We start from the raw sequence: 72089 nt of genomic DNA, 5'->3' as shown, positions 1-72089 counted from the left end.
TGCAGATTCCGCACAGACAGTGACCCATGTGGTTATTGAACCCGGGACCCTCGAGCTATGAAGCAACAATGATAACCACTGTGCTACAAATTGGCACACAGAGCCCACTTAACCAGAACTCGAATGGGGAGGATCTTCTTGGAGGTGGAGGACAAATGTGAACAGCGCCAGGAAGGCCCAGTCAACCACATCCACATGTTTTGGTTATGCCTCAGACTTGTCAGGTTCTGCACTACCTTCTTTGAGGCGATGTCCAAAGTTGTGAGGATGCTGGTGGAGCCATGCCTGAAAGTGTAGTGTTCGGGATATCAGAACAGCCAGAACTCTTTACGAGGAGGAGGGCAGATGCCCTAGCCTTTGTCTCCCTAATCGCCCGTAAAAAAGAATCCTGCTCGGCTGCCAGTCGGCAGCACCACCCAAAGCTGCAGACTGGCTGTCTGACCTATCAGAATTTCTCCAAATGGAGAAAATCAAATTCACTACCCGGGCGTGGGGGCCATTCACCAACCTGTTCCAAGATCTGTTTGTAGCCAGTAGCCAATAAACCAGGGAGAGGTGGGGATCTACAGAAGAACCACAGACTCAAATGGAAACAGGTGGAAGAGAAGGCGGGAGGGAGGAAACAAAGTGGCACAGAATCCAACCATATCCCACACGAGCAGCCTAATACGAAGCAGTATATGTAACACTATGCTGCCCCAACATGTCCAGGTTGGATAATCGAACAAACAAAGAAGACACGCCAGATAGCAAGAAGCGGAGGGGGATCTGGGAGAAACGTAGTATTGGGATTAGGAGGCCAAGTCAAAGCTAGGCACTTGTAAAGAAATATGTGTAACCGATGTATATAGTTTCTGTATATGTTCACTTTCATCTTTGTTTTGTATAAAAATAAAAACTCTAATAAAAATATTTTTAAAAATAAGCATGACATAATTCCAACTGATATCCTAAGAGCAGACAAGTCATGTGAGGTCATGTTTGAAAAATATATATTAAAATGTTGGTGGAGATAAGCAGCTCATGGCCATCAGCCTTCTCTTAGTCACTGCAGCTCTGGACAGTGTCCTGCCTTTTAGAGTTTACTCTGTTTGGATCAGCCACTCATGACTAACCGACCTTGCCCTGCCTAAGATCCTGTCACAACACCCTGGCCTAGTGCACGGTCAATTCCAGCCCCAATTGACCCAGAATCGCAATACAGGTGAAATTAGATTTTACTTAAAATACCCGACATCCTTGGTTGAACCAAAAAAATACAGTCACCAGACTTGTAACTTTAAAATGCAAGTAACCTTTTATTATGTACAGTATTATAATTACACAGACGGATAATGTAACAATCTACCACCCCGTTCCTAATCCTCCCTTGCTAACTCACCCCATTTTTTTTTCTCTCGCTCTCTCTCTCCAGCTACACACACACAAAACACACACAGACAGACAAACCATAGGGGGAAGGGTGGTGGAAAGGGAAAGAAAATTTAATACAAATATAAGGATAAGGATCATTAATGCACTGTGATGCCTTCCAGTCAATGGCTTTCTGGAGTTCAGAGTTTCGTTTGGCTCTTCTTCCTTCTGGGCTTGAGATGGTTTTCTCTGGTCAGGTTGTTACTTTCTCTACAGACTCATCATCATTTCAGGTTCACTGCAAAGGATGTGCCAGATACTAGCTGTTTTTAGAACAATAGAGCTGTCCTTTCACTTCAGCAAGTAGCATAGAGAGAGAGAGGGAGCATTCCTTTCACTTCCAAGGTCTAAACACTTCTGCTAAGTTCTCTCAGAAAGCATCACGCAGGAGCCAATCACTGACCGTTGTCAAGCAGAACACTGCCTCTGATCAACTCACCGGTTCCCAGTTGACAAATCGAACCGAGTTCCTCCAAAGCTGGTTCCTGAAGTCCATTTGGTGCCGAGGAGTCTGGCTTCTCCTTTCCACAATACAAAGCCTGGGAACACTGTCCTGGCAAGCAGGCTGTTTGAATTTAGTCTTCTGCTTAAGGGCACACCCCGATTATGGGTCCATGGACCACAAATAAAAAAAATTAAATAAATAGGAGAAAATTAAATTCACGTTTCAAGGCTGTGTGTGTGCAAAGGTCAGGTAGGTACTAATTGCAAGAATTATAAGTGTGGTTATTCATAAGTGGTCTGTTGTAGAGGTAATGCGGCAGAGGAATATACTGGTTGGGTTACCAAGGGAAAGGGGTAATAATGCTCTGCTTTCGTAGCTATTCCTCAAGATCATTCAACAAAAACCTCACCACCATCCATAAAGTCTTTATGGTTCAGGTAGTACAGTATTCTTATTCCTAAAATACACCCTGTTGGGCAATCGATCGAAGAGTTCGATGAATGGAGTGTAATCTGGAATGAAGCAACTTTGCAATAGCTTAGTGAAAGACAAAGGGTATACTGGATTCAGTAAAAAAAACAGATGGGACAGTGAATCAGGGCATTCCCCTCTTTATATTTTTTGACTTAAGTTTTAGAATTGAGGAAAATAAAAGGCAACTTGGGTACAGTACAATCCAATGTTTGCCGCAAAGTTCTGATGAAGATTGTTTCCACTTTTGACAAATCGACTTTCCAAGGACAGTGGGAGATGGGTCACCACAAACTGTATTTGCTCAGGTTGGAGTGGCCATGCATGTGGATGTTCTGGCTTCCTCTGAATTTGACATCAGTATCACACATGCGGAGATATCTATAATTGTACATATCATGTCTGCTGATACAATTGAGACAGTTGGAGTAAAGTCACCTTTGCTGTCTAAATTCACCACTGCAGTAACTCACTAAGGTTCCTTAGACAGCACCTTCCAAATCCACAACCACTACCATCTACAAACAAATTCTCCTCATCTCATCTTGAATGTGAGACCCTTTATGTTTAAATGGTGCTTCCTCTAGTCTCTTCCACAAGGGGAAACATCCTCGCAGCATCCACCTTATCAAGACCCCTCATGGATCTTACATGTCTCAGTAAGATTACCTCTCACTCTTCTAAACTCCAGTGGCAAGCAGGCTGTTTGAATTTAGTCTTCTGCTTAAAGGCACATCCCGATTATGGGTCCATGGACCACAAATTTAAAAAAATAAAATAAATCAGATCAAAATAAATAACAGGAAGGCCTCTATATTACAGTAAGAGCAGCAGATATCTGGGAATCGCTCCACCTGGAGGTTCCCTTCCAACTTGTAAATATATCATTGTTCCTTCACTGTCACTGGGGCAAAATCCTGGGATTCCCTCCCTAACAGCACAGTGCGCTACCTGCACCTCAGGAACGGCAGTGGTTCAAAAGGGCAACTCATCATCACCTTCCGAAGGGCAACTAGGGATGGACGATAAATGCTGGCCTAACCAGCGACGCCCATATCCGGTAAATTAATTTAAAAAACTATAGCCACCTTCAGTGTCTAAATTCACCACTATAACATGGACTGAACAGTGAGATTTAACCCATTCTCAATATAATAATATAACAATGTTAATAAATTTTTTTATTGTCACAAGTAGGCTTACATTAACACTGCAATGAAGTTACTGTGAAAATCCATTAGTCTCCACACTCCGGCGCCTGTTCGGTTACACTAATGGAGAATTCAGAATGTCCAAATTACCTAACAGCATGTCTTTCGGGGCTTGTGGGAGGAAACCGGAGCACCCGGAGGAAACCCACGCAGACACAGGGAGAAAGTGCAAACTCCACACAGACAGTGACCCAAGCTGGGAATCGAACTTGGGACCCTGCTGCTGTGAAGCAATTAGCAACCGTGCTGCCCACCTTCCTGTCCCTCCCTCCTGCAGCAGCACGAGGTCTGCGGTGCAGAAGGACCTGGGTGCCTTAGCTGGTACATGAATCACAAAACATTAGATAACTCAAGAACCAGATGAGGAAGGCAAATTGAATGTTGTCGTTTATTGCAAGTTGAATGGAATATAAAAGTAAGGCTAAATTGCCCGTAGTGTCCTAAAAAGTAAGGTTGGGGGGGGGGGTTGTTGGGTTACGGGTATAGGGTGGATACGTGGGTTTGAGTAGGGTGATCATTGCTCGGCACAACATCGAGGGCCGAAGGGCCTGTTCTATTCTATGTTCTATGATATCTTGCTACAGTCGCGCAGGGCATTGAAGAGACCACACCTGGAGAACTATGTACAGTTTTGGTCTCTTTCTTTGAGAAAGGATATCAACGTGTTGGAAGCAATTCAAAGAATCTTCACTTGACTGATTCCTGGGTTGGGAGGGGTTACTTTATTTGGAAGTGTTCAACAGGCGGGGTTTGTATCCACTGGAGTTTAAAAGAGTGAGAGGTAATCTTATTGAGACATGTAAGATCCATGAGGGGTCTTGACAAGGTGGATGCTGCGAGGATGTTTCCCCTTGTGGAAGAGACTAGAGGAAGCACCATTTAAACATAAAGGGTCTCACGTTCAAGTTGAAGATGAGGAGAATTTGTTTCTCGCAGAAGCTCGTTAGTCTTTGGAACTCTCTTCCCCAGAAAGTGGTGGAGGCAGGATGTTATAACCCTCAAGAATCTTACGGGGTGGGAACAATTAACTTCCCCGAGAACCTTGCAGGATACAAGGCCCCCTGTTAAGGGGGTGGGGGAATCTCTAAACAATGTATAGTTGTGTGGTGTATAAAGCTGGCCAGTTTGGTCCGGCAAGGTAGACCTAGTAGAGATCAACCATATGATGTATATAATAGTTATTGTAAATAAGCTAAGTTTCTTTGAACTATTCATGTGGACTCCTTTGAGGCTTTATAAAACAGAGTCGTTGAATACTTTTAAGGCAGAGGTAGATAGTTGTGTGGTTATCAAAGGAGCCAAAGGTTATCAGGCAGGCAAGAATGTGTTGAGGCCACAATCAGTCAAGATCTTATTGAATGGCAGAGCAGGCTTGAGGGTCTGAATTGCCTTCTCCTGCTCTGCCTAGCTTTGTGTTCTTCCTTTCCAACACCTGATCAAGGCTCACCTCCAGCATGATGTAGATGAGCAAGCACCCCCTTTCTCCTGGGGACTACAATGAGGTGTCCAATGTGGGATAGCTGATCACTCATTCTACTTCAGTTAAGTCCTTCAGTGTGGGTGAAGTCTTGACAAAAATATCCCAAAAAGTCTCCTGATGTCCTCTTCATTGCTCCTGCAGCAAGAGAACATAGAATGGTGAGTGTTCCTTTATGCTATTCAGTTGTCTCCTCAATTCTTTGAATTGACACAAAGTTATATTTACTCCCAAACAGTTGGTCGCTGTTAGGAGAAAGCATTAGTTGAAGCTCTAGCCATGAAAATGCTGTGCAGCTTCTTTAATGAATACTCTTCTATAGCAATCAGCTGTTCAATGAACCTCTGGACAGATGTTCCTTGTACTGGCCTCAACTCTTTTACCAAGGTGCATCTTGCGCTCAACCAGCATTTCAGCTTAAGACCACGCCTTGGCCATGTCTTTTTTTTAGTGGCTAAAAGTTCAGTTAAAATCATCTTCAAGCATGTTAAGCAGGGTCTTATAAGGAAAGGGAGGTGTGGTAGCATGGCCCTTTTATGGGTGAGTCCTCGTGGTCCACGTGACCAGCTCTGAGCCTATCATGTGAGAGCACATGAACCCCGACCAATGGGGAAAAAGCGTTGGGCTTGGAGCAGGGTCCTGGAAAGAGTGGACTCGGGAATCAGAGAATGAAGGCCTATTGAAAAATGAAAATCACTTATTGTCACGAGTAGGCTTCAATGAAGTTACTGTCAAAAGCCCCTAGTCGCCACATTCCGGCGCCTTTTCGGGGAGGCTGTTACAGGAATCGAACTGTGCTGCTGGCCTGCTTTAACAAAGCCAGCGATTTAGCCCAGTGTGCTAAACAGCCCCTATTTAGTGACACTGTGCCTGTATATAGTTTACCTTTACTTGTTACCATTAAACCCTTGTGTAGTTATACTGGAAGCTTCCTTAGCATTGCCTCAAGCCACCACCTTGGTGATGAGTGTAACCCGGATTGATCGCAAGAATTCAAAGGGGAAGGGAGAATCCTTCAAAATAATAAAAGAAATTGAAAACCATTAATGACAGCAGACAACAGTGAGTGAAAAATGGCACAATTGGGAAGCTTGACTCATGAGACCAGGGGTGAAGGACTAGAACCAGCATAATGAGCAGCTCCAGTACTTTTTTTTACAAAATATTGGGAGAATAAACAGAATGTTTATTTAATGTGGGCCTTACAGTCATACATAGAAACTTATATAGAAAATAGAATCAGTAGGCCATTCAGCCCTTTGAGCCTGCTCCACCGTCCATTATGATCATGGCTGATCATTAAGTTCAATACACTTATCCTGCCTTTGCCCAAATCCCTTGATCTCTTTAGCCCCAGGAGCTATAATCTAATTCCTCCTTGAAATTACACAATGTTTTCACCTCAACTACTTTTGTGGTCGTCGATTCCACAGATTAGGGAGCAGGGAGCACCAGACCTGCGAGGGACAGCTTTCCCGAGGCTCAAGAGCAGGTTTGAGAAAAAAATCAACAGAGATGTCAGCGCTAAGCTGAATGGTTGATGAGCAACTGGCATTAGGGCCTGTGCCTAAATAGCTGAAACTCAAAAATCTTAAAACATAATAGTTAAACAGCCAAGCCTGGATGTTAAAGGAGAAGTGAATCTGAAAGCAGAACCAGGAAATCAAAATAGCATTTATATATTCTATAATAACAAGGAGCAGGGATAAGGGTCCGAGTTAATATTAGTTAACACTAGTTAATATTTGATTTTAAAAGGATTTTAAAGACGTCAGCAGAGTTCCAAGCCATTATCTGTTCTTCTTGCTCCATGTGGGAGACCTGGAACGTTTCCTGTTCCCAGGACCACCACGTGTGCAGGAAGTGTCTCCAGTTGCAGCTCCTGGAAGCCTGAGTTTCAGAGCTGGAGTGGGGGCTGGGGACACTGTTGAGCATCCGCGAGGTAGAGAGTATTATGGATAGCATGTATAGCGAGGTGGTCACACCGCAAGCTCAGACTCCACAGGCAAGAAGGGAATGGGTGACCCCCATCCCACCTCACCCCATGCTACCATGGGTGTCACACCAATGGAATTATTCATGGGTGTCGCCTTCAGATCCGATTGAACTTTGGGAACTTTGCCTCCGGCCTACTTTGACTACCAGGAAGAATTGTATCAAAATCAGGCCCTATTTCGTATGTGGTGATTTTAATGGCAAGACAATGTGGACCACAACTCGTCCCGGAATAGTTGAAGCCAGCAGGCAGCATCAGTGCTCCCGTCATTGAGCTAGAACAGAGGAAATCTGGGAGTTCTGAGGAAGCCCCATCGATGACTCCAGAGAGAGCTGAAGAAGGAGAAGCCCCTGCTGTAATGGTCGAATCTCAGAGACAATCTTACGCGGATGACAAAGTTGCTACCTTAGAGTCGGAGGAGCCAACTGTGGGGGACTAAGACAATCCAACTGGTAAAGTAATGCAACCGTAGCTAACAAGAAAAGTTAAAGATTCCATTAGATCAAAGGAAGATGCTCATACAGTGGCCAAAATAGTAGTATTTTTTTAAAAAACCTTAAATATGTTTAAAGTAGGGTGATCATTGCTCGGCACAACATCGAGGGCCGAAGGGCCTGTTCTGTGCTGTACTGTTCTATGTTCTATGGCACATTTAAGATAATATAACATCACAAGTTATTTCATAGGGGCCTTATAAAGCAAAACTTAGAGAAAGAGTCACGTCAGGAGATTTTAGGACAAATGGCCAAAAGCTTGGCAGATGAGTTACTGAACACCATGAAGGAGAAAAGAGTGGTTCAGAGGAGAGTTTTGGGGAGGGAATGCTAGTGTTTCTGGGTGCTTGCCAGTCGAAAACACTGCCACCAAATGAGGAGCAATTTAAAACCAGAGACGCAGATGTCTCAGATATCACAGAAGTCTGTGGGACTGGAGAAGATTACTGAGGTGTGTGAAAACTAGGATAGGAATTTTTAAGTCAAGGCATTGCTTGACCAAGGGCCGTTGTCGGTCAGTAAACAAGGATGACTTGTCACAAAGTAGGATATGGCAGCAAAGTGTTTGGTGACCAACGTTTTGGGTGCTAGAACACGAGAGCATAGCCAACCCTACATTGTGGTTGGTAAGTTCAAAAGTAACAAAGGCATGAATGAGGGTCCCAGCGGTAATGCAGAGGGAGTGGGAAGAGAAGCCAAAGTATGTGATCCTCTGGCCGTGATTAGATGGAAATGAATTCAACTAAGTGAATTGGCTGTGAAGGAAAATGGTGTGGTTAATTGCATCAAAGATTACATACAGGCCAAGAAGAATGAGAGGGAAAGTTGACCATTTTCACAATCACACCTGATGTCATTCCTAACCATGATACGAACTGCTTTGGTAAGATAGGGGTGGGAATCTGACTTGGGGCTTTCAAACATGGACTTCCGTAAAAGAATGGCAGGTAGTTAGGAGATGACAACACATTCACAGATTTTAGAAAGTGAGGTTGGAGATGGGGTGCTGGATTGCAAAGAACTGAACGGTTCAAGAGTTGGCTTTTTTGAGGACAGAGATGAGGAAAGCGGATTTTATCCTGTAATATTATGCAGCTTATAAATTCACTTTATTAATTCAAAGTGCCGTAATGTGAAAGGACTCCAGAAGCAATTTATCTTGCGAAACAGATGTGTCTCACCTCAGGGCAAAAAAGAAATATGGCAAAAATTCATCTTACCTTGCAACATATGTGGTGACTTGTCTTTCTGGAAAAAACATGATCTCACTAAATGGATACTTGCATTTTGCTGTGAATATCTGTTCATACAAGTGATCGCTTTGAGGATTAATACGTTGCAAGATACATTTTACAAGAACGTAAAGTTGGATATTGCTATTAGAGCGTTAGTGAGAACAGAAGCCACACATGAAGTAAATTGCAAAAAACATCATTATCTATGAAGATATGATTTGATTTTCCGTTTGGCTCTGCGTTTCATTGGAAACTCTTTGGAAATCTTTTCTTTCATCCAACTGGGCCAAATGTTGTTAAGCATTTGGCTTTTTTCTGGATGGGAGAAATAAGTAACCTGTTTCAATATTTCCAGGTTTAAAGGAATACTTCTTTCATTAAAAAAAACAATTTAGCAAATCTGTTTTCTTTGAGCAGGAAGAAAAGCAAGAAAGCTCACAATATTGCTGCGAGTAATTGATGTAGTCTGTGCAATTTTATCACTTGTTTGTAAAGAAGCGAAAGGCTGGCTGTATATTTTCACAAACTGGTTGCTGTTTGCAATGTGAGCTGAGATTTGATTGAGGCAAGATTTAAAGACAAAAGTTACATCTGAAAGAGGATGTATCTTATTGCTACTTAATCCTCCATAGCAAGTGGTGGCCTGACTTTCTACATTTAATTTAATGCTATTAGCAGTTTGCCATTAAAAATCAAAATCAATGAAAAATGCAACAAAAATATGGAGCGAGACCACACACAGAAGGTAACATCAACCCTCAGATTTCCAGAACTCTTGTTCTTATATATATGGCATCTATATCATAGAATCTCTACAGTGCAGAAGGAGGCCATTTTTCCCATCAAGCCTGATATTTAATATTTAATATTTACTTTGGGCTGTCTTAGGGGAATTCAAAAGCTCTGAAAAAAGTCCCTTGCAGTGTTTTGGCTATGGTGTGCAATTCACTGTATAGAAATAATATCATTCATTTTGGTTAAGGAAAATTGGAAGTTTCATACTTTCTTCACATTTGTAACTTAGTGATAACTGAAAGTTTACCTGTATCAAACACATTCAGCAACATATTTATTTAGTGATCAACTGCCAAGGTTGGTTGGCTGTGTCACCAGAGGAGGGCAGGTGTTTCCCCAAAGTTGCATGCACTGCCAAATATGGTCAGTCAAAATCTTAACTAAAGGTTCGAATTGGCAATGAAACTCAACATAACACCATCGAAAATCCCAAACTTTTTGTGAACTATGTACATGACCAACATTTCAGGAAGTTAGTAAGTACTTTTCTGACCCTAAAGTAATTTTCAGTGTGGATCTTGGTGCAGGTAATATATCTGGTCGCCACGCATGATCAGGTTCTTGGTGAGTAAATGTCCCTGCCTCAAGCAAACAATAAGTCAAGAATCTGCACATCTATTCCCCGCAGTCCATACTAAATCACAAGACTGCAAGATGTAGTTGTTTGGTCGCACAGGACTTGTATATCACCAAAGAAAAAGATACATATTGTTGAAGCTGCAACCAACCCCCCCGACTGGGGCCGCTCCCACGCAGTATGCCTGCACTGCTCGCCGCACCATGCACCCTGGGGGTCCCCGCTGCTACTTCTGTGGTCAGCAGAAGCACCCCCGCCAGCGCTGCACGGCCCGCATCGCGACCTGCAAATCCTGTGGCAAGAAAGGCCACTTTGCAGCGGTGTGTCAGTCCCTCGCAGTTGCCGCTATCGCGCCCGAACTCCCCCCCTCGTCGCAGCCGATCGCGCAATGGGCCCTGCCGACTGCTGCCCCCGGGGCCACGTGCAATCAGTGGGTGCCGCCATCTTTCGCCGCCCCGCCATGGGCGCCGCCATCTTCATCCTCTGACTCCATGTGCGTTCCATGGTCGCCGCCATCTTGCCCTGCCCCGCAACGTGCGCTGCATGGGCGCCGCTATCTTTTTCCCCGCAGGTACTCCAGACGCCGCCATTTTGTCCTCCCCTCGGAACAGGACCACGGGACCCGGGTCACAGCCGCTACTCATTGGACTTGTCGGACTCTTCGGGCGATCGCTTGCTACTCGCCTCCGTGACGCTCGACCAATCCCGTCCTCGCAACCAGGCCACCGCTTCTACGACAGTGCTAGTCAACGGCCACGTGACCTCCTGCCTCATCGACTCCGGGAGCACGGACAGTTTCATCCATCCGGACACGGTAAGGCGCTGCTCCCTCGCGGTACATCCCGCCAACCAGCAGATCTCCCTGGCCTCCGGATCCCACTCTGTCCCGATCCGGGGCTTCTGTCTGGTTAAACTCACCGTACAGGGCGCTGAATTCAACCGTTTCAGCCTGTACGTTCTCCCCAACCTCTGTGTGACACTTTTACTGGGCCTGGACTTCCAATGTAACCTCCAGAGCCTCACCCTCAAATTCAGCGGACCCCTACCTCCCCTCACTGTTTGCGGCCTCACGACCCTCAAGGTTGACCCTCCCTCCCTCTTTGCCAATCTGACTGCAGATTGCAAGCCCGTAGCCACCAGGAACAGACGGTACAGCACCCAGGACAAGACCTTCATCAGGTCCGAGGTCCAGCGGCTGCTTCGGGAGGGTATTATCGAGGCCAGCAACAGTCCCTGGAGAGCCCAAGTGGTGGTGGTTAAAACTGGGGAGAAACACAGGATAGTCGTGGACTACAGTCAGACCATCAACCGGTACACGCAGCTCGACGTGTACCCCCTCCCTCGCATATCTGATATGGTCAATCAGATTGCACAGTACCGGGTCTTCTCGACAATTGACCACCAGCTCCCCATCCGTAAATCGGACCGTCCCTACACTGCCTTTGAGGCGGACGGTCGACTGTATCAATTTCTTAGTGTTCCCTTCGGCGTCACTAACGGGGTCTTGGTATTTCAGCGAGAAATGGACCGAATGGTTAACCGGTATGGACTGCGGGCCACGTTTCCATACTTAGACAATGTCACCATCTGCAGCCATGACCAGCAGGACCATGACGCCAACCTTGCTAAATTTCTCCACACCGCATCTCTCCTCAACCTCACTTATAACAAGGAGAAGTGCGTGTTCCGCATAGACCGCTTAGCCATCCTCGGCTACGTAGTCCAAAACGGACTACTGGGGCCCGGTCCTGACCCCATGCTCCCCCTCATGGAGCTTCCCCTTCCCCACTGCCCCAAGGCTCTCAAACGCTGCCTGCGGTTCTTTTCTTACTACGCCCAGTGGGTCCCACAATACGCGGACAAGGCCCGCCCACTGATCCAGTCCACACAATTTTCCCTCACGGCCGAGGCACAACAGGCCTTCGTTCGTATTTGCTCAGACATAGCCAAGGCCGGGATTCACGCAGCAGAAGAGACACTGCCCTTCCAAGTAGAGAGCGACGCTTCAGATGTCGCCCTTGCCGCCACTCTAAACCAGGCAGGCAGACCCGTGGCATTCTTTTCCCGCACCCTCCATGCCTCCGAAATCCGACACACCTCTGTTGAGAAGGAGGCCCAGGCAATCGTTGAAGCGGTGTGGCACTGGAGGCATTACTTGGCCGGCAGGAGATTCACTCTCCTCACTGACCAACGGTCGGTAGCCTTCATGTTTAACAATACGCAGCGGGGCAAGATCAAAAACGACAAAATCTTGCAGAGGAGAATCGAGCTCTCCACCTATAATTACGAGATCATGTATCGCCCCGGCAAGCTCAACGAACCTCCAGACGCCCTCTCCTGAGGTACATGTGCCAGCGCACAAGTGAACCAGCTCTGTGCCTTGCACGAGAGCCTTTGCCATCCAGGGGTCACTCGGTTGTACCATCTGGTCAAAGCCCGCAATCTGCCCTACTCCGTCGAGGAAGTACGGACAGTCACTAGAGACTGCCAGGTCTGTGCGGAGTGTAAGCCGCACTTCTACCGGCCAGACCACGTGCGCCTGGTGAAAGCGTCCCGCCCCTTTGAACGCCTCAGCGTGGATTTCAAAGGGCCCCTTCCCTCCACCGACCACAACACCTACATCCTTAGTGTGGTCGATAAATTCTCTAGGTTCCCCTTCGCCATCCCATGCCCGGATATGACATCTGCCACCGTCATCAAGGCCCTGGATTCCATTTTCGCTCTGTTTGGTTTCCCCGACTATATCCACAGTGACAGGGGAATCCTCAATCATGAGTGATGAGCTGCGTCAGTTCCTGCTCAGCAGGGGTATTGCCTCCAGCAGGACGACCAGCTACAACCCCCGGGGAAACGGGCAGGTAGAGAGGGAGAACGGGACGGTATGGAGGTCCGTCCAGCTGGCCCTACGGTCCAGGTAACTCCCAGCCGCTCGCTGGCAGCAGGTCCTCCCTGACGCGCTCCATTCCATTCAGTCACTGCTTTGCACCGCTACTAACAATACACCCCATGAACGTGTTTTTGCCTTCCCTAGGAAGTCTACATCCGGGGTGTCGCTCCCAACTTGGCTCGCTGCTCCAGGGCCAGTCCTTCTTCGTAGGCATGTCCGGCACCACAAGGCAGACCCTCTGGTGGACAAGGTAGGCCTGATCCACGTGAACCCCCAGTATGCCTGCGTGGAGTTCCCTGACGGCCGCCAGGATATAGTGTCGCTCAGGGACCTGGCTCCCTCGGGTGCCGATCCCACACCCACACTCCTCCCTACCCATGCGCCACCCTCCTTTTCCCCGGAGCCCCCGAATTCAGCCCCACCAGGTCCATCCCTCGTTCCCCTGCCCACACTAGAGGACATGGAAGATTTTGGCTCGTTCCCGGAGTCATCCCGCCACTGGCTAGCACCAACACCGCCAGCACCTACGCCGTCGTCGCCGACACCGCCTGTGCAGACGTCGCCACCACTGCTGCATCGCTCGCAACGGAACGTCTGGTAAACCCTTGCCGGCTAGCTCCGCCCACAGGGAGCAGTATAAATATTCATAAGTTTCCCTGAGATGCCATTCCACAGCTGCAGACAAAGGAATAGCATCTCACTGTAATAAAGCCTCTCTTGTACCGTATCGACTCTTTTGTGTGCAATTGTTAGCGCCACAGAGCTGCCATCAATTGGTGCTTCAGATTCACCCACCTGTCTTGGTGGCGTGGAATCCAGTCAAACTCCGTGTCCTTACTTATCACATTTCGCAATGCTGTCGTCCGTGCTGCTGGGTTTGATATGAACTTGAAATGAAATGAAAATCGCTTATTGTCACAAGTAGGCTTCAAATGAAGTTACTGTGAAAAGCCCCGAGTCGCCACATTCCGGCGCCTGTCTGGGGAGGCCAGTACGGGAATTGAACTGTGCTGCTGGCCTGCCTTGGTCTGCTTTAAAAGCCAGCTATTTAGCCCAATGTGCTAAACCAGCCCCTAACTTGCTTAGGAAGTTGATGGATCCAAGAAACCTGAGCACCGCTTTCTTGTCACATGGCCGCTGCATGTTCTGAATTGCCGCGATCTTCTCAGTGTCGGGCGTCACCCCGTGCTCTGATATCATGTCACCCAGGAAGGTCAGAGATGACCGTGCGAAGGTGCATTTAGATCAGTTGAGCTTCAGCCAAATTGGTGGATTCTTTTGAAGACTTGCTTTAACCGAGCAATGTGGTCTTCCTCTGTCGTTGACCGTATTATGATGGCATCAACATATACTCGGACGCCGTCAATGCCCTCCATCATCTGCTCCATAATTCTGTGAGATATTTTGGATGCAGAGATAATCCCGAAAGGCATACGATTATAGCAGTATCGTCCACATGGTGTGTTGAAGGTACACAACAGTCAGCTGGAATCATCGAGCTGCATCTGCCAGAAGCCTTGTGAGGCATCACGTTTGGTGAATATGCGAGCCTTCGCCATTTCACTCATTACCTCCTCTCGCTTGGGGATGGGGTAGTGTTCCCTGCGAATGTTTTTGTTCAAATCTTTGGCTCTAAACAGATTCTGAGTTCACCGGACGGCTTCTTGACACACACCAACGAGCTGACCCAGTCAGTCGGCTGTGTGACCTGTGATATGATGCCTTGAGATTGGAGGCGTTGGAGTTCCGCTTTTAGCCAGTCCCGCAACGGAGCTGGTACCCTTCTTGGTGCATGAATGACCGGTGTTGCATCTTCTTTGAGCAGGATTTTGTACTTGTAGGGTAACGTACCTATGCCACAAAAGCAGCGGGATGGCATCAGCCAGTCGTGATAAATCAATCGTGTTCATGAAAATCCTCTGTATCAGCCACAAATCCTTGCAGGCTTGAGCACCTAACAGCGACGTTCATTTGTCATCCACGATCTCAAAGCGTAGTCCTTTTGTCACTTTCTTATTGACTACTTGCAGGTGGCATGATCCCCTCGAGGTGATCTGGTTGCCATTGTAGTCTGTTAGCTTGCATGCAGCAGGTATCATCTTGTGTGTCCCTGGGATGGATGCAAGATCTTTGCTCGTCATCAAGTTGGCGGATGCTCCCGTGTCAAGCTTGAACGTAATTGGGGAGTTGTTCACTTGCACTATGGCACTCCATTCGCTTGTGGAGTCAATGGTATGCACGTATTGAGGTTGTGTGGTCAGCTCCTCTGTGGCATTTATGATTCCAACGCCATATGTGTTCTCCCAGGAGTGGAAATCTTGGTGGTCGGAAAAATTTTCTTTGAGTGTCTGAGTGTCCATTGCATCTACTGTGCGAACCTTGAAGTTTCCATGTCTTTGCGTTGGAGAGTAATATTTTGCTGTGGACTGACACTGGAAGGCAAAATGATTCATTTTGGAGCGCTTTAGGCATCTTTTCCCTAGTGCAGGACATTTCCCTTTTAAGTGGGCGTTGCCACAGCGGTAACACGTCACGGCGTTCGTGACGTCACGCGTCGGCAGCGATCGCGCATGCGTGACTCGCTCTTCTGGCTGGGTTCGGAACTTTGCATACTGCGCATGCGCAGACATGCTGGAATGGGTGCCGGTGGTCGGAAAAGAATGCCTGTGAGTAGAGGCCACCATTTTAACGTCTTCCACCTCGTGGAGGATTTTCTCCGCGTTTGTTTTTAGAAATTCTAGGTACTGCTGTTTTTTCTGTTCTTGCTTGTCAGCATTTTGCAAAGGTAATTCTTAAAGTTAAATCATTTTGCTGCATTAATGATTCCCTTATATTTTCATCTGACAGACCATAGATTAATTGATCCCTGATGATGGAGTCTGTTATATCAGCATAGTTACAACCTTGTGCTAGCAATCGGAGACCTGTGACAAAATTAGAGATAGTCTCCCCATTTCGTTGGAATCTGTTACGCAGTTTAAAGCGTTCCATGATTTCATTTGACTGTGATTTACAGTGTTCATCAAATTTTGCAATTATCACTTGAAAGCTATTTTTATCTTCATTGTCACCAGACGTAAAAGAGTTATTAATTTCTACAGCTTGCTGGCCTACCATTGACAGTAATATCACAATCTTTCTCACGTCGGGGGCTGCATTTAAGGCAGTAGCTGCCATGTATATTTGAAGCTGCTGCTTATACATTTTCCAGTTACTATTTAAATTACCGGTAGTTTTTAGCAGCTCTGGAAGTGGCGTGTGGTTCATCGCTTCGGTTGGTTGTCTGGAATCCGAATGCTGCGAAGTCTTCCACAGTCGAGTGGCCAGCCTGTTACTTTTTCTGCTTCTTTTGGTTCTTTCTGGTCTCTAACCTTAATCTATCTAGTACTGTTCGATTAAAGCCAACCTGGTACCATGTTTTGTTACCTGTATGGCAGGCAACATGTGCTACTCAATTCAGATACACCAAAGGCTTTCGGAAGAGGGCTCAAAGTCATCCAGAAGTTTTGCATGAAGTTTATTGAGTGATACAACTTAAATAACTGCGTGAGCTCTTACTTCAAGAACTGTACTAGTAGAAGGTTACAACTTTTCTGTACACTCAGGGCCGGCTCAAGGCACCGGCAACTCGGGCTGTTGCCCGGGGCGCCATGTGCTAGGGGGCGCCAGACTTGGGTCCCGCGCATGCGCAGTTGGGCCGGCGCCAACCAGCGCATGCGCGGTGGCCACACTCCCCCAGTGTGGCCGCACTCCCCCAGGGCGGCCCCCCCCCCGGTCCGTCCCCTCGGTCCACCCCCCCCCCCCGCTCGGTCCGCTCCCCCCCCCTCGGGTCCGCCCGCCCCGCCCCCCCCTCGGGTCCCCCCGCCCCCCCCCCCCTCGGGTCCGCCCGCCCCGCCCCCCCCCTCGGGTCCGCCCGCCCCGCCCCCTCCTCGGTCGCCCGCCCCCGCCCCCCCCTCGGGTCCGCCCGCCCCGCCCCCCCCTCGGTCCGCCCGCCCCCCCACCCTCGGGTCCGCCCGCCCCGCCCCCCCCTCGGGTCCGCCCGCCCCGCCCCCCCCCTCGGTCCGCCCGGCCCGCCCCCCCCCCTCGGGTCCGCCCGCCCCGCCCCCCCCTCGGGTCCGCCCGCCCCGCCCCCCCCCTCGGGTCCGCCCGGCCCGCCCCCCCCCCCCTCGGGTCCGCCCGCCACGCCCCCTCTCGGCCCCGCCTGCCCCCCTCTCGGCCCCGCCCCCCCCCCCTCTCGGCCCCCCCCCCCCCCCCCCCCAAGGGCGCCGAAGTTCAGGTGCCCGGGGCGCCAGCAACCCTAGGGCCGGCGCTGTGTACACTACAACCAGGCCTGACCACACTAGCAGCTCTGAGCTAAATCTCTGCCTTTGCTCTCCTCACAGTCTAATCAGCCAAAGAGGCTTGAGGGCTGCTTGCTTCCCCCTTTATACCCACCAGTGCTGCCCCTAGAAATCAGGATGATGAAGCCAGAGTACAATCCACGCCTATTAGTATAGCCATTCCACGCCTCAGTGAGTAGTTATGTCCTCTAACATTCCAGAGATCCTTGCTTGTCCAATTAATTGCCCATCGTCAGTTAACCCTCAGAATCATAGAATCACCACAGTGCTGAAGCAGGCAGCCCACCTCGGGCCAGTACCCCACCCTGACCCCGTAACCCAGTAACCACGCCTAACTTAACCTTTTGGACACTAAGGGACAATTGATCCTGGTCAATCTACCTAACCTGCACATCTTTGGACTGAGGGAGGAAACTGGAGCACCCGGAGAAAACCCACGCAGGCACGGGGAGAAAGTGCAAAATCCACACAGACAGTCACCCGAGGCCGGAATTGAATCCAGATCCCGAGCACTGTGAGGCAGCAGTGCTAACCACTGTGCCACCGTGGCGCCCTCAGCAATGTCCGCTGCCCAAAGTCTTAGTTAAGGTGAGGGGTTGAAACCTTCAATGTCAAGGGATGAAAATTTGGTGCGGGGCATCAGGAGGGATAGTGTCGAACCTTGCATCTGCGACCACCTGAATGTCCTGTGGTTCCAACAACCCTCAAGGTTTACGTGAGACGGCGGCACGGTGGCGCAGTAGTTAGCACTGGGACTGCGGCGCAGGGGACCTGGGGCAGGATTCTCCGACCCCCGTCAGGTTGGAGAATCGCCGGGGACCGGCATCAATCCCACCCCCGCCGTGTCCCGAATCCCCCCCCCCCCGCCCCCGGAGATTCTCCTGCCCACGATGGGCCGAAGTGCCACCGCTGTCATGCCGGACCCGCCGGCGGGAATCAAAACATCTACCTGACCGGCGGGACTGGCGGCGCGGGCGGGCTCCGCGGTCCTGGGTGGGGCGCGGGGCGATCTGGCCCTGGGGGGGTGCCCCCACGGTGGCCTGGCCCGCGATCGGGGCCCACTGATCGGCAGGCGGGCCTGTGGCGTGGGGGCACTCTTTTCCTTCCGCCTTCGCCATGGTCTTCACCATGGTGGAGGCGGAAGTGACCCCCTCCCCTGCGCAAGTGCCGGAATGACATCAGCAGTCGCTGACGCTCCGGCGCGTGCGCGTACTTACGCCAGCCGGTGAAGTCCTTTCGGCCCCGGCTGGCGGGGCGCCAAAGGCCGTCCACGCCAGCAGGCGGAGCGCCAACCACTCCGGCACGGGCCTAGCCCCTCAATGTGAGGGCTTGGCCCCTAAAGGTGCGGAGACTTCCGTACCTTTGGGGCGGCCCGACGCCGGAGTGGTTCACACCACTCCATCACGCCGGGACCCCCCACCCCGCTGGGTAGGGGAGAATCCCGGCCCTGGGTCACCGTCCGTGTGGAGTTTGCACATTCTCCCCGTGTCTGCGTGGGTTTCACCCCCACAACCCAAAGATGTGCAGCTAAGGTGGATTGGCCACGCTAAATTTCCCCTTAATTGGAAAAAAAATAATTGGGTACTCTAAAATTAAAAAGAAGAGAAAAAAGGTTTACACGGGATCTAATTTGCTCCGACACTACTTCTGATATTAATGAAATGAAAATCGCTTATTGTCACAGGCAGGCGCCAAATGCAGTTACTGTGAAAAGCCCCTAGTCGCCACATTCCGGGGTCTGTTCGGGGAGGGAACAATCAGCTGCAGGCCCATAGGTGACTCTGAAGGGGTGAGGTCAGTGACCGTGGTTGGTCAAGTGATGAAGTGTGATGGACAGCAGAGAATTGGGATAGTGCCGTCCACCAGAGACGGTGCAGGATAGTCAGCTTCTTGGATCAGGAGGAGAAGGGGTATTGGGAGGAGTTGAGGGCAACGGGATGGTAATTGACTGTCTTTCTCTCTCTCTCCCATCCCTCCCAGATTACTGATTGGTTTTGGGATGGACCCAGTAGAGCTGGCTATTATTCTTAACAGCGCTGGAGGTGGACAGACACCACCCACTCAGAGATGCTCAACTAAGGGGGGAACCTGATCCAGGAGAAGAGGGTAGATGTCGCTGGGTAGGCTCAATGGCTGGCTGGACTAGGAAGAAGTGGAGAGTGAGCCCGAGGAGGGCCTAGAGGAAGGAGGACAGACGGCGACCACGGTGTGACAGAGGAGGAGGACCAAGGCTGCTCTCATTGCCTCCAAGTTTACCCATCGGCAGTTTGTTGTCTGGCAGCTCCACAGCACCCCTCACTTCCACCAGAGGGTTCATTGACATCTGAACAGGTGATGGGCCTGAGTTGTCCGTGTGATTGAGTCGCTTGCCAAGGAAGGAGGGTGACGATTTGCTGTGAGGAAAGCTGTGAAGCTCCTCAGGTTCGGGTTATGTCTGCCTCCTGTCTGTTTGCTGACTGTGCACTAACTCCCAGGGAGACAGTGGTTTTGGCGTTGGACAGCAATCCAAAGACCCAGAGTCGTTCTCTGGAGTCCCGGGTACGAATCCCGCCATGGCGGATGGTGAAATATGAATTCAATTAAAATTCTGGAATTAAAAGTCGAAAGGTGACCATGAAACCATTGTCGTGAAAACCCACTTGGTTCACTAATGTCCTTGAGGGAAGGAATTCTGTTGTCCTTACCTGGTCTGGCCTACATGTGATTCCAGACCCACAGTCATCTGGTTAACTCTTAACTGCCTTCAGGTATGGGCAACAAATGGTGGTCCAGCCAGCGATGCCCACATCCTATGAACGATTGAAAAAGTATGTCTGAGTGAGGGTCAGAGACTCGTGCCTTTGTCTCGCAGCTCTAAAGGGGGGAGGGTGGGGGGAGAAGGGGAAAGGTGAAGGTTTCACTGAATAGTGAAACTGAATTTCTGTCATGGAGGGTATCATTGGTATCCCTGCTGGAATTACTTGGAGGGCCTGTAGGAGGAGCTGAGTTGAGATGGGGAGATGATATTTCCAAGTAAGAGAGGGGTCAAAGACAGATGCATTAAGGGTTTGAAGAGCAAAAAATAGTTTTATTTGGTGAATAGTGACAGTAGTACCTCGATTGCATTCAAACTACCGGTGCTTAACTTCACCAGTGTCCGCGCTGCGCACCTCTAACTCCTTAATCTTATGTGTGTCACCAGGATGCACAACAGAGGTGGTAGAGACCTGCTGCCTTCCGTGCCCTGAAATCTGAGATACTCATGGTGGGTGCCCTCTAGTTGGCCGGGACCCGGCCAACTTTTGGGTGCCTCTGGTTTAGCCATGTCACCCATTTTGTCTGCTGTCCTTGAGATGCTCTGGTGTCAGGAAGGGGGAATGCAGAAGGGCTGGGAACTGGTGGAAGGCCCCTGATGGTATGAAGAAGCAGCTGTAGTGACTTCCAGAAGCCCTTGTGTCACTTGGCACTGCCAGTCCTGGACCCCTACCATTGTCTGCAGCATGGTGTTGAAACTCTCACCAATGGTGAGAGCCTGTTTGGCCCAAGCCCTGATGTCCCTCAACAATGGATGTCTGTATCGAGGCCATGCTCTTGGGGCCCTCAGCCATGGTCCTCAGAGACTGAGCCATGCCTTGGACTTTGTCACTCATGGCTCGGACGTCCTGCCCAGGCTTTCCACTGCAGACGTGAACCTTGCAGTGTGGTTCTGGGTGCCACACAACACCAGCAACATCTCCTGCGCCTGAAGACTTTGGGACTCCTCCAAATGGCCTTGCAATAGCAGGAATGTCACTGACTCCCCCTCCTGGTGTTCCTGGCTCTGCCTTTGCATCTCTAGCAGCTGAAGGAGGAACCCATCCAGAGGCACGGCACCTGGCTGCGGCACAGCTGGGATCCAGTAGATCTCCAACTATCCGATCCCTGAGGTGTTCCTGTCACCACCTGATGTGCATCGGAAGTACTGTCATGCTCACCAGATAGTGACCCCGAAGCCTGTCTGCTAAGATCGCTTGCTGAGGTGTGTGTCTCTGCGATGGTGGATGGTGCGGGTGCTAGCGGTGATATACCTTCGGTGTCCTCCCCTGAGATCCCCGTCAAGGTGCTGTCAAGGGTTGATGGGGGGCTCTGCTCATTTTTTGATGTTCTTGCAAGACAAAGGATATGCAGCGGAATTCTCCATTGGCCGGTATCCTCCGGTCCGCCGGCAGCGCACCCACACCCGCGGTTTCCCGATGGCGTGAGGAGGCCACAATGGGAAATCCCATTGGCTGGCTGTGGGAATGGGAGAATCCGTTGCTGGTGGGTGCATGCCGCTCTGTAAAAGGCGAGACATACAAACTCACCTGAGACAGGTCATCTGGAAGAAGATGCATTGGTTCCTCACTTCTCTGCCATAGTCTAACCTCGCTGTCAGCGCAGGGCCACTTCTGGCCTTCCCCTGCATGCTCCATTGCACTTTCCTCATAGAGAGTGAGAATGGGCAGTTTGGGCATGCCCTCCCCCCTTTTTTCTCCTTACACTCCAGTTATGGGCTATCTTCTGCTGCAGGCAACCAAAGGGATGTTGTGAACCTAACGTCTGTAGGTTCGGAGGTCAATGACAACTGCCATTCATGGGGAAAGCGCACAGACAGAAAGGATTTTGATGAGGAAAGTCCTGGGGGAGGTTTGAGGATGATGATGGGAGGTCGGATGTTGGGTAGCAGCAAGGTGGTAGCAAAGGGTTAAGGATGAAATCCCGGGGTTGACAGAAGGGAAGAAGACATGGGACACTCACCCTTGTAGCTCATAGGTCATTTATCTTTTCGTGACATTAAACTGCTGTCCTCCTGGTTGTACTGTTAGCTCTAATTGCTGTGGGCACCGCCTCCCAAGTAAATTTTGTCATGTTGCTCGGCAGCCACCCGCCAAAATGCTGGTAGATGGTTGCCCGCCTGTCCTCCATCGCATCCAACAGTCTTATCAGGGCCCCCTCCAAAAACCTTGGCACAGGTCTGCGAGCGATCATCCTCCTGGCTTGACTGAGAGTGAGTGCTGTGGCCCCATTTAAATGCAGCAGCCCCTTGACTGCAGTGCTCAGCTGACCCCCCAGGTGGGCGAATCAGATACTTGGCGACTCAGACATGGCGTGATTCATGTGGGGGGAAAAGACATTTGAGTAAGTGGCTCAAATTGATACCGGGAAGGCGCCGACTTTCATGCTGAAAATGACACTTTGTCATTTTTTTGGAAAAATTCCACCCAAATTTATTTATTTATTTTGTTTTTAAAAATAAATTTAGAGTATATAATTCATTTCTTCCAATTAAGGGGCAATTTAGTGTGGTCAATCCCCTACCCTGCACATCTTTGGATTGTGGGGGGCGAAACCCACACAAACATAGGGAATGTGCAAACTCCACACAGACAGTGACCCAGGTCCGGGATCGAACCTGTGACCTCAGCGCCGTGAGGCAGCAATGCTAACCACTGCGCCACCGTGCTGCCCTGCCCAAAGTTATTTTAACATTGGAGAAAAATGCAACAATTCTTTGAAATCTGCTAATGTAATACTTCATATTATTTATTACATATTTCTAAACATTACCTCAACCTACAGAATTCAGATTTTATGTTGAAAGGTTACAAACGTTTTATGACTATTCGGAAAATTCCCTAGTTTTCCTAGTCTAGGGAGACCACTAATATACATAGCTGAGATCAAAGCCTCAATACAAAAAAATTACTATTTTCAAATGGGGGCGTTATTTAGCCCAGGTAAGCAAGATTAGATCACAGCCACTACCGACACTATTGGTGCATCTTACAGATAATCTAATCTCCTGAGCAATTGAAAATTTATTCATTCGTTGAAGGTAAAGTCCGACTTGGAGTGTTCCAGCACGTCATACACTGATCTAGATTTATAAAGCCCTTTGGAGATTCAATCCAGAAAAGTGACTGAAGTCACCAAGAGTGAATAGTGGTGTCTTCAAAATGCTGAAACCCACCTCTACGGATCCAGAAGACTTGACATGCAGGAACTCAAAGTGCACACTGTCCAGAAAGCACAGTTGCAGCTCATTACTTCTCAGCATTTTTATCATTCTGCAGTGGCTTGCAATAGCAGCCATGTGCTCTATCATCTTTTTCTACATCAATGTGCTAAAGGAGGTAAGTGTATCATTTTATACTAGCTCTTGGCTGTAACTGTAGGAGAACATAGACAGCGGTAACATAATTATTTGGTGATTTAAGGAAGGAAATTGTCACACATTTCAGGACCACTGTGGATACCGGTTTTAATACTTCAATTTTTTAGGGTTCCCTCACTCTGCCTTATATCCATTTGTGTAACAGCAGAAGGGGGAGATGTAACCATTACATCCTCGTGCAATTTCAACTGGATACTCATGCCAGTTGCAATCTTCTTGAAGATAGGCTGAGGTGAAATAAGATTTAAATAATAAGTTGCTTTAATGCACAGTTTTAAAAAAGTGGTCATAGTCTCAGATGACCATAATTGTTTTCACCTTTGAAGGGGAGAGCTGAGTGGTGGTAATTTTTTAAAAAATAATGTTTATTGTCACAAGTAGGCTTACATTAACACTGCAATGAAGTTACTGTGACAATCTCCTCGTCGCCGCATTCCGGCGCCTGTCCGGGTACACAGAGGGCGAATTCAGAATGTTCAAATTACCTAAACAGCATGTCTTTCGGGACTTGTGGGAGGAATCCGGAGCACCCGGAGGAAATCCTCGCAGACACTAGGAGAATGTGCAGACTCCGCACAGACAGTGACCCAAGCCGGGAATCAAACCTGGGACCCTGGCACTGTGAAGCAACAGTGCTAACCGCTGTGCTACCGTGCTGCCCTGTAATCTGAGGATCACCACACCTCAAGTGAGGGGCAAGGTTGAGAGGGCGGGCCTTCATAAATAACCTCAGCTGGTACGGGAATTAAGGTGATATGTATAGAGCAAGTGATATGATCAAAGTTATTTATTTTCATCAATGAGAGCTTAATTCATGATGTGGATATGCCGGCATTGGACTGGGGTGAGCACAGTAAGAAGTCTTACAATACCTGAGGAAGGAGCTGTGCTCCAAAAGCTAGTGATGCGAAACAAACCTGTTGGACTTTAACCTGGTGTAAGACTTCTTACTGAGCTTAATTCATGCAATGGTACAAAATAAAGAACCAATGATAAAAGCAAATTACTACAGATGCTGGAATCTGAAACAAAAACAGAAAATACTGGACAATCTCAGCAGGTCTGACAGCAGCTATGGAGAGAGAAGGGAATTAACGTTTTGAATCTGGATGACTCTGACAAAGAACAGGTGACGCTGTTCCACTGCATTGTGTCATCTTTCTTCTCATGATCACCCATGTATTCTGTCCTGAAGTTTTTCGGGCAGTCAGCTCTCACTTTATAACCTGTTGGTGGCTGACTGCCTGTACCCGATCACAAAGTTATTTTTAACACCAGTGCGCCAACTTTTAAGAACCTTTCTCACAATGGAAAAACCCTCACCCTCTCAATGACTTACAGTGTCCAAAAGGCTTTCCAACAGACTGTCTTCAAAATACGCGGACAAAATAACAATGACTTACTGATTGGTCACTGTGAGAATCAACTTTATGTCCAAATGTTTCCTTTCCTAAATCACTTCCGTGAAAAAATGGTCAAAATTGCAGACAAGTAAGACATCATTTAAAATGAATGTAACATTTTGTTTTGAAGGACATACATACTGAAGTGCTGGCAAAGATGAAGAATATCACAATTTCCAGTAAGTAAAATTACATTCCTTCATTCCAGCTATATTTAAATTGGTACCAATTTTTTTTCGTATTCTTTATAAATTTAGAGTACCCAATTATTTTTCTTCCAATTAAGCGGCAATTTAGTATGACCAATCCACTCACCGGCACTTTTTTGGTGTGTGGGGGTAAACCCACACAGACAAGGGGAGAATGTGCAAACTCCACACAGACAGTGTGCTGAGCCGGGATCAAACCCAGGTCCTCAGCACCGTAGGCAGCAGTTGCCAACCATTGTGTCACCCTAAAATTGTTAGCAATTACCTGGGTGAATTAAGTAGCAGATTTAAATGAGACGCTCACCTCTCCATGCTTGATGGATTAAGCAGCGCTGTAGGAATTCAACGGTTCTATTCTAAGGTTTCCATTTATGATCAAGGATCAAATTGGGTACTGGGGAGGTAAGAGGAGAGCGCATTGCAAGACAGGGGGTTTGTGGCCTTCTGCAGCAAGTGTAAGTAATAACTAGATTATTATTTTATCAGATAAGCTCAACACATATCTGATTTCCATTTCGAAAAAATTATGGTCAGAAGGGCACAGGATTCAGTGCAATTATACCCCCCTATTTGCAAATAATGCAAACAGTTATTATTCTATGTAAAACCCTGTGTACGGACCCTGACAAAGCATAGACACTTCCACATTAGTTCATAAAGAATAAAACTGGTTAAATATAAACAATTAAAATGTATTTGCATTGATATCAATGGGTATAAAATACATTCATTTTATTATATATGGCTTTACTTACTTTATTCAAATAGGTGTAGCACAGAAGTGACGTGAGCTACAGAGTAATTTGACCACAGATATGAGATGGTATCACCGAGAGATAGTCTGCAGCACTTGTTTGAAAAATAATTGTTAAAATACCAAGATTTTTTTGAGCATAGCTAGATGTTCCTTTCATTAGATTAGTGTCCAGAGATTGTGCAAACGTTCAATGTCAAAACATATATTTTTTCAGGTTTTCAGACCACAGGAGGCTATACGTTCAAGAGCTCAGTGGCAAAATCAGAGAAACCAATCGCTCACTTTCCTGCACTTACAGGTCAGTATTTACAAGGGCCAACTGGTGGGTGACAGTGACCCAGGTGACATTCAACTAATTGGAGGAACTTAGGTCAACAGCGATAACAAGTGATTGAAAATATGAAAAATAGAAAGTCAAATATGTGTCCCAACTAGTTCCAAAACAAATCGACAGTCCTTTTTATTTTCTTTTGGCCTTTCAAATGGTGGGATAGAGGGATGTTAGAAATGTAAAAAAAAGCTTATTTGATTTTGACAGGACAGTTTGAAAGAACAGAAGGCTAAAATTCATAAGCAACATTAGAAGAATTCGCCCCTGCCCCAAATATTGGATGAATGAAACAGGCTTTGAGTAAGTGAGATTAGGGCATGTCATCCAACAAGGAGCTGCCCCAACAGAATCGATGGTTACAGAGTACCAGCAAGGGTGGGGGTAGATTGAGGTGGAGTCTAAACAATGCTTGCCCCTTGGTAGACGCTCTAGCCCAGTTTATTTTTCTGGTTTGATACCCAGAGTGCTGCTTTAATCCATCAACCTACCCCTGCATATACTTGACCCGCTTCATGGCACCGCTGCGCTTGTCTGCAATTGCTGTTTACTTTGGCAGGACCGCAATATCCCACTGGGCAGGAGTGGCTGTAAAATGCTGACCATAATATATGTAAACATGAGACCCAGTGGAAGTCCTGTCACTAAAGGAGATTGTCAATGTGCATGAGGATGCAGTAAGCAGCGAGGAGGGTGGTGGGGTGGGAAGGGGTGGGTGTGTAGGGGAGAGAAGGGGGTAGAAGCTCCCTCGAGACCAGCCAAGGCGTGGCCTTCATCCCTAAGACTAAATGGAAAAGGAAAGAGGTTGCTAAAGCGGGAACAAAACCATTGGCACTGCCAAGGAGGAGGAAGCGAGGAACGCTGAGGCAGCAAACAGAAGGATGGACCTGAGTGAGCAAGGAGCAGGCATGGAAACACTAGGCCTCGCTGCATTCCAACATCCCCTGCTGCCCTCCCACCTGGAGGAGGATGCCCTCCATAGACTGAAAACACCAGATATTCCTTGGGAGAGAATATTCCTCTGCTGGTGGAATTGAGGCAGTGGATGTGGTGATGGGGGAAAAAAATGCTGCTTGCAGAGGTTAGCAGTCTGGGGAGCTTTCAGCATGGAACAGTAACCTAGAGATTTAGTTTGGTTGTTTTTAGACAAAGTTGTTGATCTTTACCCCCTTCCTTGGTACAACTGTGCAAAGCAGCGGTAGGATTTGCAAGCTGACTATCAGAATCTGGTGGTGGGGTGAGGGAAGTGTACCCACACTACGGCACCTACAAGAGAGTAGGAATGTGTACTGCTGACTGTTCTATTTTCATTCTGTTAAATGGTAGAGTCACCGGCACCAACCTGCATATATGTGACCCACTTAGCAACTGGGTTTTATCCTTTCCCTTAAGATCCCCTGATATAGTTTTGTCTCTGGCTGTACAAGTCTGATGTACGCATGATTGGGTCTTCAAGAACCGAAGTAAAAACAAGCTTCCTACTTCTGTGTTACTTCTTTTTTTTCTAAACTCAAGCCAAATCTGTTTTCCAGCTGCAGCAGATATCCAGAATACCTCAGGCCATCTGCTTTTTGAACACAAACGTGGACACGCTTTCAAAACATCTGACATGAAGTACGATGAAGGTGGCTACTTGGTGATACCCACTAGCGGTGTCTACTTTATATATGCACAGGTGACCTTTATATGTTCACAAGACTGCACCAAGCTATCTCAGCAATTCTTTGCTGCTATTTTAAAGAAGAACAACCAGTACCCTTACCCGGAGGAGTTGCTGAAAAGCTATGCTAGACCTCAGGTGATGACTTTCTGAAGGTTTCAACCTACCAGGCTGGAGCCTTCCAGCTTTATGCTGATGACTATATTTATGCTAAAGTTCCCGAGAACCTGTATACCCATATTTCAGAAGGTGAACACGAAACTTACTTTGGGGCTTTCTTGCTTGATCCTGCTACTTCAGGAATAAGCAAGCTGCCAATTTAGCTATGTTGTCAGGGAATGTATACATGCATATCCACATACGTCGACCTGGTGTTTTTTTTAAGGTGCAATCTGTCTGGTTCAACAGACTGTTCCAAATGAAGATGTACAAGAAATTTATGCTACAATAGCACAATATCTGTTTTTGAGTTACACTCCAATGAGTGATTTATCATATCATTTTGTAAATTGTAATGCTGCCATTATATCTTGTATTGGTCTTGGTTCTCATATAATAAAAATTATCTCTATACACGTTCACATGTTTCAAATTGTTCCATGTCTGATAATAGGAAATAAAATTAGGGCCCAATAAAAGAGAATATTGACATATTCTTTTTTAGGAACTAGTTAACAGTAGACCATTAACATGGAGCAGAATCTTCTGCTCTCACTGGTGGCAAGATTGGAGGTGGGAAGGGCATTTACTGAGGCTTAACACTGCCAACGTTTCACTTCCATTCGATTAAGTTCTGAAGTGAAAGTCCATGGTTGGCCTTCCAACCCTACCGTCAGCTGAGGCCCTCAAGTAGTTATTGGATGACTGTTGAAGGGCCTCATCCCATGACCAATGGAATAAGTACGATAGAATGAAAGGCTGCGGGATTCTCTGTCTGCGGGATCCTCCGCTTCGCCGGCAGCGACCCACGCTTGTGGGGTGGCCACGATGGGAAACCCCATTGGCCGGCTGTGGGAATGGAGAATCCCGCTGTTGGCGGGGGCGTGCCGGAAAATGTGGCTGGTGGGATGGAGAATCACAACCAAGACCTTGGATTGGAATATGTAGGATGCATATGGGTGGAAGGTAAGAAATAACTGAAAGAAGGTACTGTTGGGAGTAGTCTATCGGCCGCCTGACAAAGGCTATACTTTAGGATGGAGTATAAATCAGGAGATAACAAGGGCATGTAAAAAATGCAGAGCGTCAATCATGCATGACTTTAATCTTCATGTGGATTGGGAAAATCAAATTGGCAAAAGTAGCCATGAGTAAGATAACATAGAGTGCATTTGGGGCAGTTTCTTATATGTTGTGGACCCAACCAGCGATCTGGCTAAATTGAATCTGGCAATAAACAATCTCAGTGTAAAACAGTGTATACTGTTCCTATAGCATGGTATAATGTTACTTTGGTTCTAACAGATCACGGTATAATGTAGCATTCAGTTTGAGAGTGAGAAACTTGAGTCATAAAACAACTTTGCTAAACCTAAGTAAGGGCAATTACAAAGGAATGAGGGGCACAGTTGGCTGGGATGGACTGAGGAAGGAGTTTAGCAGAAAAGACGGTTGATCAGCAATGGCAGAGATTTATGAAAATAGTTCATGATACACAACAAAGATAAATCCCAGTTGGGAAGGAGGATTCTAGGAAGGGGATAAATCAACCATTGTTAACCAAGGAAGTTAAGGATATAGTAAACTGAAAGAAACAAAACATATAATGTGCCAAAGATTAGTAGTAAACCAAAGGATTGGGAACATAGTAAAAACCAACAAAAGATGACCAAAAAAAAAGGAGAAGATAAGGGTAAACCAGCAACTAATATAAAAATGGACAGCAAGAGCTTCTTTCAATATATAAAAAGGAAGAAAGAAGCTAAAGTGAACACAGGGCACCTAAGAGAATGAGACTGGCGTTATGGGTTTGGACCAGAACCCTAATTTTGGTTAAGATCACGGACTAGAACCCTAGTAATTGCATTTGGTGAGGCTGTGAGGAAATGTTACTGCACCACACAAATTCAATTGTTTAAAAAGTTTCTCAAAAGAAATTAAAAAATGCTTCAGCATCCTTCCAGTCAAATCTTGACCATGCTTGAATATATTAAAACACAGCCCCATTAGGATTTGGAGTGGGAACAGTTATTGCTCCCTCTTGACTTTCCTCAACTTCTGCTTTAACTCCAACTTTTGAAATTGATATTCTCTCTCCTTTTCCCTTTAGAACATAGAACAGTACAGCACAGAACAGGCCCTTCGGCCCTCGATGTTGTGCCGAGCAATGATCACCCTACTTAAACCCACGTAACCCGTAACCCAACAATCCCCCCATTAACCTTACACTATGGGCAATTTAGCATGGCCAATCCACCTAACCCGCACATCTTGGACTGTGGGAGGAAACCGGAGCACCCGGAGGAAACCCACGCACACACGGGGAGGACGTGCAGACTCCACACAGACAGTGACCCAGCCGGGGATCGAACCTGGGACCCTGGAGCTGTGAAGCATTGATGCTAACCACCATGCTACCGTGAGGCCCCTTTCTTCCCTTGCCAATCTTTCAGTTTCCATGTCAAGTTTCCTCATTTCAATTTCCTTTTTAAAAGCTTTGACGCATTTCTGATTGTTTCATTTGTAATTGAATTTGAGCGAATTCCACTGATTCTTGCCATGACCCAGACTGTTGTTTCTGGGATTCCTTCAAAATGGAAAATGCTGAGCGCGTCGCTTCAGTTATCTTTACCTTCCTCGCCCTGCAAATAAATTCAACTGCAACTTATCCATCGATTCCAAAAATGTTCTTGTAACCACCTTCTGTAAACTACCCCGAGATGTGTCTTTAACACGCAGGAAACTGGGCAGCACGGTAGCATGGTGGTTAGCATGAAAGCTTCACAGCTCCAGGGTCCCAGGTTCGGTTCCCGGCTGGTTCACTGTCTGTGCGGAGTCTGCACGTCCTCCCCGTGTGTGCGTGGGTTTCCTCCGGGTGCTCCGGTTTCCTCCCACAGTCCAAAGATGTGCGGGTTAGGTGGATTGACCATGCTAAATTGCCCGTAGTGTCCTAAAAAGTAAGGTTAGGGGGGGGGGGGTTGTTTGGGTTACGGGTATAGGGTGGATATGTGGGTTTGAGTAGGGGTGATCATTGCTCGGCACAACATCGAGGGCCGAAGGGCCTGTTCTGTGCTGTACTGTTCTATGAAACTCTTCGCCATTTTCCAGAGGAAACGGTAATGGCCAAGGAACTGGAAGTTGTTGATATGATGGAGGGCATTGAAGGAATCACAAATGTAGGTTGGAAGGGACTGGACAAGAGGAGAGAGTATGGAGTCAAGATCGGAAGAAATTAGTTTGGTGGGGCAGGAACAGGCTGACACGATGGGCTGAGCGTGACAGTCATTTTGTGGATTTTGAAGAGGTAGAAGCGGACTGTCCGGTGTTGGGAGATTATGAGGTTGGAAGCTGTGGAGGGAAGATCTCCAGAGGAGATGAGGTCAGCGATAGTCCTGGAAACAAGTCTTGATGCTCGGTGATGGGGTCATGGTCCAGGGGGAGGTAGGAGGAAATGTCTGAGAGTTGACGTACAGCCTCTGCGAGGTGGAGGTCAGCACGCCAGACAACAACAGCCCCATCCTTGTCAGCAGGTTTGGAGACAAAGTCAGGGTCAGACCTGAGAGAGCAGAGAACAGCCAGTTCAAGAGGCGACAGATTAGAGTGGGTGAGAGGAGCAGAGAAACTGACACGGGCAATGTCACACCAACAGTTCTGAATGAAAAGATCCAGAGCAGGTCAGCAGCCAGAGGGAGGGGTGCAAGTGGAGGGAGAATGCTGGAGTCAGGTAAAAGGATCTGTTGAACGGGGGAGGGGAGGACTCCTGCCCGCAGAAGTGAGCACAGAGACGAAGGCGGCTGAAGAAGAGTTCAGCATCATGTCAAGCCCAGAATTCATTGCAGTGGGGGTGTAAGTGTATGAAGCCGAGTCCTTTGCTGAGTACAGTGCGTTCAATCTCAGAGAGGGGAAAGTCAGACGTTACGGTGAATACATGGTAAGGGTCTGAAGGGGTGGTGAGTCCTGGATTGCCATTGGTATCAATGAGTTGTTGGAGCTTGCACTCTTTAACACCTGAAAGGAGGAGAAAAAGTTAATTCTTGCTGCTTGCACAGAGATGCCTGACTCATGGCTGACGTACAAACAACTATTAGCCTACATTTCAAAGACATTTCTGAAACTATTTGTAAATGTAATTTTTTGAATGAGTCTCAGTTTGCAGAGTTGCAGACGATGGAGATAACTAAAACTAAATCATCCGTTACGGTTCCTCTCATGACATTAATGGTAAGTCACAAGATAATTAACATTGCCCCTCTGGTCAATGGGAATAGAAGCAATTAGGATACTTTTCTACATTAAAAGCACTATTTAAATCCAAGTAGTTATTGAATCACTTTGTGCCTATTACTATTACTATAATCGTATATGACACCACCCCTGTGATCTTCCGTGACACAATCCCTTTATTGCCACTATGCGTAGGTACATGGAGGTGGATTTGATTTTGTGCAGAAATATTTATAATGCATTGTGCTCAATTTAATATAAAGCCAAAGTTGGGAAAACTACAGGATTAATCCTCCAGATAGTGGACGTTTTGCCTGGGCTGTCAACCATTTTGGTGTGTCGATCGACTCAAAAAAGATAGCAAGAATTAAACTACTCCTGATACTACAGCAATGCAATAATGTTGAGCAGCCATGCTGCATCAATGTTATGATTCGCTCAGAAATTTGCTGTGCATGTGAGGTCTTTGAGCCCGAGACACGGGGCGAGAATGTGTATTCAGGAGAAACTGAAACAGAAACTGCACTCTGAAGAAGGTTGCTCATTTTTGCTAAAGAGTTGCATTGACAGATAGTGGAAGCCAATCCCACCCTCCCATGTGAAAGAGTAAAGATCTCCTCGCACTATATGATTCAGAAAAAGGAAGCTTTAAGAAGGACACGGGAGCCCACACTGAGTCAAATGAAGAACTTAGATTAATTTACAATAAGTACAGACACTTCCCGGTAGATCCCTACCGGGTTCCTTTTCTGGTCGGTGCCTCACTGGCCGACCTTCAAGGCAATGGTAATGGAGTTCCCCCTCACCTCAGCCGGGGAGCTCATACTCCGTGAGAACCACAGGGACGATACTCATTCCCACCCCGTACGTCCCGTGTGAGATTTTACTCAATGCATCTCCCTCAAACTCAATCACTGATATTCTCCATTTCAGAGCCTAATGGCGGCATTACCCGTTTCAGAAACTAAGGGCGGGATGCCAAAATCACATATGGTGATTGGCTGGAGAATCCGTTTTGATGCCAAAATCGGTGGCAGCGCCGTTTTTTTTGGATGTTCCACCACCCGAGTACGCCGCACGCCAGTGGGACAGCCTCAGGGCATCACCTGAAGCCCTCCCCCGATGCTCCGCCCCTGATGGGCCGACTTCCCGATGGCGTCGGTCATGTGAGCTCACAGTTTTCGGGGACCTCGCCAGGCGGCTGCAGACTGTGTCCAGGCCGCCACAGGTTGTGGGGGGGTGGGGGGGGGGGGGGGGGGGGGGGGGTGGGGGGAGTCGTTCTACTGGCCGGGGGTGCCTTGGGCTGGGGGATGGGGGACTGGGCGGGGGGTTGGCCACGGGGAGGGTGGCGAGACGTGGTTACAGGAGGAGCACTATCTGGCAGGTCGGGTTCCGCGTGCAGCCGGCATGTCATGCTGTACAGCATGGCCGCCGCAGGCTGCCGCAGGTGTCGCTCCGTGTGCATGCTACGGCCATGGTGGGGTGGTGTGGGGCGAAGGGCTGAGGGTGGTGGAGGGTAGTGGTGGTGGAGGCGGGTATTGAGATCGTAGTTGGTGGAGGGGTGGTTGTAGGGGTGGATCCATTCGTATCTACAGGTGAAGCAAGCTTTACGTTGCGCTGCTACTAGCCCCCCACTGACGAAGCATCGGTGCGGGGGTCGGTACCGACCTTTTGGTCATAAGACCAGACACACGCCCCGGACATAGTCTCAAATGGGAGAATCCAGCCCTAAGTGCTGATACCGGACTGAATCTGTGGTGTTCTACGATAGGAGAATTGGTGCCGTTCCCAGAGCAATTCTTCAACCGTTAATGGGCTAGCACTGTCGCCATGTGGAACGTGACCGATTCCAATAAAAACAGTGTCTCATTCGCCGAAGTTGGGAATCACACTCGACAAGCTTGTACCCGCATATTACCCACTTCACTCCCACGCACACGCATCCCAGCCAATAAGATAGCAGCAAGAAGAGAAGAAACCCAGTTTCACCGACACAGAACTGCTGGATGGTGTGGAGAAAAGGCGGGTTTTCCCTTTACCCCGGATTGGGAGGAGGTTGCCACCCACCACTGTGCACCGGGCCTGGGCACAGGTGGGAGATGCCGTGAGCGCTGTGGGCAACACGACCAGGAGAGGCCAGCCAATGCCCATAAGAAACTGCATGACCTCCTCAGTGTGGCCGGGTCAGGAGGCAGCACTGTTGCCCCCAGCACTAACCCCCGAACCACACACCCGTAACCAGCCACCACCCATTTTGGAGGTGACTGAAACCACTGCCCTGCACCACTTGCCAGCACCCATACCGGCCACCATGGCTGGGAGCCCTGGCTATGAAGGCCACCACCTACCCACCCCCTATTACAGCTAGTGTCTGACTGTCTAACAATGTACATTTTGTACCTCCCCCCCTTTCCGCTGGAGAAGCCGGGCTCACAACCGTGAGAGACGGACCCTCACCGTAGAGCCCTGGGCGCTGGACCTGAATGGTGGGTACGGGGAGAGAGGGAAAAGTCACGGAGGTGGGATCAGCATCGGGCGACAAGTGAGAACCCGCCGAGTTGCTGTTCCCCGTGGCATGTGTGTCACCATCCCCTCCACCACCCCAACGCTCCCCACCCCCACATCACCCACTCACCAGCCCGCTTCACCACTACCATCCCCACATCCGCCTCCACCACCACCACCCCTACACCCCCCTCCACCACCACCACACACCACCACCCCCACATCCCCCTCCACCACCCCCACACTACCCCCACCCACCACTCCCCCTCCACCATCACCACCCACCACCACCGCTACACCCCCCTCCCCACTACATCCGCACACCCCCTCTACCACCACCAACCCCCTACACCCCCCTCCACCACCACACCACACCACACCACCCCACATCCCCCGCCACCACCCCCCCACTACCCCACCCCACCCTCCACCATCACCACCCACCACCATCGCTACAACACCCCCTCACCACTACCACCCCCACACACCCCTCCATCCACCACCACACAACACCACCACCCCCCCACCCCCCCTCCAACCACCCCACACTACCCCCCCCCACCTCCACCCCCACCACCCACCACCACCGCTACACCCCCCTCACCACTACCATCCGCACACCCCCCTCTACCACCACCACCCCTACACCCCCCTCCACCACCCACCAAACACCACCACCCCCACATCCCCCTCCACCACCCCCCCCACTACCCCCCACCCCACCCTCCACCATCACCAACCCACCACCACCGCTACACCCCCCTCACCACTACATCCGCACACCCCCCTCTACCACCACCACCCCTACACCCCCCTCCACCACCACCAAACACCACCACCCCCACATCCCCCTCCACCACCCCCCCACTACCCCCACCCCCACCCTCCAACACCACCACCCACCACCACCGCTACACCCCCCTTACCACTACCACCCCCCACATCCCCCTCCACCACCCCCCTCACTACCCCCCACCCCACCCTCCACCACCACCACCCACCACCACCGCTACACCCCCTCACCACCACCACCCCTACACTCCCCTCCACCACCACCACACTCCACAACCCCGACACCCCCGTCCACCACCCGCCACACTACCCCACCCCCCCCTCCACCACCACCCACCACCACCACTGCACCCCCCTCACCACTATCATCCCCACACCCCCCTCCACCACCACCCTTCCACCCTTGCACCCCGCCTCCACCACCCCCACCCTACCCCCACCCCACCCTCCACCACCACCACCCACCACCACCGCTACACCCCCCTCACCACTACCATCCCCACATCCCCCTCCACCACCACCACACACCACCACCGCTACACCCCCCTCACCACTACCATCCCCACATCCCCCTCCACCACCACCACTCCCACACCCCCTCCAGCACCCCCACACTACCCCCACCCCACCCTCCACCACCACCACCCTCCACAACCGCTACACCCCCTCACCACCACCACCCATCACAACCGCTACACCCCCCCTCATCACTACCATCTCCACACCTGCCTCCACCACCACCCTTCCACCCTTGCACCCCCTTCCACCCCCACCACCCAACACAACCCCCGCACCCCCCTCCACCACCACCACCCACCACCACCCTCGCACCCCCCTCCACCACCACTCACCACCACACCCATACCCCCCTCCACCGCTACCATCTCCACACCCGCCTCCACCACCACCCTTCCACCCTTGCATCCCCACTCCACCCCCACCACCCAACACGACCTCCACACCCCCCCTCCACCATCACCACCCACCACCACCCTCGCACCCCCCTCCACCACCACTCACCACCACTCCCATACCCCCCTCCACCGCTACCATCACACCCGCCTCCACCACTACCCTTCCACCCTTGCACCCCCACTCCACCCCCACCACCCAACACGACCTCCACACCCCCCTCCACCACCACCACCCACCACCACCCCAACACCTCCCCTCCACATCACCACCGCTACACCCCCTCCACCTCCACTACAAACCACCACCACCAACCCCCCCCCCCCCCACCAACCCCCCTCCATCGGCCATGCATGCCACCCAGGCTAACAACGCAAGGGTGGGGTCCATGCTGGAGGCTTGGGGGCGAAGTGTGCTAGGATGAAGGCATCCTGCACACTGACCGGGTATTGGGAGCAGACGTGCATGATGCACATCTCATGGTCACATACGAGGCGCATGTTCATTGAGAGGAACCCTTTTCAGTTTGTAAAGACAGCCTGTCATGGGTCGGCATGTATCCTGTTCATCACCTCCCGGTGTCACTCAGCAAAACCATGGGCCATAGGGGGGCTTTCAGTGGGGTGCACAGCAGGATGGCTGCCTTACAGACCGTGGCAATGGCGGTCCATGCCTGGATGTCCCGATTCCTTGGGGGGGGGGGGGGTCACAAGACTCCTATCATCTCGTCATGTGCTGGCCCGCAGCCAGCCTTGCCAGTGTCAGGACCGGCAGCCCATGGTTGCACTTCTGCACGTCCTACCTCATCGCTCTCCCTCATCAGCCACGGCACCTGTTTCCCAATTTTTAAAATGCGCTGACGGTAATTCCTCCTAGCGGAGGCAGAGCATTGCGGAGGCCCTGGAGACTACCGGGTCAGGCCCGCTAATGATATGTGGACGGCGTTTACTGTCCGTGTGGAGTAGAACACATTGACGCCACTTTCGAGGCACCAGAGCATGGCATTCTGTCAGGCGCCCGGCGCGGCCACGATTTTGGCCTCACGACTAATTCTACGCCCTCTCACCTTTCCCAACTCCGGCATTGTCTGACGGAGAATCCGCGCCCAGATTATTTGATCATTATAACATTGCCCTTTCTGGGAGCTCATTGCTACATTTCCCACAAGACAACACCTCGAAACGTACAATGGCTGTAAAGGGTTTAGGGAGGTCCTGAGGCTGTAACAGGTGTTATATGCATGCAAGACCTTCTTTCTTCCTTTGAGGTCTTTTTAGGAATAGGAAACGGATGCAGATTTCCATTTCTCCGGCAGATGAAGTCCAGCAACCCTTATTAATAGTCATTTAATTTTGTTTTAATACTCACATTGATTCCTTCTTTTACTGGCACCCAGATGGACGGCTTTTCATCTTTGAATTCTGACAAAGGACCAACCTTTCTCCTCAGACACTGCCGAGCCTGCTGAGTGTTTCTCTTACGAAAGAGAAAATGCTGGAAAATCTCAGCAGGTCTGGCAGCACCTGTAGGGAGAGAAAAGGGCTAACGTTTCGAGTCCGATGACTCTTTGTCAAAGAGTGTTTCTCTTTGGTTGTCCTCCCTTGAGAACTCTCATATTCACCATAATCACTCAACTATGCCAGATACGAAAATCTAAATACAGACAACGCTGATAATAAGAATGATCTCAGCGATTTCAAAGTTGTCCTCATGATTATCGTGTCCCCTGAAGTAGAGTATTAACATTGCAACACGTTTGAAATAAAGTTAATTCACTAAAGGGTTCTCAAGGCCTTCATCATAAGTCGGGATTTCAGCCAAGTTGGCACCATCAGATAGAAAGTTTATTACGTAATTTGGTATGAAGAACATCACATTAAAATCAATAAAATAACTGTAGCATCACCGATATCTGATTATTAAACCTAACTGCAAATATAAATAATATAGAAGACGGAGCAGTATCAGGAGCATGGTTCTCACCAAAGATCCTCTGCCAATGTCACTCTAGCTGACTGTCGGGTCATTATCTCATGCTAGTGATGTGATTTTGCTGCATGCAAATCTTGATAATGTATTTATGCATGAGAACAGCGGCAAAATGTTTAAAACTGTGTATTGGGGAATCCCAAAGCTGTCAAGGAAATTTTCTTTCTTTCTCTGTGGTCTCTCTCTCTCTGCCTCTGTCACTCTCTCACGCATGTCAAATGGGCATGAGTTTTTCAAAAAGAATCTGGTTAAGTGGCCACTAAAGAGCACAGCCGTCACAGCTCGTTGAAAAAAGCACATTGATACTGATCACTTGATAAACAAGTGCAATGACAGATGCAGAAAATGCTAGAAAAACGCAGGTCTGGCAGCAACTGAGGAGAGAGAAGCAGGCTTATTTTTTGGAACTGGAGAATGGTAGGAATGTGATTGGTTTAATGACGTCGAGAAAGCGGGAGGTGGGGGTGGGGCAGTGCAGGTGGAGCAAAATAGAAAATCAGGGATCGGTTAGAGGGCAGGGGAGATTAAATCACAATTACACAATCGAACATGGCAAAGGGAGATGTAGATCATAGAATTTACAGTGCAGAAGGAGGCCATTCGGTCCATCGAGTCTGCACCGGCTCGTGGAAAGAGCACCCTACCCAAGGTTAACACCTCCACCCTATCCCCATAACCCAGTAACACCACCCAACACTAAGGGCAATTTTGGACACTAAGGGCAATTTATCATGGCCAATCCACCTGACCTGCACATCTTTGGACTGTGGGAGGAAACCGGAGCACCTGGAGGAAACCCACGCACACACAGAGAGGATGTGCAGACTCCACACAGACAGTGGCCCAAGCCGGAATCGAACCTGGGACCCTGGAGCTGTGAAGCGATTGTGCTATCCACAATGCTACCGTGCTGCCCATATGTAATGGGCATATTCAAGTCAGCACCCTGTCTGCAGAGGGGTCTGCACCCCTCCTAACCTGCAACACCACATTCCCTTCCCATTGCATCTCCCCATACAATCGCAGGCGTTGCAACACCTGCCCCTTTACCTCCTCCCCCCTCACCTTGCAAGGCCGCAAACACTCCTTCCATGTGAAGTAGCGATTTACTCGCACTTCTTTCAATTCGATCTGCTCACAATCTAGTCCCCTCTACAAGAAAGTGGTTGACGCTTTGCTTAGATTTTAATACTATCATTACCTATACTGTTCTATGATATCTGTGTCATTCAATGTCTCCCACCCTCTAACCTATCCCTCTATTCTATCACTATTTTGCTCCACCTGCCCTCCCCCCTCCCTTTTTCAACTGCATAAAACCCAGCACATTTCTACTTCTTGCCAGTTCTGAATGAGAGTCATACGGACTCAAAACGTTAACTCGGTTTCTGTTACCGCAGATGCTTCCTGACCTGCTGGGTTTTTTCCCAGCACTTTCTGTTTTTCTGTCAGGTTTTCAGCATCTTCAGTATTTTGATTTTTTTAAAAACATGATCGATGCAATATGAGTATTCAGATGCTGCCAGGAAGGTTCAAAGTGTCAACTTTTGCAATATAACAGACAGAAGATGGTTTGTAAACAGATGGCCAAAGCATGCAGATGGCCAGGCATTAGAGAACCCCAAAGTGTATCATGGAGTTCACCTGAACCACAACTTTTACTAGATTGTGGTATGGAGAGCACACGGCCCACTCTACAGGTGTGGTCCTTCGAAAATTCTAATACAGCAGAGTCAACATGAAAGGGAAATTGTGTTTGCCAATTTTATTACAGATATAAGCAGGTTGGATAAAATTGAACCAGTTGATGTAGCCTATTTGGATTTCCAAAATGCATTTGATGTGGTGCTTTATTAAAAGTTACTGCACAAGAAAGAAGCGCATGATGATGGAAGTAATAATGTATTTGCATGGAGCTTGCAAACTGTAACTAATGGAATGCTACTGGGATCAGTGCTGGGGCCTCAATTATTTCCTCTTTTTCCTTCAGATACCATGGGTAGGATTCACCGTTCCCCGATGGCAATTTTGTAATTGGTGATCGGGCGAAGAATCCCTTCTGACGCCAAAATCGGGGGCGGAGCCTGTTTGTTGCCAGTTTAGTTGCCCCTCCGAAATGACATCATCACATTGCGCACCGCATGCCATTGGAACGGCGTTAGCATGTCACCTGAAGGTCCCAATGCTCAGCCCCCAATGAGCCAAGTTCCCGACCGCGCGGTTGACGTGTGGTCGCAGCGGTCGGGAACTCGATATAGCGGCTCTGGACTGTGTGCAGTGCTGCCGCAGTCGGGCCTGTGCTTCCCCGAGGGCTGGGGGGACTGGTGGGGAGTGGCCAGGGTGCGGCGAGGGGGGCATTACCTGGCATGTCGGGTTTTACGGCTCGACTACTGCAGGACGTCGCCATGCGCATGCGCGGCCATGAACCGGGCCATTCTCCAGGAATTTATATCGTGGGAGCCGGGAGTTTTACTCGGCACAGCTGCTAGCCCCTGTTGGAACCAACAATTCTACGGACACGTGCTTGTAGGATTAGAATAGCGGTTTTAATATACTCACAACAGAGCCACCCAGTTAGCCATTGAACTTTCGGTGAACTGGCCGGCTGACCATGTGGCACTGAGCTTTTATACAGCAGCTTCCGGGGGAGGAGTCCTGGGCAGAGCCAAGGGAGAAGCCCCATACAACTCGAGCATTCCCAGAGCTACTCCCCCTGGAGGACAGGTAGTGCAACTGCACTTACAATACAGACACATGTATATACAGATTATAATCCGGTGTGAATCACATTCACCACAGCCCCTCACCGGTCCCAGGAGCGTGCGAGTCCCACCTTCACACAGGAAGACTCTGAGATAACCTCGGCTTAGTGATTTGGACCCGCAGCTCCATTGAGTTCATTGGTACAGATAGTATGAAGAATCTTGGGCCTGTTATTAGTGGGATAATTTAAGGGAAACAATTTTACTGTTTGTTGAATAAAGTTATTTGATATATACACTTGTGTTGTCCTTTCTTCTCCTCGCCAATAAAGATACCTGGATAAAACATTTGATTAATAAACTGGCTGGAGTGTCTGAGCTTTTATAGACGCAACAATTATCTCTGATGAATTGTGAGCAACATAAATGTCAAAATGTTGCAACACCAGTACCAAACTCAATGACTCCTTCTCAATAGTCGAATACTTCAGATGATGAATATTTATCTTTCTGGAACAATAACTAATAGGTCTTTCTATTCATTCGTCATCTTCTTTTAACAGTACAGCACCAACACTCACATCACTCGCATCAATGGCCACCTTGAATTGCTTGTCATAATTCGGTGTCGTCAAAACTGGTTCAATGGTTAACACAGTTTTCAGATTGTCAAATACCTCCTGATATTCTGACGTGCACTGTAATTTCCGTTTCTTTTTCAGAAGTTTAGTCAGTGGAGCAACCATGCTGATATTTGGCGTGAAGTTTATGTAGAACTCACTTATGCCCAGGAATCTCAGAACTTCTCTTCTCATTGACGATATTGGGAACCCCCCAAATAGCTTTCCTTTTCACATTCCGTGAGGTAAACTGACCATGTCCAACTTTATGGCCTAAGAATGTGATTTGGGCTTTCGCAAACTCACTTTCACTCAGGTTTACCACCAAGCCAGCCTCCTGTAGTTGATTGAACAATTCCTTTAAATATTCAAAAATGCTTTCCACATTTGGCTGAACATCAACAGATTGTCTATGTACATTGCACAATTCTTTAGTCCAGACATAAACCTGCTGGTTAGCCTTTGGAATGTTGCTGCCACATTCTTCATTCCAAGCAGCATACCTTTAAACTGATACAGACCATTTGGTGTTACGAAAGCCGGAACTTCATTCGCCCTTTCATAGAACATAGAACATTACAGCGCAGTACAGGCCCTTTGGCACCCTTCTCTTTTTCCTCTCCCCCTATTCTTCTGAAAACATCTAAACCCTGGAACATCTAACAACCATTCCTGCCCCTGTGGAATCCATATCTCCGTAATGGCCACAACATTGCAGTTAAAAGTACTCATCCATGCTCTTAGTTCATCTCCATTATTCTTGACTGAGTGAAACTTTGTCCTATCAACTGTCTATCCTTCCTCACAGATTTGCTGCATACTATTTCTGCCTGTTCAACAGCTACCCTATCCTCTGATCTATAGCTCTGGTTCCCATCCCCCTGCCAAACTAGATTAAACCCTCCCGAAGAGCTGTAGCAAACCTCCCACCCAGGATCATGGTGCTCCTCCAATTTAGGTGCAATCCATCCTTCATGTACAGGTCCCACCTTCCCAGAAGATATCCCAATGATCCACATATCTGAAGCCTTCCCACCTGCACCAGCCCTGTAGCCACATGTTCAGCTGCACTCCCTCTCTGTTCCTTGCCTCACTTGCACGTGGCCTCTTGCTCTATGCCTTGGCTGTGTCTACCTCCCTGTAACTCTTCTCTATCATCCCCTCTGTCTCCCGGATGATCCGAAGTTCATCCAGCTTCAGCTCCAATTCCCTAAGGCGGTCTCTGAGGAGTTGAAGTTGTGTGCACTTCCCGTAGGTGTAGTCAGCGGAGCCACCGGTGGTATCCCTCACCACCCACATCCTACAGGAGGAGCATTCAACTGTCCTTAGCCTCCATCCCCTCTGATCTTACAAAATGTAGCCGCCCTGTGAACCAGCTGGAACTCCGCCCTCCGACTCTGCTCCCAGTCAGCTGCACTCTCTGTAGACTCTCAGCTCCCTTCACGCTCTTTGAGGAAGTGTAGGAAACAAAATGAATGGAGCACCTTGCTCCTTCCTCACATAACTCCCTCAGTCACCAAACTCTCACTGTAGCACTCAAATGCACCCAAATTCAGCACTCAGGGCAAACAATTTTGTTCACATAACGTCCACAGTAAACCATGTAACAGGTGAGGCAGACCCAGTTCTCACCTTATCAAATAAAAAGGAAATTGAGTGGGGTTCTTATTTGATAAGAACACCGGATCGAGGGCAGAACGGTGGCTCAGTGGTTAGCACTCCTGCCTCACTGCGCCGAGGACCCGGGTTCCATCCCGGCCCCATGTTACTGTCTGTCTGGAGTTTGCCCATTCTCCCTCTGTCTGCATGGGTCTCACCTCCACAACTCAAAGTTGCGCAGGATAGGAATCGCCACACTAATTTGCCCCTTAATTGGAAAAAAAAAGTTGGGCACTTGAAATTTATCCAAAAAAAAAGAGATGAAGGAAAACCCACAGAGTGTGTCATGTTAATATGCTGAAAAGGTATTTTGATAGGGAAGAAAAGAAGGAGGGTCTGTTAATAGTTAATGCTCAGAGCGAAGAAATAAATCCAGGTGAGTCTGAATTTGACATTCCTCAAAAGCAAATGGACAATGAAGAAATAACAAGAAATTTTGCTAAATGACTGAGTTACCTTCCAAAGGAAAATCAGAATGACCTGAAAGAGTTATTGCAGTCACTTAAAGCTATATGTGGGAACAAACTAGGAAGTAAAAATATGATTATACATGATGGGAATGTAGAAAATTGAATTCCAATTGAGCAACATCGATACGGACTGAATCCACTCAAGGTGGTGCAGGTACAAAAGGAGACTGAAAACATGCCTAAGAATGATATCATTGAAGTGAGCTATAGTGATTGGCGATCACTTATTATGATGATACCAAAACCAGATGGAATGCAACGATTGTGTGTGAACTATAGGGAAGTCATTACAGTTATGAAGTCAGATTCTAATCCTATTCCTTATTTGGAAGACTGTATTGAAAAGGTGGGACAACCAAAGTTTTTCAAAATTTACTTACTAAAAGAATACTGGCAAGTACCTTTACTTGTGGACAGTGCGGAAGGATGTTGCAGGTTACAGAGGGACATAGATAAGCTGCAGAGCTGGGCTGAGAGGTGGCAAATGGAGTTCAATGCAGAAAAGTGTGAGATGATTGATTTTGGAAGGAGTAACAGGAAGCGAGAATACTGGGCTAATGGTAAGATTCTTGGTAGTGTGGATGAGCAGAGAGATCTCGGCCTCCATGTACATAGATCCCTGAAAGTTGCCACCCAGGTTGATAGAGTTGCTAAGAAGGCGTACGGTGTGTTAGCTTTTATTTGTAGAAGGATTGAGTTTCGGAGCCATGAGGTTATGTTGCAGCTGTACAAAACTCTGGTGCGGCCGCATTTGAAGTATTGCATGTAGTTCTGGTCGCCGCATTATAGGAAGGATGTGGAAGCATTGGAAAGGGTGCAGAGGAGATTTACCAGGATGCTGCCTGGACTGGACGGCATGTCTTACGAAGAAAGGTTGAGGGAGCTAGGGCTTTTCTCACTGGAATGAAGAGGGCAGAGAGGTGACTTGATAGAGGTGTACAAGGTGATGAGAGGCATGGGTAGAGTGGATAGCCAGAGACTTTTCCCCAGGGTGGAAATGGCTGTCACGAGGGTACGTAATTTTAAGGTGAATGGAGGAAGGTATAGGGGAGATGTCAGAGGTAGGTTCTTTACACAGAGAGTGGTGGGTGTGTGGAATGCACTGCCAGCAGAGATGGGGGAGTCAGAGTCATTAGGGACATTTAAGTGACTTTTAGACAGGCACATGGAGAGCAGTAATTTGAAGGTGAGTAGGTTAGGTTGATCTTGGATGAGTATAAATGGTCGGCACAACATCGTGGGCTGAAGGGCCTGTACTGTGCTGTACTGTTCTATGTTCTACCATTGGTAATAACAGTAATACTTTCTCCCCACTAACAAAACTATGAATTTTTGATTTCTTATCTGTCTCTTTTTTCATCACATGCTGTGACAATTTTAAATAATTTCTAGCTAACTCACCAGTCCAATTTAATCTCTTCCTAAAGTTTGACACATAGTCCACCAATGTGGTCTCAGAACCAATTTTGCCTGAATTCATTTGAGTGGTCCTCTTTACTCTTGACTAGAAATCAATTTGAATGGACTGAACTCAGTTGATTCATTCGGTGCATCCCTAATTTCAAACAGTACAAATGGAATTTCTTTATCCCAATCTTCTGATTAGTAAGGTCGCGGATGACACCAAGTTTGGTGGAGTGGCAGAAAGTGTTGAGGATTGTCAGAAGATATAGCAGGACATAGATAGGTTGGAGACATGAGCAGAAAATGGCAAATGGTGTTTAATCCGGACAAATGTGAGGTAAAGCATTTTGGTAGGTCTAACATAGAGCGGAAATATACCGTAAATGGCAAAACTCTTAGGAATATAGAAAGTCAGAGAGATCTGGGAATGCAGGTCCACAGATCTTTGAAGGTGGACAAGGTAGTCAAGAAAGCATTCAGAATGCATGCCTTCATTGAAAAGGACATCGAGTATAAGAACTGGCATGTCATGCTCCAGCTGTATAGAACTTGGTACGGCCGCACTTAGAATATTGCACACAATTCTGGTCGCCACACTACCAGAAGGATGTGGAGGGTTTGGGGAGCGTGCAGAGGAGGTTTGCCAGGATGTTGCCTGGTCTGCAGGGTGTTAGCTATGTGGAGAGGCTGAATAGACTCGGACTGTTTTCATTAGTAAGACGGAGGTTGAGGGGTGACCTGAAAGAGGTCTACAAGATTACGAGGGCCATGGATAGAGTGGATGGGCAGGCATCCTTTCCTATGGTGGAGGGGTCAGTCACCAGGGGGTATAGGTTTAAGGTCCGTGGGGCAAAGTTTAGAGGTGATTTGCAAGGCAGGCTTTTTACGGAGATGGTGGTGAGTGCCTGGAACGCGTTTCAGGGGTGGTTGTGGAGGCAGATATATTAATGGCATTCCAAAGGCATCTTGACAAGCACATGGCTAGGATGGGTATAGAGGGATACAGTTTAAGGAAATGCTGAAGGTTTTGGCAAAGATTGGTATCATAACCGGTACAGGCTTGAAGGGCGGAAGGGTCTGTTCCTGTGCTGTATTTTTCTTTGTTCTGGATGATGCTGACTATAATCCATCAACATGGTCTTTAAAATTTGATGCCATCTTTCAAATGCTCTCTGTAATTCTGGATGTTACGCAGTTGAGGGATCCCTCTGGGTGCTCTGATTTCTTCCCACAGTCTATAGATGTGCAGGTTAGGTGGGGTTTCGGGGATGGGGCCTAGCAGTCGGGTTAGCCAGGGTCGCTGCATTGTGGTCAATTAATACTGATTCCTACTTTTCGTCTGAGGAATAGGTCCAATGCAATCAATTAGGCCCCTAGTAAAAGGTTCCTTAAATTCCCAAATGGAGCATTAAGGGTGCTGGTTTGATTATCGCTTGAGGTTTTCCTACTACCTAACATATGTGGCAAAATTCAACTACGTCTTTATGCAGTCCCGGCCAATAAAAATATTTTGGTATTTTTGCTTGAATTTTCCTTGTTCCTAAATGACCCCTATTGGAACCTCATGGGCGACCCGCAAAACTTCCTTTCTGTAACCCACCGGTAATTGAACTTGGTTGAACTTCTGCCCATTTCTCTTCTATTTGAATATGTAACGGTCTCCACTTTCTCATTAATACATTATTTCTAATGTAATGACACTCTGGTCATACACTCAGAATCTATTTCTATGTATGCTTTCTGATAGACCTGATTTATCTCTGAATTTCTCTGTTGTAATTCTACCAGTTTTCCTGAACTAAAGATATTTGGTTTATTCATCACCTGCTCTTGTTCTGTATCAACTGCCTGGTCAAGGATTGTTTCTGATAACTGAACCTCAACCTCCCTATCTTTACTCCTTGATTTCTCCTTCTTCTGTCTCAATCGGTGAGTGGGTTACCAAATAATCTGGAAACACCACAGATACACTTCTTGCAACATCTCAGTTCTTTGATTTTTCACTGACTTTTCAACCACAGTAGACATCACTCCCATATGTGATCCAGCTATATAATTACCCAGGATAAACTGTACCCCTGAGTAATCTCTCTATTACTCCTACCACCAATTCTCCACTTTTCTCCCTCACCTTACCTTACATAATGGCATACTACTCACTTTACCAGTAATCCCACATATTATCTCCTTTCTGGAAATACTCTTTCTGAACAATATATCGCCTTATCTCCCACCATTAAAGATTGCCTTGTTCCTGTATCCCATAAATTCTTAATCTCCTAATCGACACCACATTGTACACATGAATAAACATTATCCTCACAAAGTGCTGACCAACCAACTTGTCAACCAAACTCTGAACTGGCTATATCCACTTTTAACCTCTTCAGCTGCAACCTTTTTTTTAAGAGCACCCAATTATTTTTTTCCAATTAAGGGACAATTTGACGTGGCCAATCCACCTAACCTGCACATCTTTGGATTGTGGCAGACATGGAGAGAATGTATCAGCAGCAACCATGGTTTCTTTCACCACTTTAATAAACCCCTCTGTCCAATCCCATTTTAAAGATTCTGGGCGGGTTTCTCTGTCCGGCCATGCCAGATTTTTGGTTCAGCAAACCGTTGGGATTCTCTGTTTCACAAGCTGGTCAATGGGGTTACCCATTGTGGAGCAGCCCCACGCTGTCAGGAAACTGTCGGCAAAATAGAGCATCCCGCCGGCGGAGAATTCAGTCCTCTGTGTTTGATTCTTCATTTCTTAGACTAAGGGCGGGATTCCGATTGCCGATGCTGAAATCGTATTCGGTGAATGGGCGGAGAATTCTTTTGACGCCGAAATCGTGAGCGGTGCCTGTTTTTGGATGCTTCCCCCCCTCCAAAACAGCTTCATTGGTGAGTAGGCCGCACACCATTGGGACGGCCTCAGGACGTCACCTGAAGGCCCTCCCCTGATGCTCTGCCCTCGATGGGCTGACTTCCCAACGGCGTAGATCATCTGTGGTCTGCGGTTTCGGCAACCTCGCGTGGTGGCTGTGGATTGTGCCCGGTGCCGCCACAGTCGGGGGGGGGAGCCGTTCTGCTGGCTGTGGGGGGGGGGGGGGGGTGTTGGCTTCGGCGGGGGCTGGGGGTACCATCTGGAAGGCTGGGTCCTCATGCGGCCGGAGCCATGTTGTACGGCGTAACTGCTGCAGGTCGCCGCCATGCGCATGCGCGGCCACGTACCCAAGATTTCTGTTGGAATGCCGGAGGTTTTACGTGGCCCGGCTGCTCGTCCCCACCGGGCAGAGCATCAGCGCGGGGACAGCGGTGACTTTTTGGTCATAGGATGAGACACATGCTCTGGACATAGCCTCAAAATCGGAGAATCCAGCCCTAAATAAGACGCCAATGCAGGATTCATGGAGTTCAACAACAGCAAAACTGACGCTGAACCTGGACAAATTCACCGACTGTGGAGGGGCGCACTGGTGCCACGTGGAACACAATTGATTCCAATGAAAAACAGTGCAGGATTCACCAGATCCGTGATTGACACTCAGGAGGCTGACAAGCTGCAGCCTCATACACCCATTACACTCCCCACACACACTCATCCCAGCCAACAAGATTTCCCAGGTTGCACTGGGGCATGCCCATCCCATTGATGGGTCGGCTGGGGCCAGAGGGCTCTGAGGGGAGTTTCCTGGGGTGAACACCCATATGACCTGTGGCCTCAAGTTCACAATGGGCAGTCAGCGGCCTTGTAGGCTGCGGCAATAGTGCTCCATGCCCATCCACCCCGACCCCACAGCCCACCTCATGACCAACCCCCGCTTCTCCCGCCGGCCCTGGTAGAAGCCCTCCGGCCAGCGGCACAACTGTCAGCAAACTATGGCAAAGTTGAACACTTTCCTTACCCTCGCTCTCTCCCTCATCAGTCATGGCGCCTGTTTCATGATTTTTAAAAGCACAAGTGAATTCGGCCCAATCGGAGGTGGAGAATCGCGGAGGCCATGGAGAGTACCAGGTGAGGCCTGCTAATGATATGCAAACGGTGTGTACTGTACGCGCGTTCCGGACCGCATTGGCCCCGCTGTCGAGAATTGCGGTTTGGCATCAAATTTGCGCCCGCCGCGAATTTGGCTTCGGAGCCTATTCTTCGCCCAATCGTGTTTCCCGATTTCACCTTCAGCCAACAGAGAATCCTGCCCTCTGTCTTCCAAGTACTTTTCTTAAAACACCAACATTGTGACTTTGTGTGTCCAACATTATTACAATGAAAACTTTTAAATATTATTTTCTCTCTTCCACCCTGATGTCACTTTTCACCTGCGGCAAAATCTCTTTAATTTCTCCAATTTAGAGCTTCACATGTTAGGTCTATTTTTAATGCTTTACCCATGATTAGGTAGAACAGTTACAGGAAAAGTTTCCAGATATTTTTCCATCATGTGTGGTAACCAGTGCAATGGCTAAACAAAGTTGACCACCAGAGATAGATGGTAGAATAGCTCAAACTATGCTTGAGGATGAGGATAATTCTGAGGAAGTTTTTGGTCGGACTTCATTAGTTGAGGCCCAGGAGGCAGACCCAAAGTTATTAGATTAGCACAGTCAGCTGTCACAGAAGCTGAGGCTGAATGGGCTCCAGTCTGCTGCTTTGTTAAGAACCGAGTTCTGATGAGGAAGTGGAGGCGTGCACACAGACCAGTGGACAAGGAATGGATGGCTGTTGGTCAGTGAGTGGTACCACCCAGATATCGTAGGTAAATACTGTGGGTAGCACGTGAGATACTAAAAGCAGGATATGTGGGAATTTGGAAAATTCAGGCATCAGTTAACAGGCATTTTTCATGGCCAGGAATGCGTAAGGATGTAGTTCTGCAATTCTGTAGAACCTGTCAGGTAATAGGTAAACCCAACATATGATTAAACCCACACCTTTAATACCCATACCAGTGTTTGAAGAACAAATTATTCGGGTATTGGTAAATTGTGTAGGACCGTTTCCTAAAACAAAGGCAGGGCATTTCAGTCATGGATATGACCAGCCGATTTCTGGATACATTTGAGAACAATTACAGCTAAGGTAGTATTGGAAACATTGACACAGTTCTTCACTGTTATGTCCTACCCTTAGAAGTACAATCAACCAGAGTTCTAACTTCATGTCCAAAATTTTCCAGGACATGTAGTTTAGGTTTCAAACAACTAAAGTCAGCCGCCTATCACCCACAAACTCAGGGAGCGTTGGAGAGACAAATTCAGGCTCTCAAAATGCTGATCAAGGCCTATTACCATGGATATCCAAGAGAATGGGACAAGGGGTTGCATTTTTTATGATTTCCCACCAAGGATTCTCCAAACCAATCGACTGGGTTTTGCGCATTTGATTCGGTTCATGGCCATGAAATACAGGGTCCATTAAAATTGATAAAAGAGAAGCATCTAAAGCAAAAGGACGCATCACCAATGTTGAATTATTTGTCCATGTTTCTGGGAAGACTCACAGGAGCTTGTCAGGTAGCCCAAGAACATTTAAAGATTTCGGGAGCAAGAATGAAAATCAGGGCTGACAGGCATGTCAGGTCCAGAACATTCCAAGCTGGAGACGAGGTATTGTTGCCTTCGCAGGGTGAACCTCTGAAAGCGAAATTCAGCAGCCCCTACAAGGTAATTAGGAGGGTGAGTAAGGTGACTTACCTCATAGATATTCCAGACCATAGGAAGAAGGACCGATTATTTCGGGAGCAAGAATGAAAATCAGGGCTGACTGGCACATTTCATCTCTCTAAGGGGGGAGGTATGTTAAAATTTTCCTTTTGATTCTCCTTTGTTTCCATTTCTTTTACTTTCTTTTATTATTTTTAGTCCGTGAATCCATAATCGGAGTGGACAAAAGCAGCGTAATCAGAGTGGCCTAAAGCTGCATAATCAGAGTGGCCTAAAGCTGGTAGGTTGCGAGTCAGGACAGGGTGTTCCTGGATTTGTATTTTGGAGAGGAGAAAACAGACATGTCGGTGCCGGGTGAATCTTAAGAACGAGGAGGTTGTTGGTTTGATTGGCTGGCTGACCTGTAGGGTAACAGGGTCAATGTTCTGCCTGACAACAGTCAGTGATTAGTTCCAGCATGACACTCCTGAGAGAGCTGGCCAGAAGTGATTGGACCTTGCATGGAGAAGAAACACGCTCTCTCTCTCACTTGTTCTAAAACCAGTGAGTGCCTGGCACATCTTTACTATGACTCCTGTCATAATATCCACTCATGTATATAATGAGAAGCAGACAGGCAGTGATTGACACACAGGTTCACAGGTTGACTAATGAACACACAACACAGAACAACCAATCACCAGACAGGACACCACCACTATAAAGCCCACAGGGCATTAAGACTCTCCCTCTCTCAGGACCCAACTACTGAGACAGTCAGAGTGCACACGTTAGTTGGCACTATTACCATGCGATAGCTAGTATATCTGGTCAAGCCAGTAAGAGGTCATCAGTTGGATTAGCAGAGTGTCAACCCACAGCTGAACATGTACAGCAGCCCATAGTTAAATAAAACAATGTTGGATCATCGCCTGTGTCAGATGTTTGTTTCTAGCTTCCCTGCATCCAGTTGCAGTCAACGTCGAACCAACCTGCCTAACACATCATGGTACCAGAGTGCTATTAATCCTGCCGAACCTACCTCGAGTGAATCAGCATTGACCAGCAAGTGGCCATCCAGCAAAATGGAAAACATCCAGCCTCCTCCACAACTCCGCATCTCAGGCAACCTCGCCGCCAATTGGAAAATCTTCAAGCAAAAGTTCCTCCTGTATATCGAGACCTCTGATCTCGAGGCAGCATTGGATGCCAGGAAGATGGCGCTATTTCTCTCGACCACGGGGGATCACGCCATCCATATCTACAATTCGCTTACGTTTGCCGATGGCAAAGACAAGACGAAGTTCAAAACAGTGCTGCTAAAATTCGACAGCCACTGCGACATTGAAGTGAATGAGAGCTTTCAACGGAATATCTTCCAACAGAGACTTCAGGGTAAGGATGAACCTTTTCAGTCCTTCCTGACCCATCTCCGCATCCTGGCGCAGTCACGTAATTATGGCTCGACGGCTGATTCCATGACTCGGGATCAGATCTTTTTCGGGGTCCCACATCAGGGCTGCAGAAACTGCAAAACTAGCCTCCCATGAGGCAGAACGGGTGCAGGCCATTGCAAAAATGCAAGGCCTGAGTATCGGGGAGAGTGGCCGTTTTGCGCGCTTTTCCCGGGTCCCTACGCATGCACGCCACGATCAGGTGGACGACGAGGCCAAAATCCCTAATGCGCAGGTTTGTACATCGGCGTACTGCGCATGCGTGTTGGTGCATGGAACGTGCTGATGTCAGCGTTATGACATGTCCGAATTGTGGCTCCGCCCATTTAAAGCGGCAATGTCCAGCCAAAGGACGGCGCTGCCTACAATGTGGGAAGCCTGGCCCTTACACGGCCTTCTGTAGGTCCGTTCCACCGATTATCAGCCAGCGATCCCAGATACGGCGCAGAAGTGTCCGCTCGGTACAACAAGACATGCAGGATTCTGATCCCGACAGCCCAACGGATCCCGATGCTGACTGCCTCGAGACTCCATATCGGGTGGGCATCATAACCACACGCGAGCTGGTCTCCACTGCACCTGCAAACCGCCTTTCGATCCTCAGTGTGGATCCCGACGACGAGTGGTGTTCTATCCTCAGAGTCAACCAGGCTCGCATCTGATTTAAACTGGACACCGGCGCGTCTGCGAACCTCATATCACAGTCAGATCTCGACAGCATCCGTGACCAACCAAGCATTCTTCCACCAGCCTGCCAACTCCTTGACTACAATGGCAATGCCATAGCTGCCAGTTGATCGTGTCGGCTAGGGGTATCTCACAAGGCAATCAAGGCAACATTACAATCCTAGATCGTCCGGCCTGACAGAGCGTACCTGCTCGGTGCTCGCGTCTGCAAGCTCCTGAATCTGGTCCAGCGAGTCCACACCATGTCCTCGACACCGGTGACTGCCTCGCCCGATGTGAATCTCCAGACATTCTCACATAATACCTCAACGTGTTTGATGGAATGGGCATGCTCCCATATCGCGCCAAAATTTTGCTCAAGCCGAACGTCACCCTAGTGATCCATGCACCGCGCCGGGTGCCAGCCCCTCTCAAGGATCGTCTGAAAAGCAGCTGCAAGACCTCCAAGACCAGGGCATCATCTCAAAGGTCACGGAACCAACAGACTGGGTCAGCTCCATGGTCTGCTTAAAAAAACCCTCTGGTGAACTCCGCATTTGCATTGATCCCAAAGACCTGAACCGCAACATCATGCACGAGCACTACCCGATCCCAAAGTGTGAAGAGTTAACCAGCGAGATGGCTCATGCCAAATTGTTCACCAAGCTGGACGCCTCCCGTGGCTTCTGGCAAATACAGCTGGACGTGTCCAGTTGGAAGCTGTGCACGTTTAGCACTCCATTCGGCAGGTATTGCGACAACCACATGCCTTTCGGTATCATATCAGCTTCCAAAGTATTTCATTGCATTATGGAGCAAATGATGGAGGACATCGAGGGGGTGCGAGTCTATGTGGACGACATGATCATCTGGTTCACAACGCCCGAGGATCACATTGCCCCCCTCAGACAGGTCTTCCAGCGGATTCATGAAAATGGCCTCCAACTCAACAGGGCCAAATGCTCATTTGGTCAATCCGCTATCAAGTTTCTGGGTGACCACATTTCACAGCAGGGTGTGCAACCTGACACCGACAAGGTGCTGGCGATCAATGCCATGAAGACCCTGGAGGACAAGAAGGCGGTCCTCCGCTTCCTCGGGATGGTAAATCTTCTCGGGAAATTCATTCCCAATTTGGCAGCCCACACCACGGCCCTCCGCCATCTCGTAAAGAAGTCAACAGTGTTCCAGTGGCCGCCCGCACATGAAAAGGAGTGGCTCGAGCTAAAGGCGAAGCTCACCACAGCCCCAGTACTGGCGTTCTTTGACCCAACTAGGGACACCAAGATATCTACTGATGCTAGCCAGGACGGCATTGGGGCGGTGCTCCTCCAGCGAGACGACTCCTTGTTCTGGGCTCCAGTGGCATATGCCTCCAGTGCCATGACGCCGACCGAGCAACAGTCTGCCCAGATCGAAAAGGAGTGCTTGGGTCTCCTGACAGGAATAGTCAAGTTTCATAACTATGTATATGGCCTGCCAAAGTTCACGGTGGAAACAGACTACAGGCCTTTAGTCCACATAATCCAGAAGGATGTAAATGACATGACACCTCGGCTACAGCGAATTCTTCTTCGTCTCCGACGATATGACTTCGAGCTCCTCTACACACCGGGTAACTTGCTGATCATCGTGGATGCCCTATTCCGATCCATCACCACACCGTATGAACAGGGCGACTTCATTCGCCACATTGAGGCACAGGTGCAGTTGTGTGCCAGCAACTTCCCAGCCACTGATGAATGAGTGGTCCAAATACGTGAAGAAACTGCCAAGGATCCTCTACTGCAGCGCGTGATGCAACACCTCGCCCATCACTGTCAAAAGGGTCAATGTCCCTAGTTCTTTAACATTAAGGACAAGTTAACGGTCATTGAGGGAATTCTTCTTAAACTGGATAGGATCGTCATTCCTCAAAGCATGTGAGCTATGGGGCTCGAACAGATCCATGAGGGTCACCTTGGGGTTAAAAAATGAGCTCGGGAGGCGGTTTATTGGCCGGGCATCAACATTGCCGATACGGTCCTCAACTGCCCAACCTGCCAGAAGTTTCAATCGGCTCGGCCCAAGGAAACACTGCAACAGCACGAGATTGTGACCTCTCCGTGGTCTAAAGTGGGGGTAGACCTCTTTCACGTCAATGGGCGTGATTACGTGCTCTTGGTCGACTACTTCTCCAGTTACCCGGAAATGGTGAAATTGTCGGACCTCACGTCTAGGTCTGTCATCAAGGCCTGCAAAGAGACGTTTGCCAGGCATGGGATACCACTCACAGTAATGAGTGACAACGGGCCATGTTTCTACAGCCAGCAGTGGTCCGATTTTGCACGATCCTACAACTTCAGACACATCACCCCAGTCCCCATTACCCGTAATCAAACGGGAAGGCCGAGAAAGGGATCCATATTGGCAAGCAGTTGTTGTGCAAGGCTGTAGACTCAGCCTCCGATTTCATCTTGCCGCTGCTGGCCTACAGGGCAGCCCCTCTGTCGACTGGTTTGTCTCCAGCGCAGATGCTCATGAACCGCAACCTGAGGACGACAGTTCCAGCCATCCATGTCCCAGACCTTGACCACCTCACGGTGCTGCAAAAAGTGCATCGGTCCAGGGACCAGCAGAAGATCTGTATGATGCTCATGCCATGGATCTGCCTGCACTGGCTCCAGCAGATGTTGTTCGTGTCCAGTAGTCTGAGGGCGGTCGGTCGGCCCCAGCTGTTGTTGTCAGGAAGGCCGCCCCAAGGTCTTTCATTGTTCAAATGGCTGACGGCTCCATTCTCCGGCGCAACAGGAGGGCGCTGCGGAGAGTTCCTCGCCCACTGCCTAACCGCATTGCTCCGCCGGCTATCATGCCTCCTCCAGACGTCTCCTGACACAACGCTACCGACCTGCCAGCGATCCCGCTTGTCCACGACACCACCGCAATGCCAGCAATCCCGCCTGTCCAAGTGCCGGCGTCTCTTGCTCCACCTCTGCGGCGATCGACAAGAATTTGTCGCTCGCCTCAAAGACTGAATCTATAGACTTTACTTTTGTAAATTTTGTTCAGTTTGCTCTGTATCTGCACGATAGACACCTTCCCAAGTACATATGTCCGTTAACTCAGCACTTGTACATCGTCAGGCATGTATATACCTTCACGTTCCAAAATTTATTTTTAAAAAAAGGGAAGATGTCATAATATCCATTCATGTATATAACGAGATGCAGACAGGCAGCGATTGACACACAGGATGACCAATGAACACACAGCACAGAACAACCAATCACCAGAAGGGCACCACCACTCTAAGCCCACAGGACATTAAGCCTCTCCCTCTCTCAGGACCCAGCTACTGAGACAGTCAGAGTGCACACGTTAGTGAGCACTATTACCATGCAGTAGCTAGTAAGTCTGGTCAAGCCAGTAAGAGGTCATCAGTTGGATTAGTAGAATGTCAACCCACAGCTGAAAATGTACAGCAGTCCATAGTTAAATAAAACAATGTTGGATCATCTCCTGTGTCAGACGTTTGTTTCTAGCTTCCCTGCATCCAGTTGCAGTCAATGTCGAACCAACCTGCCTAACACAGAGAATCCCAGGGGGAGGTGTGAATCCTACCCCGCTGCCCCGATGCCAGCTGCCCTATTCTCAGGCGCCAAAGATCGGAGGCCGGGGGGATTCACGCCACACAAGTCGGGGGCCTTTGACAGTGGCCCCCTCCCGGCAATTCGACGGACCCTAATTGGCCGAGTGGCCGTAAAGTTTGGGCCAGTCCCGCCGGCGTGAATTACTCACCTCACGCACGGCGGGACCTGGCAGGTAAGTGTGCGGGGGCGGTCCAGGGGGGAGGGTCTGGGGGGATCCAAACCTGGGGGGGCCCCCATGGTGGCCTGGCCCGCGATCAGGGCCTACCGATCTACGGGCGGGGTGGCTTCATGGGGGTCTTCTTTCCTCCACGCTGGGCCCCTGTAGGGCTCCGCCATATTACCCGGGGGACGGCAGGGAGAAGGGGACCCCCGCACATGTGCAGAAATACACCGGCCGGTCTGCACATGCGCGGAAATACATCGCCCGGTCTGCGCATGCGCAAGATCAAGCCGGCCATTCCGCGCATGCTCGAACTCACGCCGGCCCTTTGGCGCCAGCTTGAGCGGTGCCAACTACTCCGGCATCGGCCTAGCCACTGTGAAATTGGATAATTCCTCACTTTCGGAGGCTGTTCACGCCGGAGTGGTTGGCGCCGGTTTCCCCGCCGGCATGAAGACATAGCCACATTTTCAGAGAATCCCACCCTATATATTTAAAATGATCTTGAATCTACAGAGAAATTAGATAGCCTTTCCAGAGAAAAGCATCCTAAGCCTCAAAGGAAGAAATAAAAGCTAGAACCCTTGGAAGAATTAACTGGAAGCCGGAATGGTGCATCAGAAATCCTTAACCCATTTATTTTGTCATTATTTTCTGTATTCTCCTCCTTCTCCTCCACTTTGTCTGTGTGTGTGTATAATAATAATCTTTATTAGTGTCATAAGTGGACTTACATTAACACTGCAATGAAGTTACTGTGAAAAGCCCCTAGTTGCCACACTCCGGCACCTGTGCGGGTACACTGAGGAAGAATTCAGAATGTCCAATTCACCTAACAAGCGCGTCTTTCGGGACTTGTGGGAGGAAACCGGAGCGCCTGGAGGAAACCCACGCAGACACAGGGAGAACGTGTTGTCTCTGCACCCAAACCAGGAATCGAACCTAAGTCCCAGGTGTTGTGAAGCAACAGTGCTACCACTGTGCTACTGTGCCGCAGAGTGGGGCAATTTGGAAGGGAGGGGTTGGGAAAAGGGTGCGAGGTAGTCAGAGGTAGTGCAACTCCAGCTCTCGAGAACCGCGTTAGGGACCTGGAGCTGGAGCTGGATGAACTTCAGATCATTTGGGAGGCGGAGGGGGTAATTGAGAGGAGTTATAGGGAGGTAGTCACACCTCAGGTAAAAGAAGAAGGTAGATGGGTTACCGTCAGGGGAACAAGAGGGAACCGGCTGGCAGTGCAGGGATCCCCTGTGGTCGTTCCCCTCAATAACAAGTATACCGTTTTGGATACTGTTGGGGAGGTGACTTACCAGGGGTAAGCAATGGGGCACAGGTCTCTGGCACAGAGTCTGTCCCTGTTGCTCAGAAGGGAAGGGAGAAGAGGAACAGAGCACTTGTCATTGGGGACTCCATAGTTAGAGGAACAGACAGGAGGTTCTGTGGGAACAAAAGAGACTCACAGTTGGTGTGTTGCCTTCCAGGTGCCAGGGTTCGTGATGTCTCTGATCGTGTTTTTGGGATCCTTAAGGGGGAGGGGGAGCAGCCCCAAGTCGTGGTCCACATAGGTACCAACGACATAGGTAGGAAGAGAGATGGGGATTTGAGACAGAAATTCAGGGAGCTAGGATGGAAGCTGAGAGCTAGAACAAACAGAGTTGTTATCTCTGGGTTGTTACCCGTGCCACGTGCTAGCGAAGTGAGAAAGAAGGAGAGAGGAGTTGAACATGTGGCTACAGGGATGGTGTAGGAGGGAGGGTTTTGGTTTCCTGGATAATTGGGGCTCATTCTGGGGTAGGTGGTACCTCTACAAACAGGATGGTCTTCACCTGAACCAGAGGGGGACCAATATCCTGGGGGCGAGATTTGCTAGTGCTCTTCGGAGGGGTTTAAACTAATTCAGCAGGGGGATGGGAACCTAAATTGTAGTCCCAGTGTACAGGATGTTGAGAGTAGTGAGGTCAGGGATAGGGTTAAAAGTTCGAAAGAGGGCACCGTCAAGCAAGATGCTGGTTTGAAGTGTGTCTACTTCAACGCCAGGAGCATCCGGTATAAGGTGGGTGAGCATGGGTTGGTACCAGGGGTCTCGATGTTGTGGCGATTTCGGAGACATGGGTAGAACAGGGACAGGAATGGTTGTTGCAGGTTCCAGGATTTAGATGTTTCTGTAAGAACAGAGAAGATGGTAAAAGAGGGGGGTGTGTGGCATTGTTAATCAAGGAAAGTATTACGGCGGCAGAAAGGACGTTTGAGGACTCGTCTACTGAGGTAGTATGGGCCGAGGTTAGGAACAGGAGAGGAGAGGTCACCCTGTTGGGAGTTGTCTATAGACCTCCGAATAGTTCCAGAGATGTAGAGGAAAGGATAGCAAAGATAATTCTCGACAGGAGCGAGAGTAACAGGGTAGTTGTTATGGGGGACTTTAACTTTCCAAATATTGACTGGAAATACTATAGTTCGAGTACTATAGGTGGGCCAGTTTTTGTGCAGTGTGCAGGAGGGTTTTCTGACACAGTATGTAGACATGCCAACAAGGGGCGATGCCACATTGGATTTGGTACTGGGTAATGAACCCGGCTTGGTGTTAGATTTAGATGTAGGTGAGCACTTTGGTGATAGTGATCACAATTCGGTTATGTTTACTTTAGCGATGGGCAGGGATAGGTATATACCGCAAGGCAAGAATTATAGCTGGGGGAAAGGCAATTATGATGCTATTCAGCAAGATTTTGGATGTATAGGATGGGGAAGGAAACTGCAGGGGATGGGTACAATCAAAATGTGGAGCTTTTTCAAGGAACAGCTACTGCGTGTCCTTGATAAGTATGTACCTATCAGGCAGGGAGGAAGTTGTCGAGCAAGGAAACCGTGGTTTACTAAGGAAGTTGAAGCACTTGTCAAGAGGAAGAAGAAGGCTTATGTTAGGATGAGACATGAAGGCTCAGTTAGGGCACTTGAGAGTTACACGTTAGCCAGGAAGGACCTAAAGGGAGAGTTAAGAAGAGCGAGGAGAGAACACGAAAAGTCGTTGGCGGATAGGATCAAGGAAAACCGTAAGGCTTTCTATAGGTATATCAGGAACAAAAGAATGACTAGAGTAAGATTAGGGCCAATCAAGATAGTAGTGAAAAGTTGTGTGTGGAATCAGAGGAGATAGGGGAAGCGTTAAATGGATATTTTTTGTCAGTGTTTACACTGGAGAAAGACAATGTTGTCAAAGAGAATACTCAGGTACAGTCGGCCAGGCTAGATGGGATTGAGGTTCACAAGGAGGAGGTGTTAGCAATTTTGGAAAGTGTAAAAATAGATAAGTCCCCTGGGCCAGATGGGATTTATCCTAGGATTGTCTGGGAAGCCAGGGAGGAGATTGCAGAGCCTTTGTCCTTGATCTTTATGTCATCTTTGTCGACAGGAATAGTGCTGGAAGACTGGAGGACAGCAAATGTTGTCTCCTTGTTCAAGAAGGGGAGTAGAGACAACCCTGGTAATTATAGACCTGTGAGCCTTACTTCGGTTGTGGGTAAAATGTTGAAAAGGTTATAAGAGATAGGCTGTATAATCATCTTGAAAAGAACAAGTTGATTAGCGATATTCAACACGGTTTTGTGAAGGGTAGGTCATGCCTCACAAACCTTATTGAGTTTTTTGAGAAGGTGACCAAACAGGTGGATGAGGGTAAAGCGGTTGATGTGGTGTATATGGATTTCAGTAAGGCGTTTGATAAGGTTCCCCACGGTAGGCTATTGCAGAAAATAAGGAAGTATGGGATTGAAGGTGATTTAGCGGTTTGGATCAGTAATTGGCTAGCTGAAAGAAGACAGAGGGTGGTGGTTGATGGCAAACGTTCATCCTGGAGTTCAGTTACTAGTGGTGTACCGCAAGGATCTGATTTGGGGCCACTGCTGTTTCTCATTTTTATAAATGACCTGGAAGAGTGTATAGAAGGATGGGTTAGTAAATTTGCAGATAACACGAAGATCAGTGGATTTGTGGATAGTGCTGAAGGATATTATAGGTTACAGAGAGACATAGATAAGCTGCAGAGCTGGGCTGAGAGGTGGCAGATGGAGTTTAATGCTGAAAAGTGTGAGGTGGTTCACTTTGGAAGGAGTAACAGGAATGCAGAGTACTGGGCTAATGGCAAGATTCTTAGTAGTGTAGATGAACAGAGAGATCTCGGCATCCAGGTACATAAATCCCTGAAAATTGCCACCCAGATTAATAGGGCTGTTAAGAAGGCATATGGTGTGCTAGCCTTTATCAGTAGGGGGATTGAGTTTCGGAGCCACGAGGTCATGCTGCAGCTGTACAAAACTCTGGTGCGGCCGCACCAGGAGTACTGCGTGCAGTTCTGGTCACCACATTATAGGAAGGATGTGGAAGCTTTGGAAAGGGTTCAGAGGAGATTTACTAGGATATTGCCTGGTATGGAGGGAAGGTCTTACGAGGAAAAGCTCAGGGACTTGAGGTTGTTTTCGTTAGAGAGGAGAAGGCTGAGAGGTGACTTAATAGAGACATATAAGATAGTCAGAGGGTTAGATAGGGTGGACAGTGAGAGTCTTTTTCCTCGGATGGTGAGGACCAATACGAGGGGACATAGCTTTAAATTGAGGGGTGGTAGATATAGGACAGATGTCAGAGGCAGTTTCTTTACTCAGAGAGTAGTAGGGGTGCGGAACGCCCTGCCTGCAACAGTAGTAGACTCGCCAACTTTAAGGGCATTTAAGTGGTCACTGGATAGACATATGGATGAAAATGGAATAGTGTAGGTCAGATAGGCTTCAGATGGTTTCACGGGTCGGCGCAACATCGAGGGCCGAAGGGCCCGTACTGCGCTGTAATGTTCTATGTTCTATGTTCTATACATTTTTGTTGGTTTAGTTATATTACTGTTAAATAGCGAAAGGGTAATTGTTACAAACCTGGTAACTGCAGTTTATTGGGCTCAGCCAAGATCCTCAGGTATTTTAATACAACATCTCAGGCTGGATTCTCCAAACCCCCAGCCGCGTGTTTCTCGGCGGCGCTCCGTCCGCTGGCGGCGGGATTCTGTACTCTCACCGCTTGTCGATGGGAATTCCCATTGGAGCCATCCCAGGCAGCCGGGAAGCCCACAGGCTAGGCTGTGCTGCCAGCGGGGAAAGTGAACCCCAACCGACCGGAGTTGCGACTCCTGGTCAGGTGGGGCTGGAATTGACCGGGCACTAGGCCAATGAGTTAAAATTAGTTTAGTCACAAGTGTGTGACTAGCTCCTCATTAAAATACTTACTTTTCATGATGACTCTATTGCCAGCTTTAGCAATGAAACCTCATTTTCCTGCCCTTAAATATCTCAACGATTTTTTTTCAACACAAGGATAAAAATAATTGCATTCTAAAAACACTGCCCAGTAAACACAGGTTCGTGGTAAATTTTATGCTTTGATTCTGCAAATGAATTTGCACAGGAACTTGAATCATAACTTGAGGTCAGAAAATAAGTCCAATTCTGAGCACGATTAGCAGCCAGGTCACCAATAGTTCCCTCATGTGCCAATCTTTAAACAGCAAACTTGAGATAGGCTGAAATTCTTCTCATTCATGACAAAAAATGCAAAATATCTACAAGTATAGAATTTAGCAGCTGAAATGTGAACAGATGGGGCTGGATTCTCCACAGCCCCGTGCCGAAATTGCGTTCAGAGAATCGATGTTCCCAACTGAATCGGGACTAGCACTGCTCCGGCGATTCTCCGGCTCCCGGAGAATCGCTCGTCCGCGAAACACGCCGCGCGACTGGGGGACATTGCCAGAGGCCCTCCCAGCAATATTCCGACCTCGACCGGCCAAGTTCCCGACAGCGTGGAACTAATATGGTATGGCCGATCGGGACTCAATCCACGGCCGCCCTGGTGGGGGGGGGATCAAAAGCATCAAGGGGGGCCTTATGGGCGGCTGGGCAACGGTTGGGCTGGTTCAATGCAGTGGCACACTCCCGATTGGAGGGGCCTTGTTTGTTGGTCTTGGTCCACCGTCCAAATCCGCCATGATGCTCGGCGTAGCCGCTGCCGTGCGCATGTGTGGACCAGAAGTGCGGGGCCCGTATCCTCAGCCAAAGCTGCGTGAAGCTCCCCGGGTCCCTGCTAGCATCCAGAAGGTAAGTGAACATAGAACATAGAACAGTACAGCACTGTTGTACTGTTGTACCTCGATGTTGTGCCGAGCAATGATCACCCTACTCAAACCCACGTATCCACGTATCCACCCTATACCCGTAACCCAACAACCCCCCCCTTAACCTTACTTTTTAGGACACTACGGGCAATTTAGCATGGCCAATCCACCTAACCCGCACATCTTTGGACTGTGGGAGGAAACCGGAGCACCCGGACGAAACCCACGCACACACGGGGAGGACGTGCAGACTCTGCACAGACAGTGACCCAGCCGGGAAACGAACCTGGGACCCTGGAGCTGTGAAGCATTTATGCTAACCACCATGCTACCGTGCTGCCCATGCTTCCCGACAGCGTGGAACTAATGTGGTATGGCCGATCGGGACTCAGTGGATCGGGGCAGTGAATCGACCTTAATTTTTTTGCAGGAAACTGGAGAGTGAAACGGCAGCTGTTTTATGCCGGCGTGGCCTCACAGCCCCATTTTTAGAGAATCCAGCCCATGATCTCTCATGAATTGATGACAAACTAAGAGATGACTTTATCATGCTAATTTTATACATATGCTCATTTTCATTCTTTCGTGCGGTAACTCCTGAAACATCGTAATGAATTTTAACTCAAAAAGAAAGAATTGCATATATAGGTTAAGTAAATGGGCAAAATGTTGACAAATGTGGGAAAATGTGAAGTTGTTCATTTTGGAAGGGAGGAACTAAAGAACGGAGTATTATTCAAATGGTAAAAACTGCAGAAAGCTGCAACACAAAGGGACTGGAGGGGGGGGGGGGGGTATTTGTGCACGAAACACAGAAAGCTAGCACACAGGCGCAGCAAGTAATCAGCGAGGCGAGTGGAATGTTGGCCCTTACTTCAAAGGGGGTTGGAGAATAAAAGCAGGGAAGTTTTACTGCAACTATACAAGGTACTGCTGAGACCATATCTGAAGCTCTGTGAGCAGTTTTGGTCCCGTTATTTAAGGAACAGTAATATTTCATTGGAGGCAGTTCAGAGATGGTTCACTGGGATGATCCCCGGTATGGAGGGATTGTCTTATAAGCAAAGGTTAAACAGGTTGAGACTCTACTCATCGGAATTTCGAAGAATAAGAAATGATCTCATTGAAACATAGAGGATTCTTACGGGGCTGGACAGGGTAAATGCTGAGACAATGTTTTGTGAGTCTTTGGAATTCCTTGCCGTAGAGAGAGTGGGGGCAGAGTTCGTGAGTATATTAAAGCCTGAGGTAGATAGGTTCTTGATCAGTACGGGAATCAAGGGTTACAGGGAAAGGGCAGGAATGTGAAAATGAAAATCGCTTATTGTCACGAGTAGGCTTCAATGAAGTTACTGTGAAAAGCCCCTAGTCGCCACATTCCGGCACCTGGTCCGGGAATTGAACTGTGCTGTTGGCCTGCCTTGGTCTGCTTTAAAAGCCAGCGATTTAGCCCAGTGTGCTAAGCCAGCCCCTATGGCGAATGTCAGATCAGTCATGATCCTATCAAATGGCGGAGCAGGCTTGAGGGCCTAATGGCTCTTTTATTACACTCCTGTATCATCTTTTATTCCACTTCTTTGTGTGTTTTGATATACTACGGAGTATAGAACATAGAACAGTACAGCACAGAACAGGCCCTTCGGCCCTCAATGTTGTGCCGAGCCATGGTCACCCTACTCAAACCCACGTATCCACCCTATACCCGTAACCCAACAACCCCCCCCTTAACCTTACTTTTATTAGGACACTACGGGCAATTTAGCATGGCCAATCCACCTAACCCGCACATCTTTGGACTGTGGGAGGAAACCGGAGCACCCGGAGGAAACCCACGCACACAGGGGGAGGACGTGCAGACTCCACACAGACAGTGACCCAGCCGGGAATCGAACCTGGGACCCTGGAGCTGTGAAGCATTTATGCTAACCACCATGCTACCCTGCTGCCCCATGTGTAATATGTGTTACTCAAACCTTGGTTGCTGATGAGCTTTTCTGAATCTCGATGAAGAAGACTCGAACTCGTCCAGTAGTAACAAAAGGTTTATTGAGTAACTATAACAATAATTCTGTGAGTTCTTAACATTGATACGAGTGATCAGGTCAACAAGATCCAAGAGAGAGCGAGATAGGCACAATACGGTTGCTTTAATACCCCTGTTGGTCCGGCCCTCTAGCGATCATCTGGTGCTATTAATTACACATTAACCCCTTATGTACATGCACATAGAGATCACTACAATGGCCTACTCCTCTTCCTATTTCTTATGGTCTAATGTAGTGCTTTTCATGACCTCAGCCAATCAAGTACTTTTGAAGCGAGCTAAGTGCTAAAAATCTACTGCAATTTACGGACAGTATTTTGATTATATATCTTCTATGAAAATGATTGTGTCACACAAGTTGAACATTGTACGGTAAAATTAAATACGCCTATGACTGATTCCTTAACTTGTTTCTATAGCTTTCCTCCATTTACGATTTTATTGAATCAGTTAATGTCTTCATTAAGGCCATGGGCAGTGAAGTGTCTTTCAGAATGTGTCAAATGTTTGACCATTAATATCGGCAAAAGGTATTTATGTACCACCATGTAACGAGACAACATTGCTAAACTCTCATGTATTTTGTTGCAAGTCGCTGGTGTACTTCTAAGGTTTATTGTTGTGGCATTATAAGATCATTAGAAAGTTTTTGCTTAATGTCGCAGAAAATTGAGTTGCGCCAAACAAACCCACCTGAAAACAAACTTGCAAACCTTTGGAAAACAGCACAAAGAAGCTTAATCTGATAAGCGACCAAATCATTTTGAAAACAAAAAGCATGAACAAACAATTCTCTATGGATTATGATCTGTTACATAGATTACCCTGTTGCACATTTGCTGTGGTTGTGTAATAAGAAACCCATGCTCCCTGAATAATCAGGGTGGTCACCACCGCAGCACTTGTTTACCTGCATTTGTTATCTGTGCAGATTAAAATCGGAGAAACAAATAATGCTTGAGGAAAGTTTTGAGTTGCACGGAGCAACACCTTTTGAAATAAGTTATGCAGAGCTTTTGAAATGAAACAACTGTATTTTAGTTCAAACTGAAATCGATAAGGACTTGGAGTAAAATGGCCCCCGACAAGAACATGCACAAATTGTCTGAACACAAGTCTGAAAACGTGTGAAAATATTGTGTAGTTGCTTCATTAAGCCAACATTGAGAAAGGTTAGCCAGAGAATATTGTCCAAAAAATCCAAACTCAAAATTCAAATGATTATTATGGAGTTCGAGTGCAAAGGGAGCTTTTAGTCATACAATCCTTTCAGACAAATCATTTCCATTTTGGAGAATGACTATGTCATTGGATATGGAAATGAAGTAGTATTGTGGTCTCATTTTATTGAATTGAAGATCCAGAGATCTGGATTTTATTCCAAACTCATGTGTTCAAATACCACCACAACAGCCAGAATATTAAAAATCAGTTAAATAATTAAATATATATTGAATTACAAAAGAGCCAACTTCAGTTATTGGTATGCCATGATCGTGAAACCACTGGATTGTTGTCAAAAAAACAATTTGGTTCACAGATGTCCTACAAAGAAGGAAATCTTCCAGCCCTACCCAACCTGACCTATGAATTAGTCCGTACCCACTGCAATGTGACTAATTCTCAACTGACCTCTGAAATATCTCGAGCAAACCACTCCGTTGCAACAAAACAGCAATCGTCTCTCAGCCTTTTGGCTCAGATCATGTTTCATATCAAGCCCACGATAAGTCAGCTTGGATCTAGTATGTCTGCCTTTTATGGAGACCATGAATTGGATTTGTTTTGAATTGCTTACCGGAGCAAGCGAGGAGATGGGTTAAGGGTTTGCCCTGTCCACTCTACGCAATGGCTTTGTAACCCTGAGAAAGGAATAACATTTTTTTTTAAACAATCAGGGCTGGCGTTGCCAGCGATGTCAGATCCTGTGTAGGAAAATAGAAATTATTTTCAATAAATTACTATAAATGGAGATTGTGTCATTGAGAGTGATGTGAAAATCAATTAAAATAAACAAGGTATTGTTTCGATCTTTGGAACAGAACATACAAGAGCAAATTGATTGCTGAAATAAAATGAAATGAAAATCGCTTAGTGTCACGAATAGACTTCAAATGAAGTTACTGTGAAAAGCCCCTAGTCGCCACATTCCGGCGCCTGTTCGGAAAGACTGTTACGGGAATCGAACTGGGCTGCTGGCTTGCCTTGGTCTGCTTTCAAAGCCAGCGAGAAATAGAGCTTCAAATAGTTTCTAAAATGCTATTATATAAGGGAGAAAATATTTAACTCTGGCACTAACTTAGTTCCATTATTACTCCAGATGGAACAAATAATGTTTGATCCTAAAACCTTCAGTGGTGGGAAAACATCTAGAAACAATTATCCAGGAAAAAGATAGTTCCCAGGGGTCGGTATTGAGACATTGCATTTTCCTGATATATATTAATAATCTAGATCTTGATGTGCAGGGCACAATTTTAAAGTTTACGTATGACACAAAACTTGGAAGCATTGTAAACTGGGAGGAGGACAGTGTAGAATGTCAAAAGAACATAGACAAATTGGTGGAGTGGGCAGATAGATGGCAGATGAAGTTCAATCTGGAGAAATGTGAGGTGATTAATTTTGCTCAGAAAAACATGGGGGGGGGAGTGCAGAAGAGGTTTACAAGAATGGTTCAGGGCTGAGAAACTTCCGTTATGAGGATAGATTGGAGAGATTGGGTCTGTTCTCCTTGGATAGGAGAAAGCTAAGAATGCCCTCCCTGAAAGTGTGGTGGAGGCAGGTTCAATCAAAGCATTCAAGAGGGCTTTGGATGAATAGAAACAATGTGCAGGGAATTGGGAAAAAAAATCAGGAGAATTGCATTAAGTCATAATGCTCTTTGGAGAGCCAGTATAGACACGATGGGATGAACGGCTTTCTTCTGCACCATAAAAACTCTGTGATTCTGTGACTCTATCTAATGTGGACAATAATGACAATCTGTGCCAGTCACATTCATTTAAGTGCACTAATTTAAATTTTATTACAATGAGCAGCGCACACAATGACCAAAACTTTCTGGTCATTCACGCCTTCGGATATTCCGGTCAAGCCGATGGCGCACCCACCCGGCGGGTTTCCCGGCAGCTTGGGGTGCATTCAACGGGTAACCAGAAGATCCCGCTGCCAGCTGATGGCGGACCGTCTCCCGCCACCCTGAAACACACACAGGTTCCACGGCAATTCCCACCCAGTTAGCTTAACACAAGCAGCCATCTCAATGTTAAAGGAAATTGCATCAATTCTCATAAATGAATTAGTCAAACATAAAACAGCGAGGTAAGAACGGTGGCACAGTGGTTAGCATTGCTGCCTACGGCGCTGAGGACCCGAGTTCGAATCCCGGCCTTGGGTCACTGTCCGTGTGGAGTTTGCACGTTCTCCCCGTGTCTGTGTTGGTTTCGCCCCCACAACCCAAAGATGTGCAGGGTAGGTGGATTGGCCATGCTAAAATTGCCCCTTAATTGTAAAAAATAATTGGGTGCTCTAAATTTTTTTAAAAATAAAATAAAACAGCAGCAGCAGATTTTCACACTACAATTCTTTGTGCTATCTGTCCGTGGAGTAAAACGGCTTTAAAGTTACTCACTGTTTAGTGAGAAAATGAAACTTAAAATAAAATAAATTCATTTTCTGGTGCAGATGAGGAGATGCTTAGCGCAGTCATGAGAGTTGCAAGCTCGGATTTGGTAAAACGCCCAATGATGTAAAAAACTTTAAACTCAGCCATGTTTGCAGATATGTTTTATGGAAACTTAAGCTGGCAGTTATCTGAAAGCAGTTAAAACTAATTGGTCTCTGGGCCAGCGAACCCAGCTATGCACCCTGGAAAGTGATATTGCCTTTGTGTCAAAAACAATGAGCCAAATAGTTTCAAATCATAAATATCTCACAGCACAATTCTGACTTTAACATCTTGTGGCGAGGTTAGAGAAAAAAATGGTATAGTTTCTAACTGTCTCAAACCTTCCCTTCAACAGCATAAGAGGAAGAAAGAAAGCTATTTGTTCACTGCCAGCCAGAGTTCATCCTGAATTCTCGGGCTAATAATCGGGCGAAGTCCACACACCCGCGAGAATATGGGTGCAAATCACTCTGGACTTTCCTGGAGAAAGCCCAGGATGATTCTCCATTTTCCAGGTGGCTAGTAGGGCCCAGAGTGCTCCTTGCAGCTCCGGCTGCTGATACGGGTCCTGCACTTCCGGCCGCCAGTCCACGCATGCGCGCGGCGGCCGCCTCTGCCATGCAACATGGCGGACCCACACCTCGGGTCGGCCCCGACAACATTGGCCAACCCCCCCTCCCTCCCGAGATCACGCATGCCCACCGATCGGTGGCCCCTGATCACAAGCCTGGCCATCCTAGAGGCTCCCTCACCGGTGACGCATCCCTCAGCACCCCCCAGGGCGGCCACGGACTGAGTCCACAGCCGCGATTCCGAGCTCCCGCCGGGTAGAACCATGAGTGAACCATTCCGGCGGGAACTCAGCCAGTTGCTGGTGGTAAATCACCAGGGGTGCCTCTTTCAATGGCCCCCGACCGGCGCCGCATCGACCGTGTGCGCTTAATCGGCGGGAGCAGCATCGGACCCAATCGCGGGTCTAACTCCCATTCTCCACCTTCGCGACGAGCACGATTGCGGCGTGGAAGCTCAGAGAATCCAGGCCCAAATGCAATTACAGGTGTTCCCACCTCCTCCTGCAGTATGTTTAATTACTCTTGAGGAAACCCATATTCCATACTACACCAACATAAGGAACTGCATTGCTGGGAATTGGCCAATTATTTCCTGAAATATTTTAACACCATTTTCCGAACTGCATAATGAGCAATTGTCTGCACAAGAGACAATGAATGTCATTGTCTTCAGAATGCAACACATAATGTAAAGAGAACATTGACTTAAAATTCAAAAAGATAAAAAGCAAATCACAAAATGTATAGTTGTGCAATGAAGACACTGGAAGGTATGCTGCCCGCAGGTATTCTGAAGCGTTTACATAGCCTTGCTCGATCCAGAGAAACATGCTTGAACACATCTGACAGCTAGTTGGCTTGTCCTATATCAATTCTTCATTTGTAACCACTTTCATTTGCTGCACCTAGCCTAGCTAAAAATCTCTGATGTTTATCTACTGAGTTAATTTCTCATAGAGAAAATCTGACCATTGATAATTAAGCCTTTTTTTATTGCTGGATACAGAACCTGGGAAAGGAAGGGGTTCCATCTGTAGACCTGCCTTCATAGTCTCCATTTTTCTTTTTTCATAAATTAGTTCCTTTCTCCTGTTTTCCATCTTGCTCTCATCCCTTTATTTATTTCTTAATCTTCCATAGACTATGTATAGTGCAGAAGGAGGCCATTCGGCATATCGAGTTTGTACTGACCCTCCGAAAGAGCACACCAACCAGACCCACTCCCCCGCACCATCCCTGAAACCCTGTGTATTGATCATGGCGAATGCACCTAACCTGCAAATCCCTGGGCACTAAGGGATAATTTATCATGGCCAATCCATCTAACTGTGGATTTTGGCGGGAAACTAGAGCACCCGGAGGAAAGCCATGCAGGCACAGAAAGAATGTGCAAACTCTGCACAGTCACCCAAGACCGGCATCAAACCCGGTCCCTGGCGCTGTGAGGCAGAAGTGCTAACCACTGTGCCACCCTGCTGGTTTTGTGGGGTGAGTGAGGATTTTATTTTCATTTTATTATTTTTCTCTCACTGTCATTCATAATTCCCATCAATCAGAACAGTCGTACTTATGGTGATATGAATGTGCACATCAATGTACATAGTTATGGTTACGACCTCCGACCAGCAGGTGGTGATAGAGATACACCATGTGACTCGAGAGATTCTGCAGTTGGTAGCAAGCCATACTAGAGGACAGTCGCACTGGAAGTAGCTCCAGCAGAATTCACTGAATTAAATTATTAGTTACGTTTGTATTATAGTTTGATAGTTATCTTTCCATGTGTTCACTTTATTAATAAATGATCTTACCAGTCAAAGAACTAGATGTTCTGTTTTGATCTTTACCATGGCCATAACACAGAACATAACGTTACCAGTGTTGAGCAATTGAAGATAACAATGGAGAAGACAGGACGAAACAGGCTGAAAAAAACAAAATGAAAATTCTTCCGCCTACCTGGTAAACTACAGGTAACTGGAACTCAGTGCACGGAAAGACTCTGAATGTCGTTAAAATGAATGCGCAGTCGTGCAATTTTTGTACTTTAAAGTCATTGATAACCCGCAATCAGATAGTGTTTGGGATATTAAATGACAAGGTACGTGAGAGGCTATGACAGGAAGATGAACTTCAACTGGAAAACGCTGTCAATATTTGTCATTTTAACCTTACATCGCAATAAACATTTAACCTCAAGAAATAGATATTTATAACACCTTTGTGTTCGACAGCAAAGTGGAAAGCAAGAGCTTCGCTGAAGTAATAAAGTACTTTGATCGCTATTGTTCCCCAAAGAAAAATTACACATTTGAGCGTTATATCTTTCGCATGCGCACTCAGATGGCGGGCGAATCTTTCAATAGTTTTCTAATCGACTTGCCGTTGAAGGCACAGTCGTGCAATTTTCGTACTTTAAAGTCATTGATAATCCGCGATCAGATAGTGTTTGGGATATTAAATGACAAGGTACGCGAGAGGCTATGACAGGAAGATAAACTTCAACTGGGAAACGCTGTCAATATTTGTCATGCCTGTGAGCTAGCTGCACGGCAGAATAGTGCACTCAATCTGAAACAGTTTGCCGCCAATATGGCAGAAGACGCCAGCGTCATAATCACTGTGACGCAGTCAAAAAAGAAACATGGTCTCAGTGCTGGCAGCCATTTTGAGTGGCCGACCGGATCAGCCATTTGTTCCAAAAATGCGGCAATCGACATTTTCCACTGCGACGCCCCACACTTGGAAAGGTGTGTCACAAATGTGGCAGAACAAATCACTTTGCTAGGTGATATCTCTCACATCC

The 72089-nt window shown here is 48.0% G+C and overlaps 1 protein-coding gene across 1 annotated transcript; it reads left to right on the top strand.

Moving 5' to 3' along the window:
• The first annotated feature begins 23294 nt into the window (after positions 1–23294).
• LOC119955782 (tumor necrosis factor ligand superfamily member 15-like) lies at positions 23295–28449 on the top strand. Its single transcript, XM_038782340.1, has 4 exons — positions 23295–23472; positions 25047–25095; positions 26097–26180; positions 27743–28449. Exons 1-4 carry the CDS (start codon positions 23296–23298, stop codon positions 28021–28023), a joined length of 591 nt encoding a protein of 196 aa, XP_038638268.1. The 5' UTR covers position 23295; the 3' UTR covers positions 28024–28449.
• Positions 28450–72089: the final 43640 nt, after the last annotated feature.

This window comes from Scyliorhinus canicula, chromosome 21 (assembly GCF_902713615.1).
Source record: "Scyliorhinus canicula chromosome 21, sScyCan1.1, whole genome shotgun sequence".
In the NCBI taxonomy this organism is placed as follows: Eukaryota; Metazoa; Chordata; class Chondrichthyes; order Carcharhiniformes; family Scyliorhinidae; genus Scyliorhinus; species Scyliorhinus canicula.
The sequence above is the reverse complement of the archived record's forward strand: the minus strand, read 5'-3'. Positions and strand labels throughout refer to the sequence as shown.

Coding starts and splice junctions, on each gene's coding strand:
- LOC119955782 (XM_038782340.1), top strand. CDS start 23,296: ATGCTGAAACCCACCTCTACGGATCCAGAAGACTTGACATGCAGGAAC. Junction 23,473..25,046: donor ACATCAATGTGCTAAAGGAG/GTAAGTGTATCA, acceptor TTTGTTTTGAAG/GACATACATACTGAAGTGCT. Junction 25,096..26,096: donor GAAGAATATCACAATTTCCA/GTAAGTAAAATT, acceptor ATATTTTTTCAG/GTTTTCAGACCACAGGAGGC.